The 71,634-nt window shown below is 30.0% G+C and overlaps 7 protein-coding genes across 11 annotated transcripts; 3 read left to right on the forward strand and 4 right to left on the reverse strand.

Moving 5' to 3' along the window:
- Positions 1 to 2,109: 2,109 nt before the first annotated feature.
- On the forward strand, positions 2,110 to 5,154 carry LOC114380753 (wall-associated receptor kinase-like 20). Its single transcript, XM_028339790.1, has 3 exons — positions 2,110 to 2,937; positions 3,043 to 3,105; positions 3,900 to 5,154. The coding sequence occupies exons 1-3, from the start codon at positions 2,142 to 2,144 to the stop codon at positions 4,961 to 4,963; spliced, it is 1,923 nt and encodes a 640-aa protein (XP_028195591.1). The 5' UTR covers positions 2,110 to 2,141; the 3' UTR covers positions 4,964 to 5,154.
- A 5,567-nt stretch (positions 5,155 to 10,721) lies between these two features.
- LOC114380986 (mavicyanin-like) lies at positions 10,722 to 12,001 on the reverse strand. Its single transcript, XM_028340145.1, has 2 exons — positions 11,796 to 12,001; positions 10,722 to 11,251 (listed from the first exon to the last, which is right to left on the reverse strand). Exons 1-2 carry the CDS (start codon positions 11,962 to 11,964, stop codon positions 10,947 to 10,949), a joined length of 474 nt encoding a protein of 157 aa, XP_028195946.1. The 5' UTR covers positions 11,965 to 12,001; the 3' UTR covers positions 10,722 to 10,946.
- Positions 12,002 to 20,296: 8,295 nt separating this feature from the next.
- On the forward strand, positions 20,297 to 24,134 carry LOC114382432 (mannose-1-phosphate guanylyltransferase 1-like). Of its 3 annotated transcripts, none has more exons than XM_028341837.1 (6): positions 20,297 to 20,446; positions 21,943 to 22,016; positions 22,185 to 22,320; positions 22,607 to 22,669; positions 22,779 to 23,018; positions 23,143 to 24,134. In XM_028341837.1, the coding sequence occupies exons 3-6, from the start codon at positions 22,210 to 22,212 to the stop codon at positions 23,812 to 23,814; spliced, it is 1,086 nt and encodes a 361-aa protein (XP_028197638.1). In that variant the 5' UTR covers positions 20,297 to 20,446; positions 21,943 to 22,016; positions 22,185 to 22,209; the 3' UTR covers positions 23,815 to 24,134. The 3 variants fall into 3 exon arrangements, with proteins under 3 accessions (XP_028197638.1, XP_028197637.1, XP_028197639.1); XM_028341836.1 differs by having other exon boundaries at positions 21,963 to 22,016; XM_028341838.1 differs by lacking the exon at positions 21,943 to 22,016.
- An 8,364-nt stretch (positions 24,135 to 32,498) lies between these two features.
- Positions 32,499 to 37,690, forward strand: LOC114381359 (protein DA1-related 2-like). The gene is made up of 12 exons (XM_028340597.1): positions 32,499 to 32,869; positions 33,422 to 33,579; positions 34,490 to 34,577; positions 34,660 to 34,774; positions 35,101 to 35,239; positions 35,454 to 35,537; positions 35,955 to 36,074; positions 36,187 to 36,399; positions 36,482 to 36,544; positions 36,649 to 36,764; positions 36,999 to 37,057; positions 37,157 to 37,690. The coding sequence occupies exons 1-12, from the start codon at positions 32,821 to 32,823 to the stop codon at positions 37,480 to 37,482; spliced, it is 1,530 nt and encodes a 509-aa protein (XP_028196398.1). The 5' UTR covers positions 32,499 to 32,820; the 3' UTR covers positions 37,483 to 37,690.
- An 8,709-nt stretch (positions 37,691 to 46,399) lies between these two features.
- LOC114381382 (protein NRT1/ PTR FAMILY 5.6-like) lies at positions 46,400 to 50,613 on the reverse strand. 2 transcript variants are annotated; one of them, XM_028340624.1, is made up of 4 exons: positions 50,142 to 50,613; positions 49,540 to 49,757; positions 47,955 to 48,502; positions 46,400 to 47,401 (listed from the first exon to the last, which is right to left on the reverse strand). In XM_028340624.1, exons 1-4 carry the CDS (start codon positions 50,257 to 50,259, stop codon positions 46,549 to 46,551), a joined length of 1,737 nt encoding a protein of 578 aa, XP_028196425.1. In that variant the 5' UTR covers positions 50,260 to 50,613; the 3' UTR covers positions 46,400 to 46,548. The 2 variants fall into 2 exon arrangements, with proteins under 2 accessions (XP_028196425.1, XP_028196424.1); XM_028340623.1 differs by having other exon boundaries at positions 50,112 to 50,613.
- Positions 50,614 to 55,273: 4,660 nt separating this feature from the next.
- On the reverse strand, positions 55,274 to 56,661 carry LOC114381384 (protein NRT1/ PTR FAMILY 5.6-like). Its single transcript, XM_028340627.1, has 2 exons — positions 56,131 to 56,661; positions 55,274 to 55,675 (listed from the first exon to the last, which is right to left on the reverse strand). The coding sequence occupies exons 1-2, from the start codon at positions 56,358 to 56,360 to the stop codon at positions 55,399 to 55,401; spliced, it is 507 nt and encodes a 168-aa protein (XP_028196428.1). The 5' UTR covers positions 56,361 to 56,661; the 3' UTR covers positions 55,274 to 55,398.
- An 8,597-nt stretch (positions 56,662 to 65,258) lies between these two features.
- Positions 65,259 to 69,220, reverse strand: LOC114381383 (protein NRT1/ PTR FAMILY 5.7-like). 2 transcript variants are annotated; one of them, XM_028340625.1, is made up of 5 exons: positions 69,038 to 69,220; positions 68,771 to 68,943; positions 67,639 to 67,856; positions 66,738 to 67,273; positions 65,259 to 66,368 (listed from the first exon to the last, which is right to left on the reverse strand). In XM_028340625.1, the coding sequence occupies exons 2-5, from the start codon at positions 68,907 to 68,909 to the stop codon at positions 65,519 to 65,521; spliced, it is 1,743 nt and encodes a 580-aa protein (XP_028196426.1). In that variant the 5' UTR covers positions 68,910 to 68,943; positions 69,038 to 69,220; the 3' UTR covers positions 65,259 to 65,518. The 2 variants fall into 2 exon arrangements, with proteins under 2 accessions (XP_028196426.1, XP_028196427.1); XM_028340626.1 differs by lacking the exon at positions 67,639 to 67,856.
- Positions 69,221 to 71,634: the final 2,414 nt, after the last annotated feature.

The following is a 71,634-nucleotide window of genomic DNA, read 5'->3' on the forward strand; positions in this document are numbered from 1 at the left end:
TTTTTTTAATATAATTAAACTACCAACATATATTATCAAATATTACTATTAGCGCGTGATTCACCGTGGACCAGGTTCTATTTTATTAAAAAAAATGTTTTTATAATGGTGAGTTTTCTGTTTGTACTTTTTATTTTGGTGAATTGATTTGTTGCTAATCTAGGTGGTTGTTCAGACCTTGTTGTGGAGTTGAAGGTAATTTGGTTTGATCTTATTCTGGCCTGATCTAAGTTGTATGGTGCATCCGTGTCATGTACTCTTCAGATAGATTTACTCAGTTCACAGTAATGCAAGAAACATTACTTAGAATCATATTTTTTTGAGAATTCGACCTAAGTAGCGGATGATACGATAAAATATGTTATGAGAAAGTTTTCTAATTTTAATAACAATAAAGCTTTGTAAGATAATGTTTTTATTATTTTTTATGTTATCTTTCTTTTATTATATTACTTTTTTAGGGATTTTTTTTTTAATTTCAATATAAACTCAATTTAACAATTTTTTTTTACATTACCAAGTTTACATATGTCCACGCTCAAAACATACACAAACAAACTATTTCTTTTCTCGTGCATCATACCCTTCAAAATCTAGTTCAACAAAATACGTTAGTCGTTGTCCAATTAGTATTTTATTTATACATAAGCTAGAAAAGAGGATTTTTTTTTTCCCTTAAAGAGCTGACTGTTCAAATGAAGCTTCGACATTAGAAAATGACTGTTTAAATATGTTGTATACTTTAATTAGTGATTCATAAATAATTTTATTAAGTTAACTTAATTTTCATTAGTTTACCCAAATTATTAAAGTAAAGAAAAAAAAATGAAAGATATAAGGTAATTCACTTATTGATTTTTTTTAGAATTATATTATTTGATAAGAATTTTACTTAAATTATATAAAATAAATATAGATGATATATAATAGTAAAATCCTCAAATTAAAGTGATAAGAAAATTCAAAATTAAAACAACTTACGCTAACAAAGCAAACTTTAAAATAATATGTTGAGTCGTTTTTGAAAATGAACCACCAATAAAATATGCTTGTACAGTATGTGGCAATTAATGACAATCGTTGAAGAAATAGTAGTGGTAAACGATGAAAGCAGTTGATAGTATAGTACTGTTATTGAAAGAAAAAAAAAATCAATTATAAACACGTAAAGTCAATTTTCATAATGTAATCTGTTACTGATAAAAAAAAAATGTAATCTGTTAGATTTTTTATAATTATCTTCCACTGTCTTTCATTTTCTTATGGTAAAACTGTCTTTCATTTATTTTGTGTTAAACCAAATAGTAGTACTACTATTATTTAAATTAAGATAATTAAATACTTGAGTTATTTTTTTTAGGTGTCTATATTGAAGAGTCCATTGCCTCTTTATTATCATTCTTGACTCTAGAAGGGAAAAGAGAAGGAGGAAGATTTAAGGATGAAAACAGAGAAAGAAATGATGTTTTTTTAAATATAAAAAAGTAAGAAAAGGGAATTTTGTAGAAAAAATGAAAGTGAAGAGACTAATCTACATAGAGAAAATGAATCATTAAAGACAAATAATCTCATCATTAGAAAAAAATATTAAAAATTTCAATTTTTACATTTTTTATTTATTTTTTACAATAAAATAAAATTCTAAGTTAAATGACACCAAAAAAAAAAATCTAAGGTTAACTGAAATTTAAAGATGTTCTTTAATATATTTTTTAGAATTATATTATTAGAAATAAATTTACTTATATAAAAATATGACATACTCTATTTTTTTTTTTTTGAAAGGACGAAGTTTCTTTATTAAGCAGTCATCAGAATTCTAGCAATAGAGTGCACTCTAAGATATTTTATATAAAAAAACAAATCGTTCCTAACATTCATTTTTGTAAGGCTTCTATGATATTTCACCCGGAAAAAAAATAAAAAAAGAGTCAACTAAGCTAAATTAAAATGACACGATGAGTATTGAATACTGTTTATCTAAACCCACCAATAATATATAACTGTACAGTCTGTAGAAATTAAAAAAATGTCATAACATTAACATTATTGCCACATTCATATATATATATATATATATATATATATATATATATATATATATATATATATATATATCCACTGCAACTCTCTCCCACCAAATGGAGTCCATGACGACCAGACTCTTCCTCTTCGCAGGGACTCTTCTACTGCTTCTACTCTCACGCGCCACGCACGTGTCATCCGCCACCTTATGTCCGCCGTGCGGCAACACGACGGTGCCGTTTCCCCTGAGCACAACCCCAACATGCGGCGACCCGTCGTACAAAATCCGATGCAGCAGCTCCAACACCCTCGTCTTCGACACGCTCAACAACTCCTACCCGATCGAGTCCATCGACCCGAACGCCCAGCGCTTCGTGATCCGACCCGCTCCGCTGTTAACGAACACGTGCGTGTCCACCGATAAAGTGCACCAGGGGATCCAGCTCAACACCACCCTCCCCTTCAACATCACAAGCTCCAACACCATCATGTATCTCAACTGCACCACCACGCTCCTCCAGTCCCCGCTCAACTGCTCCGCCGCCAGCGCCTGCCATTCCTACATCAAGGCCACCGCCTCCGCCGCCGCATGCCAGGGAGCTGGGCCACTCTGCTGCACCTATCGCACCGGCGGCTCCAGCAACTCCTACATGCTTCGTGTTAGAGACTCTGGCTGTAGCGCTTACTCTAGTTTCGTTAACCTCAACCCGGCACTCCCAGTGAACCGCTGGCCCGAACCGGGTTTGGAGATTCAGTGGCTTTCGCCCAAAGAAACCGTGTGTGGGTCCCAGCAGGATTGCGACTCCGCCACGTCGACTTGCGGGCCTGATGCTTCTTCTGCGCTCGGGATCAGGAGGTGCTTTTGTAACGATGGGCTCGTCTGGGACCCTATCCAAGGGGTGTGCGCTAAAAGTGAGTTGTAGTGGATTATACCTCCCATTTTTTTTTTAATTTTAATTTTCTAATTTGTTTGCCCCGTTGACTAAGTTTTCAGTTTTGGTTTGACTTTTGGTGCAGAAATTACTTGCCAGAACCCTGGTGGTTGTGACGACTCAACAAGCAGAACGGCCATAATAGCAGGTATTCATTGCACTTTTAGATTTTTAATTTCTCCTTTCTAAATTCATAAAATTTCCTCTTATAACATACTATTACATATATAATAATATATAATTGAATAGAAATAGAAAAGTTAAATTATTTTATTTGTGGGCACCGAAAAGAGTATTAGGATTTATAATAAGTCATGGATGTATTGCTGAATTCAGCTAACCCAGCTAAATCCTTTAACCCTTCCGCTAAATTTTATATATGAATACCGTATTGTTTAGTAGTTCTAATTGTTAAAGGCGTTAATGTTTTGACATCTTTTCAATAGTCTATATAGTATATACTAGTTCTAACAGACTAACACGGGCTTGTTAAAAAAGTAAGGCTAGTCTCATGCGGAAAAATGGGCTGTGCAAATGTGAACCAGTACTGCATACAACGAAATTGTGACAGAAGCAATTTAACATATAAATGATGACATGTGAACCAATGAAAGTCTTCGTCAATAATGAAGGTCTGAGTGATATAAATTGCATATGACAGTTGAAACTTAAATACAGGTCAAAGGAATCATCTACCTACCCAAGCATTGTGAGTTTAATATAAGGGATAGAGTTTTAATTTATATGAAAAGAACTTAATAATTGCGTACTTTTTTATGTGAACTTGGAGTTGATAAATTGCTCATATTTCATCCATTGAGGGGAAAAAAAGTCTTCTCAATATCCTTGTTGAATGAAAATTGGATGGCTATTCTGAACACTGGTTTCTTGTGGCCTCTTTTGTAACTAATTTTTTAAAACTTTGATTGCAACAATGTGCAGGTTCAGTATGTGGGGTTGGAGCTGCACTCATTCTTGCCGTCATTGCCTTTCTACTCTACAAACGCCACAGGCGCATCAAAGAAGCACAAGCACGCCTAGCCAAAGAGCGTGAAGGGATTCTAAATGCCAGTAATGGTGGCAGAGCCGCTAAACTTTTCAGTGGCAAAGAGTTAAAGAAAGCCACAAACGACTTCTCCAGTGACCGGCTTCTAGGTGTTGGAGGCTATGGTGAAGTCTACAAGGGCATTCTTCAAGATGGCACTGTTGTGGCTGTCAAGTGTGCCAAGCTTGGCAACCCCAAAGGCACTGATCAAGTCCTCAATGAGGTTCGCATATTATGCCAAGTTAACCACCGCAACCTTGTTGGTTTACTTGGTTGCTGCGTGGAACTGGAGCAGCCTATTATGGTTTATGAGTTCATAGAAAATGGGACACTTCTTGATCACTTGCAAGGTCAAATGCCTAAGAGCCGTGGCTTGCTTACATGGACTCATCGCCTTCAAATTGCACGTCACACCGCTGAGGGTCTCGCTTACCTTCACTTCATGGCTGTGCCTCCTATCTACCATAGAGATGTCAAGTCCAGCAACATTCTGCTAGATATCAAGATGAATGCCAAAGTTTCAGATTTTGGATTGTCTAGGTTGGCTCAGACAGATATGAGTCATATCTCTACTTGTGCTCAGGGGACCCTTGGTTACCTTGATCCTGAGTATTATAGGAACTACCAATTGACTGATAAGAGTGATGTTTACAGTTTTGGGGTGGTGCTACTTGAGCTTTTGACAGCTCAGAAGGCAATAGATTTTAACAGGGCTGCTGATGATGTGAACTTGGCGATTTACGTGCATCAGATGGTGGCCGAGGAAAAGTTGATGGATGTCATTGATCCAGTGTTGAAGAATGGAGCTACCACTATAGAGCTAGAGACGATGAAGGCAGTGGCGTTTTTGGCATTGGGTTGCTTGGAGGAAAAGAGACAGAATCGACCTTCAATGAAAGAGGTGGCAGAAGAGATTGAGTATATCATTAGTATTGCCTCGGCAAAGGTAGTGGAGAACTAGTTTCTTTTGATGTTAATGATGTTGTTGAGTTGTCTGATGTTTTTTTTTTTTTGGATTTTGTAACTTATGCTTTGTGTTTGTTGTTGCTAGACTAAATTTTTAGTTCTAGACTCTAGCCTCTTGTTTTGCACATGTATTATGTATATGTATTACCTTTGGTGAATGAAAAGAAGTTCTGCAGTAAAAAACAATTTGCAAAAGCTGTTTCAAATCCTCGTTTTGCTAAGCTGAAACATCAAACGTTCAAGGTTTTGCAGTTGCTTTGATTTTATTTGTTTAAATTCAAAGAATTACCAAATGTTGCATTGCATTACTGCAAGGAGACTGAAGTTCATTATATTGTCCTAAGTTCTATCTTGGAGGATTTGTAATTTCAAGTTTTCTTGGGTTTCACTTTTATAGATGGTTTAAGTGTTTAACAAGTCCATGAGTCCATAACAAAAGGTATTTTCAATCTTTCAGAAATAAATTAAAATTTATTAGGCTTAGTAGGTTCGGTTAGCTTGCAATTCTTGAACTGAACAGACGAGTACTTGTACGTGATGGATTATGGACATTTTCAATGTGAACCTCCTTGTCTTTCACTAGGCTAAGGTAAGGAGTGTGATTTGCCTCCCTCTAGTTTCCTTTCTTTCACAGAAATTCAACTAATAACAAAAAAAGTAAGTTGCTAAAATTCTAGAGACTGTTAAAATAGACAAAATTATAATGAAAACTACAAGAGTGATGCCAAGGAATAGGACGATTGGAGAAGAATCAAATGTAAATTTGCAATTTTATTTAAATGGTAGTTGGATTGAGCTAGTAAGCACAAGCACAAACTTCCAATTGTAGCTTTGAAATAGAAACAATAATTTATTCTGAGGACTAATATCACTCTCTCAAAAGCTGATAAAAGTAAAAAACTTCAAAATATCACTCTCAAAAACATAGGTTAAACCAACAAATGAAGTTTAATGAAAAATAATAGGCACCCATCGACTAAAATGAGGGCGATGCTGACGAGGTGAAGGTGCAGGGGTAGGTGATGGTGGTAGAGTTGGAGGCAGTGTTTGGGGTTGAACTGTAATAACAAGCTTTTGGCCAGCATTGCAGTGACCAACAACACTTTTCTGCTAGGAATTGCCAATACAATACGGTCATTTCCATTAGACAATGCTTCACTTGCTGGAGGAGTCGTGCAGCTCTGGAATGCTGTTCCATTCACTTTGAACACACTGTGTTCTCCAACATCATACTTGATACTGCAAATTACAAAACGAATCAGCTTTTATTATGAAACACTTTACTCTAGTATCAATAACAAGACAAACAGTGATCATTTCGAAAATTTAATCATATATTATGTTATGTTGCAGAATACATTTTAGTTATCTTTTAATAATTTATTTTATCAATTAAAAAATTTATTTGATTATTCAGTAAATAATTTTTTTACTAGTTTTTAATATTTTTCGAGATATTATTTGAAGTAATATTTTTAAATTTAACTTTCAATTTTTTATATTTTTTATTCTCAATATATTATTTTTTTTTAAATAAATCATGATTATATTATTTTTTTGTTATTTTATACTTTTTAATTACTTTAACAATTAATTTTATCAAATACTTATAATTTAATACTTATAATTTAATAAATTAATTTTTAAGTCTATCACTTTCAGTTTCAACTAATTGTAAAACATAATTTAATTAAAAATTATTTAAATATGTTTCTTAAGTCTCTTAAGCTAATTATTAAAAAAATCAATAATATTATAGTACATGGTCATTTATGATTAGATGAAACTAATTATATTAAAACTTTACATTTAAATTCTTGAACGAAATTAGTAAACTATAAAATAAATAATTTGATGAGTTGAACTTACCAAGTACATCCCCAACTTGGAAGGTTTTATCGGCAGCCCAAGCTGCGTAATCAAAGCCGACTACAAATTTCTTGGCCATAGCAATGGATGGAAGGAAGATGGTGGCAATGAACACAAGCATGCTGAGTGGTGAAAGAGCCACAAATTCTCTGTTATGACTGTGTTGTTAATAAATCTTTATGTTAATTGCTCGTGTCTTGTGGAAGTGTGTATGTTTGAACTCATATATATAGAGCTTGGAAGAAGAGAGTTCCAATGCTGTCATGTGACTCATTCTATGTTGGAGACTGCAGATACGGACGGCTATGGACGGCATGTGGTCAATAACATGCAAGTCTCGAAAAAAAGTGTTAATAAATAAATAAATTAAGGATTTTTTTCTTACACCCAATAAATTTTCTAGTTCACCCAACAAAATTAATGATTCATCCCCATTTTGAATTTTGAATGTGTGACTTTTGCATTATTAAGATAATATTCTAATCAATTAAGTTAATAGACCAATTATATTAAAAAATAATTAACATTGTTATATATCACAGTAAAATTTTTAATTAATGTATATTTAATACACATATATGTTTACATGATAAATTTTATAAAAATTAATTTTAATATAATAATCTGTTTTTATATATATATAAATTTTTATTAAATTTATAATTTTTATTTAAAATTTATATATGTAAAAATTACATTATTAGATCAAAATTAATTATTATAAAATTTATTATATAAATTTATATATATATATATTAGAAATTTTAATATTATATATAACAATATTAATTATTTTTAATATAATTGACCTATTAACTTAGTTGGTTAGAATATTATATTAATAATGGAAAAATTATAAGTTTAAGATCTACATAAATTATTAATTTTAAATTGTTTCATAAAACATATTTTTAACACTCCATAAGGTCAACCTGAAAAACAATTAATCATTAACCATTAGTCTTTTTCTTAAAAAAAAAAAACAATTAGCCTTTGTTCATGAAAAAGAGATGCAATCCGCACATTATGAACTAATTTTTTTTTTAAGTTGAGTTAAATTTAACCTATATTTGAAGATGGTGCTGAGCCTATCCTATATTTATTATTGGGCAAATTGGATTTTGATTACAGTTTGTTTTTTCACTGCGATTTTGATTGTAGGCTAGCTATTTTAAGAAAAAGATTAAACTTATCCTATATTTATTATTGGGTAAATTGGATTTTGATTATAGGCTATTTCAAAAAAGATTCAACATTTTTTTTATGGGTATACGATAAGGAATGGAAAGAAAAAGGAATAAGTCATTCGATTTAATTAAAGTGTTTTTCAATCTCAACATTTCAAAATGGGTTACAAACCTTTCATGTTATCCACTTATTAAATTATTAGGCATGAGAAAATGTATTGAGAAGAAATGAGTGATACGTAATCAATATTTAAAGTGAACAATATATATATAATCATAGTTATTGATGTTATAATTTTCAATTCCTTATGTGTGCATATATTTAGAGATATAATATAATACAATAATTTTTACGATAATTTGTACAATATCATTTGTGTTTATATCTATTTCCATCGCATAATTTATTATATCTTAAAAATTTTCTTCTTTCTCTCTTTTAATTGTAAAATTTATTGCAAAAGTATCATTTCTCATATACTTGCGAACATATCAAATGATAATTTTTCTTAAAGAGAGAAAAAAGAACTATAAATGTGGTGCTATCAAATGAAAATGATTTTTACTGTGAGAAATAAGAACTATAAGTGTGTATAAATATATCAGACGATGATTTCTTTTTTTCTTTTTTTACTGTGATTTCTTTTTCTTCTTATTACAAGAAATGAGAACTAAAAAACATAGACTATATATTAAATTATATTTGAATGGTCAAAATTTAAACAAAAATTAATGCATACGACTTTTTAAAATAATTATATGCTTATACAATATTAAGATACATAAAAATAACTCTGGAGAATATTTTCCAAACACCCCCAATGATTAAACTAGAATAATAAAAAATATTTTAAAAATGATCTCGCTAACAAGTATTATAATTGTTTTGGTATGTACCAAAAAAATCATAAAGGTATTAGTTAAAAAATATTTAATATATTTTATCTTACTAAGTATTTTAATTATTTAGAAACGAAGTTATATATATATTATTTATAATATAATAAATATATTTTTAAGAAATATTTTACTTTTATTTGCTTGAGGACACTCATTAACATTTATGTTCGAAGAATTTCTTATTTTCAAAGTCAGAAAAGATCGAAAAGAAAAGAATGGGTATACGGCATGCAATTAGTTTTTGGTGATTTGTTACGGTCTTTGTTCGTCTTTTGAATTTTAGGCTAGTTAACTTTGGTAAGATTTGGAACGAAATTCATTTAGTACTTTAGTAGGTTGATGCATATACAAAATTATGAACCGTTTTTTTCCCCCATTTTCCTTCACTTTAATACCCGAGAAGTGTACTGTAAATAACTAAGCTAAAGACCACGATCAAAGGAGAAATGTGAGAAGTATTAATAATACATTTTTCACGTATTTAACAATTACGTGTGTAGCGAATTCTCAGAGGTTGTTTGCCATATAGGCAAAGACTTCTATTTAATAGAAGAAATAAAGTTATATCAGAGAACGAATGTCATATATCTTTTTTGGTTGTCCACAAATTCAACAAGTATGGCAGGTGGCTAGAATATGGCATTCCATTGAAGATAAAGTTGTATCAGCTAATGAGTTATTATTTGATTTGCTGGAAACTCTTTCTATGGATGTTAAATGCAACCTAGCTTGTTGTTATTTTATGGTGTGTATGGCATAGAAGAAATAAGAAAATATGGGGCAATGTTGAGCATCCTTCTCAGATTTCTGTTTCAAGGGCCCTGCAGGCTGCAGCAATCTAGATGATGCAATCTTCAATGATCAAAATTGCTATGGAATTGACATTTGTCTCTTCGAAATGAAAATGGAAGCTCTGTCAAAGGAAAAACAACTTGGCATTATGGAATTCCTCAGCCTCGTGAAGCAGATGCAAGGGGTTTACTTCAAGCTCTTATTTGGCTCTCAGATATGGCCATATGGGAGTGCATATGACAGCTTACACTTCTCTTCTACTGCTCTCTCAAATTTCCATTTGCTTTTAGCCAAATGTAGAAATTATCTAAGAAATTTTCCAAACTCTTTTGGTGAGTTTTGTTAGGAGATAAACCGATCTAAGTCAACTCATTCCTTAGCTGTGCTAATATATATCCACATATATATTTGATCATACTTCCAATTATATATATATATTTTTTCTAAGTGAAATGGCATAGACCACTTTCTGTAAAAAAAAAAACATTATTATTAAGTTAAAAGTTCAAGTGGCATTTATTAAATAATGTAAGTTTTACTCTTTAATTAATGTTTTTTTTCTCTTTATTAGTTAGAACATCTTCAACTTATGTACTTAAATGAGTTGTAAGACTCATAATTTTAAAATAAATAACTCATTTAAATAATATGTTGTTGGTCTTTAGTTTTATTCATTAATAAATGATGATATAGATATCATCCACACACTAGAAACTTTGCTAAAGAAAAATCATACATATATAATTTTGACCAATTATTTGTTGATTGTTACTTGCATTTTTAAATAAAAACAAAAACAAAAAACGAGAGCGATTTGATTACTACTACCTCTCTTTCACGAAAATTCAATGAATATAAAAAAGAGAGTAAGTAAATAAAATTCTAGTTACTGTTAAAATGGATAAGAGTAACGAAAGTTACAACCTATTTATACTTGAGTTAGGGAGGAAAACTAAAACTGTCATGATGTAAAGGAATAGGAAGATTAGTGAAAACCAGCTAGAATGTAAATTTCCAATATCTTATTTAAATGGTATATATAGGTGGATTGTGCTTATATTATCATATTATAAGCACATCACAAACTCCCAATTTGAATTTTAAAATACAACAACAAAAATCCTGATGAATTTTGAAATAGAAACAATAATTTATCCCGAGGACCAACCAATTAATGCACTAGTACTCCCACACTCTCAAAACAAACATAGGTTAAAGCAACAATAAAGTTTAATGGAATATTGTAAATAGCTTCTTAGGAATCCATCGACCAAAATGAGGGCGATGTTGAAAAGGTGAAGGTGCAGGGGCAGGAGTTGGAGGCAGTGTTTGGGGTTGAACTGTGATAACAAGCTTTTGGCCAGCATTGCAGTGACCAACAACACCACATATGTACCATTTTCTGCCAGGAATTGCCAACACAATACGATCACTTCCAGTGGTCAATGCCTCACTTGCTGGAGGAATCGTGCAGCTCTGAAATGCTGTTCCATTCACTTTGAACACGTTGTGTTTTCCAACAGCATACTTGAACACTACGCCATTATTAAGAAGCACTTTACTCTTGTATCAATAATAATATGAAATCCAAAGTTCTACCGTAAAAAAATAATGACATAAGAGTGACAATTTTATAAATTTAATCATATTTGATAGTGAACCATTAAAGTTAAGAATTGTGATATATAAAAAGAGTTTAATGATTATGATGATATAAAATAGGTTTATATCGTCGTTTAATCATAAATTACTGTTAATATAATTTTTAAAATAATTATCATAAAAATTAACAATTTTATTATATATGGTGAATTGTGTTTAAGAGGCCATAAACTGATCCACAAATTTGAACTCTATTTTTCTTTTTCTTTTTTCAATTGCTATCATTCAATCTTATAACTCTTATGTGGAGGTATAATTCTTAAAGTAATTATTAAAAAATTAATAATATTATAATATATGATAATTTATGATTAGATGAAAATATTAAAAGTGATTACATTTGCATTGTAATTAAATTGTCGAAGGTAATTAGCAAAAGCACGTACACTATAAAATAATTTGATGAGTTGAACTTACCAAGTAGGTCCCCAACCTGGAAGGTCTTATCTGCAGCCCAAGCTGCGTAATCAAAGCCTATTGTCCATCCATGATCATCGCCAACAACAAATTCCTTGGCCACAACAATATTGAATGGGAGTAAGATGGTGGCAATGACCAGAAGCATGCCGAGTGGTGAAAGAGCCATTAAAAGACGATTTAATTTCCCTGTTATATATGACTGTGTTGTTAATAAATCTCTATGTTGCTCGTGTATGTTTGAAATCTCATATATATAGAGCTTAATTGGAAGAAGTGAGTTCCAATGTTGTGAGTGATTCTATGTCGGAGACTGCAGACACGGACGGCTATGGACGGCATGCCGAAAATATAATTAACTTGATTAGCAAACTCTCGTTTGTGTCGAATATCAATACTCCAAAAAGTGCTATGTTATATATATATATATATATATATATATATATATATACACAGAGAGAGAGAGAGAGAGAGTCAATTTCCAAAAAGTGCTATGGACGGCATTCCACTGTTGGGGAATGGGCTAGTGTATATCAGTGTATCATTCAAGAAGGAGCGCTTGTTGGTGATGATATTTTAGTCCATGGCGCTTCCATTTCAAGGTTGCATCCCCAGCTCGTAAATAACTATTGATATGCATATGCAACAAAGAGTATTGCTACTTCACTTTTTTTTACTGCTACTTCAGTTTTGTTGTTGTATAAATAGTCAAGAACATCCTCTGAGAAATGCGAAATAATTGTTCCGATTGCTTGCTATAGTAGTTATTTTTACCTATACCTGCATAACAACCAAGGTTGGTCGACGACTACTAGTAGTAATTAATATTTGTGTGGAATTTGGTGCTTCACAAGATTATTGATGAGAAGCAAAACGCTTTTGTGGGGGGAAGAAACATGCTAGATAGTGTGCTTATTGCCAACGCATGGTGGATAATGCAAAGAGGAGGAAGCAAAATTGTCTTGCCTTTAAGGTTGACTTTGAAAAGACATAAGATTGTGTGTCTTGGGAATTTTTATTTTACGTGATGGGAAGAATGACATTTAATTCAAAGTGGATATCATGGATAGCGGCTTGCTTGAATTCCTCTTCAATTTCAATTTTGGTAAACGGTAGCCCAACAGAGGAGTTTAGTCTTGTGAGAGGTTTGAGACAAGGGGATCCTATTGTCCCCTTTTAGTTTCTCATTGTGGTGGAAGGATTGAGTGACCTTATGTGACAAGCTTTGGTTGGTGGCATCTACTAGGGGTAAAAAGTGGGGAAACTTAAAAGAAAATTTCTTTGTTGTAATTTGCGGACCATACACTTTTCTTTGCAGAGAAATCTATGGAGAATGTTATGTGCATTAAGGCAATGTTGAGGTGTTTTGAAAAGGATTCGGGGGTTAAAGATCAATTTTAGCAAAAGTAAAATTGGTGGGATTGGTGTGGGATCATCTCTCATCCAAAACTATGCAAGCATTCTTAATTGTGATTCTATGTCATTACCTTTTGTCTATCTTGGGATACTGATTGGGGCAACCCTCAGAAGAGAAAATATGTGGGATCCTTTCCTAGAAAAATGTAGGATTAGGTTAAGCAAGTGGAAACAAAAAACACTTTCTTCTGTGGGCAGGGTTATCTTAATTAATTTGGTTTTTTTTTCTCTTTCTCTTTTTTCCCTCTCTTTTTAAGGATTCCTAGAAGGGTGGCTTGTAAAATTATTAAATTGCAAAGGGACTTCCTATGGGGGTGGAGAGAAAGGGAGGAGAAAAGTGCCATGGGTAAAATGGTAAGATGTGTGTAAACCTAGGGAAGTAGGTCGTTTGGGCATAAAAAACATTTTCCAAAAAAATGTCAAGGTTTTCATTTGAAGAATGTTGTTGGATAGATTTCCGAGGATGGATAATCTAAACAAGCGAGGGATTATATTACAAGGGGAGGAGGCACTGTGTTCATTCTGCAAAGAAGCCAATGAGACGTTGGAACATTCCCTGTTTAAGTGTTAATTTGCCATAGATGTTTGGAATGCTTGCTATAGATGGTTGGGATTATTTTCTGCTATGCATAAGAAACCGATTCAGCACTTCATGATCCATGATTGCAGTTGGCTGGGAAGTCACAAAAACAAGGTTTGGAAATCTGTTTGGGGAGCGACGGTGTGGGCATTGTGGTGTCATAGAAACAATCTTATTTTCGGTGAACAATCTTTAGACTTGGACTCTGTTGTTGAAACTATTAAATTCAAGTCATGGCTTTGGTTGGAATCTTATGTAAAAGCGTTTCATTTCTCTTTCTTCGAATGGTTCTCTAACCCAATGTCAAGCCTGCAATCTCTATGATGGGATTGTCGAACACCGGACTTGTTTCTTCAGTAGATGGGAGAGCCTCAGATTAGTTTGTAAAAGGAATTGGGTTTATGTTACACTTTGATGTTGTATTTCGTTATGGTCATGTTGTAAAGGGTCACGAGTGGATAATATGTGTGCTGAAAGTGATGTCTATAGATACAAAATCTCACGTGTAATGTTTTTTCTTGGGAAACTATTGGGGAGGGACACAGTCAGATGTGACCGGTGAATGTTTTCTAAATCTTGGTATCATTGGTACCTCTTTATTAATAATATACATGCTTGGTGATAAAAAAAAAATATTTGAGTGGAATTTACATTTTTAATTATATTTTCGTTGCTTGGGAGGCCTACTGCAAAAGTTACAAGAAACGAGAGATAAGGGGAATATCGACATTTATATCAGCCAATTTTTTATTTTTAGATATTGTATTTACATCTTTTATACTCTTTTCTAAATAGTTGCTATAAAATTATTTGAGTATTTGTTTAATTATAAAATATAATATTAATTATAATTTCATTTAATAATTATTAATATATTTATGAAATGCCTAAATATATATTTATGAAATATACTAAATTTCTAATTCAAGTCTAAATTACTAACAACCTACCCGTCATTAGTATTGTAGGAGATAGTGCACTACTCCAAATTTTATTTTTAGAGATAATTTTTCAATGGCAATACACTAATTTGTTATCTAATCTTTAGTAGGCTAATAATTAATCCTTTTATTAGTTACGTGGCCAACTTAAAATATTAGGTGTACTTAACAATTTATTAAAAAAATAAGGAGTAAAAGTAAAACTTAGGGCGAGAGATAGCTCAGTCGGATCCAGATCCCCTCCCATTAACAATGAGTCAATGATTGGAGAGTCTCCAATTTAAAAGACACATACCTTTAGATTAAATCTGTGGCTTAGATCTATTCGGCTAAACTCCCTGTTTCATTAACTCTCAAACCCAAACCCAGATATTTTGCATTCCCCTTAAACTCATTGTTTCATTTTTATTAAGTCTGAAACCTAATTTTGTTTTTTCCCTTTCCATATGGAGACTCGTATCCAGCTTTTGGCCGGTCTATGCTAAGGGAACAAGTAACAATCAGTCAAAATTATTAAACTTAAGAACTTAACATAGATTTATGAGAGTTTTATAAACTCAATTAAATGATTCAATTCATAAATTTGTAAGAATCTACTTTATGTAAAAATAATAATAATATATATATAAATAACATATTAATTAAACATTTTAATAATATAATAAAGTAAAATAGTAAATAATAAATTTTACAATATTTAAATAATCAAGTCTAGTAATATATTATTATTAGATAATAACTTATAGGTGTTATAGTAGTGGTAGAACATTCTCATCGAGGATGAGAGTTTGATGTTATTAAAGAATAAGAATTTGATGTTATTACAGGTGAAAATTTTTCGATTAAAAAACAATACACTAAATGAAGATATGTTGAACATTAAATAGAAAATAACACAACATGACTTATGTTTTAGTTTAATTTTTTTTAACTCGTTCATTCGGTAATAAACTCCAAAGTTTACTTAGAGTTTATCAATTTTACCTAGAGTTTACTAAAAAATAAAATTTACATGCGAATCAATTTAACAGAGAATAAGTAAACTCATACACTCATAAAAACTAACCAGTTCACTCGAGAATTTGATAATCATACAATCAGCAATCACCTAAAACAGCTGCTACAACATCCAATTTTAATGAGAATAATTTGTGTTGTGTGTGCTTGCTTGCCGGCACATATTTCATAAGATTTGTGTAAATAAATGACTTAAGGGTTGTCAGTTGCCACAAAACATGTCAACTCTGTAGATTTCTCAATGGGAGCCGAGGAGAAGTATCATGGTGCTGAAATGTTCACTGAAGATATATTAATATGGTTTTCTTCTTTCCATATAGCTGCTATGCAATATTCTTCTTCCCGATGAGCGTTATTTTTATGCGGTAATGCTAAAGAGACCATCGAAGGACCAGCAAAGGATTCGGAATAATAGAGATTTACAGCACAGTGTCGTCCGTGGGCTTCAAGATATTCAAAATAACATTCCCATCTCATCTTAGCAAACTTGAGCGTATTTTGTTGCCACACAATCAGTCCCATATGTCAAGTGAACTTGTTTGCTGCTGAATTTAATTAGTTTCATAAATGGAAGTGTTAGGAATATCATGGTTTTTGAATGGTGATTTTGGTGAACATTGTGAATTTGACCCTCAACGAAAATGAAGGAAATTGTGGTTCCTAGTAAATGACGTGTACTGGATATTAAGGTTATATTTTCTTTTTGAACAAATTACAGTGATGTCTCCTTCATTTTTCAGACATTTCTTTGGCACTCCTTTATCTATGGGTGTTAACTTTCGTTAATTTTTTTAAAGTAAATAATGTATATATCCTCGGTCTTCTTGTCTTGGCCGTTTCCAAAGCCCTCGGCAAGATCTGGTGGTCTTCTTGTCTAACGACGGAGAACTTGAAGTTGGTGAAAAATCAAGGTCGTTGATGCAGCCATGTCACTGCTTTGCAGTTGCAGAGACTTCTAAAGAGACGCTCAACACAACAAAAATGTTCTGATCGATGATTATTGTTGGGTAAAAAGTGAGTGTTGTTGTTGTGGTTGTGGTTGTGGCGTGTGCAATCATGGTTCTGTGTGAGAGTCCATGTGAGTGCCTTGTGTTTATACGGTTGAAGCTTTTCTTATCCTTCCAATTTTCCCAAAGGTATTTCTTTTCGTGTCTTCTTTTGCAAACCTCATTTATGTTTACATTCACTAATCACTATCATTCTAGCATGCATGCATGATATCGATTCTAACAGCGGGTTGAAGAGGTGCTTCGGGCTACGGAGTACCATGCATGCAGAGAGTGGGTGAAAAATGCATGCGTTGGTGAAGTACCACTTCACATTCATGTTTATATGATTCTCGTAATTAATTTGACCAATCTTAATTGTAGAGACCTTATATGTTCTAGCTGGTTGGTGCTCATTTCACATTTTGTCTTGAGAACAATTTTGTATTGCTTCTGTCTCTCTTTTCTTAATTACGTTTCAAAAATAATTATCATCTATTTTATGCATATCAAGAAAATTAATAAATAGATAAAAAAATGATAATTTTATAAATTAATCTTATATATAATTATTGTTAACTCATCGACAAATATATCAATTCATTCAAATAGTATTTTAAAACAGTAAAAGAATGTTAAATTTATAGGTACTTTAAACGTGTTTAAAATTTATATATGTCTAATTTTAAATTATTAATGAATTAAATTTGAAAGTGATGAAATAACACTACGAAATGTAAATTCAACATAAAAAAAGAATGATAATTTTATAAATTAACCTTATATAATTATTAATTCATCACTTAATTATATAACTGATTTTTAATTATAATTAATAATTTAATTATATCCTTTAATTATTAAAAAATTCAATTAGATTCATCAATTATTAAAAAACTCAACTAAATCCTTTAATGATTTAAGACACTACAATTGTGCTCTTTAAGTCAATTTTGTTAGTTTTATTGATAGAAATTTTATAAATAATTAAATATTTTTACATGATATAAAATTGTCTTTTTACATGTGTTACATTGCAACCAATATAAAATGTTCTTATTTTTTCATCAATTACTTTGGAAATTGATGAAAAATTTATTGTTATAAATCAGTTGTATTGATAATAGATATAAAAATATTTATTTCGTTAATTAGACTAATGAAACCGATAAAAAGATACAATTTAGTATTTTTAATAATTAAAGGATTTGATTAAAGTTTTAATAATTTATAGATAAATTAAAATTTTAAATTTAATTATAATTAAGAATTCAATTACACAGTTAAACCTTAATTCATTTATAAATTTTGTTATTGATGATTAATATTATAAGGAATATAATATATAAGTGAACAAAATTAATATTACATTCAAAAAGATAAAATGACAAATCGTAGAATTTTTTTTTTCTTACACAAAATTTACAATGAGAAAGAGAGAGTACTGTATTATTTATGTGATATTATATTAACATTTTAACAATTTTGCGGCGGAGTAAAACCTAAGCTGCCCAATGGCCAGATTTATAATGACTTGCTTGCTATTCTGCCAAAGATAAAAACCAAAAGTCAACGTGTAGTTTGGTTAATTACATGAACCTCCTGATGGCTTTGACTGCAATCTAAAGAAAACAGAAAAGAAAATTTTCTATATGACCACCATTTCTTATTTTCACAAAGCAGTATTTTATGTCTAAATCTAAACCCACAAACTTTTGTTGCAGTATATGCAGGAATAATAAATGAAATAATCCCGTTATTATGTGAATTTCTGAATCAAGTTCATTATACCCCGGATATGAAGTCAAACTTTACTGGTTCGGTGCATGTTTATTTGTAAAAGTTATAGCTTCAGCTTATAGGGATATCCACTTATGTAAGGGATGAATATGAACAATAAATGGAATCTAAACGGACTTGATACCATGAATACTTCCTACCTTTTAGGGATCTTTCAGTTGAAGCAAAATTGAAGTCTTTTGCTCATTTTTGTCAATTTTTTTTAATGAAAAGTTAATTATAGAAAATTTACATGAAAATCTAAAACAGTTTTACTCAATTATTTAATCATAAACTATAGTATATGTGTATAATAAGTATTTACTCAATTTTTTTTAGTGTAGTCTCAGTTAAAAAGGTACAAACTTAGTTTGTTTGTCAATAATTTGAGTTAAGTTGTGTTAGGAAGCAAACTAATTCAGTAACTCACTTAGAAACGAGTGAGTTCTTGTTAGCTCTTAATTTTTTTATTACATTTCTACTTGTATTCAGGATATTATTATCAATAAAATGAAGTGATCATGATATTTTTTTAATAAAAAAAGTATATTGACATTTATTATAAATATTTTAAAAATTATATAAAAAGATAATTTACAATTCATTGACAGTAATTTTTTTATATTAATAATGTATAATTATTAAACTCATGTTACATAATCTTAGCAACAGTACATTTTACAATATTTTGTCATGAAATTCACGAAAAGCATTCAAATATAAAATTATTAACTCTGTTGAAAATTGAAATTCTGTGAATTTCATAAAGAAAAAAAATATTACGTACAGTATTATATATTAAAATTTAGCATCACAATAAAAACACGTAAAGTAAAGTAGTCGTTTTGAATTATTGGTTACAAGTTTCATCTTTTAGTATTTTTCTCAACGCTACCGACAGCATAAACAGGTTGTTTTTCAGAAATCGTTATTTGACACTATAAAGAAAAACTTATCTAGTTTAGGAATATTCTGGCTTGGCCAGAAACTAACCATTGTGGTTTAAAAAAAATAAAATAAAATAACGATAATACACTATGACTTATTTCCTAGTATCTTTCCCTAATTTAATTTCCTTTAACAATCACAATACCATAGAAAGAAGAAAGAGTTAAGGAAGAAAATGAAATATCAACCCGTAAAACAAAAACCAAATTAAGCCGACGAGGGAAAGCTAAACTGCCATTAGTGGGCGAAATCGCAAAAGCCGTACCCACCGACGCTTTCACCAAACAAGGCCTAAGGTTCCTTGACAGACGGAAAAGGGAATCGAATTAATTATAATAATAATAATAATTAGAAAAAAAAAAGGTAAAGAAAAGCGTGCATAGCTATAGAATGTAGGATAAATAATTTATTGGATAAATAATTTATTGGTTCAGTTTAGTTATTTATCATTTAAAAAATTTAATATGATATTTTATCTTATTTTTGTATTCTCTTTTATCTTTAAAAAAATATTTTAGATATTTATCTTTTTTTTTAATTATTCAAATAAAATTGATATGATTAATCATTTAAGAATAAATTTTTTAATTAAAAATAAAATACAGGAAAAGGAAAACTAATTGAATCAAAATTTTATTTTTAAATGATTAATGATGTTAATTTTAAATAAACTGAATCATCAAATTAAATAAAAAAATTAAGATAAAAATTAAATTAAAAAATAAATAATCAATTCAACTTTTTAAAAGATAAATTATCAAATTAAAAAAAAGATAAATAACAAAATAAATAATTTATTCTGGAATGTATAGTTGGCGCGTATATAAAGAAGGACGATGACGAGCGGTGACCAACGCCATCGTAACACCTCACGACTGGAGACCGTTGGGTTGTTCTTCGAGACCCTCTCTGACTCGCCTGGTTGACTCGCTCGAGTTTAGGGGTTTCTGATTCGCCCGCGGACGGATCTCAATTTTGTCTCAGGTGAATTCTGCTCTCTTCATCTTTGGATTTTTATTTTTTTATGTGAGCTTTCTGCATGGAATTGAGTTGAGGTGAATGAGTTATCAGACAATGTAATTTGCGTATGTTATGATTCTGAATTGATCGTTTCTGTTTGAATTCGTGTTTACTCTGTCTTGTTTTGTTGTTTCTTCACAAGGTGTCTGTGTGATTGTATTGTGCTTTAGTCTCATTTTGTGTTGAATTTATATGAAAACAATTGTGTATGTATCAGATCTGGTGCTGTTATTAATGCTTCATTTATGTACTTTTCTTCTATATTTTTGTGTTTTATTTTGGTTTTATATGCTATGTAATTTGATTTCTATTTTCATGGATTTGGTGCCTTTTCCCGCTTTGCTTCAACTCAAGCTTTCGTGATGTATTGTATGAAAATTATTAAAAATATAAATACTACTGAACTTTCTGATGCCATGATGAGAAAAGAGTAAATTGTATAGGATTCTCATATGCAATGCAAAATTGGGCTGGCCTTATTGAACTTGGGTCCAATGGATCTAGGAGATCCATACAGTACAAGTTACTTGTGAAAGTTTGCTTCAGCTAGATAGAGAGACCAACAAGAAAGCTTCTGCTAGATAAATAATTCCCTCCTGTATTTTCTCCAAGATGTGCTCTTTTTGAGAAATTTATTCCTGAAAATAATACAAAGAAGGAGCTTTTTATCCATGTTGACGTCATGAAACTCAATTCTATTTGCTCTAATGCTGTACTCAATCTTTTGCTTGATGTATATATATAATTATGCATAGGAGGCAAATAAGTGTAAGAGGAAGCTGAAAAGAACTAATTTTGACAATATAAGTATACAAGAATAGTCAACATTGATTTTCCTTAAATCCAATATCAACCATCTATATATGGTTATATGGTGAGGATTAACTACTTTATGAGAGTACGCTCAATGTTGTACACCATTTCGTGCATTTTCTTTAAGCTCAATTCTTTGACAGAGCAGGCAAAAGATGACTGTTTGTAATTAATAATATATCACTGTTTCGCATATCTGTATGTGTAGAATATTTGTTTCTCTAATGCTTAATCAATGCAATGCACTTTATTCTGAAGGCTTCTTAAGTGAAGATCTTTTTATCCAAAAGTTATTCAGGAAATCTTATTTATTTGAAAGAAGGAAACAGCCTCATTATGAAATTATCAGCAGAATGCAAATGTTTACAATGTACCGGGATTCTGGTTTATACATAGCACCGCTTATGGATAAACCTTTTGCTGGGATTGAACCATTTTTGTCGTTCTCATTAAAAGCTAGCGACATTGTATAGCTGGATTTTGTCTTTGTTTTCATATCTGGCTAAATCGTACGCGTCATTTTACTTTCCTTTGTAGATCTATGATTCTTGTAATGACACATAATTTGATCTTGTTGTTGCTTCTTTTTGAATTTGGACGAGTGTAAAGTTATCATCAGGGTCTTACGTCTTAAGCTTCTTTGACAGACCGTTCTTTCTCATTTCAGTTACCATCTTTAGCTGCATTCGTGTCACACTCCTTTGAACACCCGTCACCTCAGGTGCAAATTCTTTGCCAGTTGTTTAATTTTTACAAATGTCAGTGAAGAGTTCGGTGCAAGTTCTTTCCTGGCATGCATGTTTATAATAGAGCAGAGTGAAATTTATTTCTCATATTTGAGTCTGTGTTCTGTTACTCCTTGATCTGGTTCTAAAGTCATAATTTACAGGAAAAGCAAAGGGCATCATATCACCATGAAGGCACTAATTCTTGTTGGAGGGTTTGGAACAAGGTTGAGGCCATTGACACTCAGTGTTCCCAAGCCTCTTGTTGATTTTGCTAACAAGCCCATGATTCTTCATCAGGTAAGGCATTTTTTATGTCTCTTTTCTTGAAGTCTTACATGTGTAAATTAGAGATGAGCTTTGTTTTTTGATGAATTGGTGGAAGTTTTTAGGGAAATGCTACACAGCCATAATTTTTTTTGCTAGAATTTTCTACTTTTTTTGTATTTGTTCTCCTCGCCATCCTATTGCTGTCTGTGTAAGCCCAGGTACATATGTGTGTGCCTTATATATATATATATTTGTCTTAAATATTTCTTAGTATACCACCCTGCAGATTTATCTTTTAATTATACTTGATTTACAGATAGAGGCTCTCAAGGCCATTGGCGTCAATGAAGTGGTGCTAGCTATCAATTACCAACCAGAGGTAAGGATTTCATATCCCCTCACCATGCTATGGTGTTTTTTTTTTATTTACACTAGATTAATGTAAATAAAGTTTCTTTATTTGACTTATGCAAAATTTCCTCTTGCAGGTCATGTTGAATTTCTTGAAAGAGTTTGAGACAAAGCTTGGTATCAAAATCACTTGTTCTCAAGAAACTGAACCGCTAGGTACTGCAGGCCCCTTGGCTCTTGCGAGGGATAAGCTAATAAGTGACTCTGGAGAGCCATTTTTTGTTCTCAACAGTGATGTTATCAGTGAGTATCCACTTAAAGAAATGATTCAATTCCACAAAACACACGGAGGAGAGGCTACCATAATGGTGACAAAGGTAACAAAATTGAAACGATATAAATATATATATATATATATATATATATATAGTTCATATTATATATATTATAAATGGTACAGATTAGAGCTTTCAATAAATTTTTTTCCATTTATTTACATAGGTCGATGAGCCATCAAAATATGGTGTGGTTGTGATGGAGGAGACTACCGGGCAGGTTGAGAGATTTGTAGAGAAACCAAAGTTGTTTGTTGGCAACAAAATCAATGCTGGAATCTACCTATTGAACCCCTCAGTTTTGGATCGAATTGAACTGAGGCCCACTTCTATCGAGAAAGAGGTGTTTCCAAAGATTGCAGCAGATAAAAAGCTATATGCAATGGTCCTGCCAGGATTCTGGATGGACATTGGACAACCAAAGGACTATATTTCTGGCCTGACACTTTACCTGGACTCGCTGAGGAAAAAGTCTCCTTCTAAACTGGCCAGTGGTCCTCACTTTGTGGGGAATGTCATTGTGCATGAAACTGCCACTATTGGTGAGGGATGTCTCATTGGACCTGATGTTGCCATTGGTCCTGGCTGTGTTGTTGACTCAGGTGTCAGGCTTTCACGCTGCACAGTTATGCGAGGAGTTCGGATTAAAAAGCATACTTGCATATCCAACAGTATCATTGGGTGGCATTCCACTGTTGGGCAATGGGCCCGTGTGGAGAATATGACTATCCTTGGAGAAGATGTTCATGTTTGTGATGAAGTTTACAGCAATGGTGGCGTAGTTTTGCCTCACAAGGAGATCAAGTCAAACATTCTGAAGCCAGAGATAGTCATGTGAGGCTACTGTCTTAAATTCATAGCATGTGATTAGGAAGTTGTAAGTTTTTGTGTCTGAAATGTTTGTTTGTTTCTTTTTTTTTTTTTTCCCGCATCCCAATCCGTTTTTCTTTGTTACATATTTTACAAGTTGTGTAATATTCAGTGTTATTTATCTATCTTTTTAAGCCAAGATTTCTCTGTAATTATTTGAGATAAATTCCGCTAAGAACCAGATAATGGTGGACCTCTGTCATGAAACGAAAAAACTTGGAAACTTTTTCCTAGTCCTAGGTATATTTCCATATTACGGACCCCAATGGGTGTGCATTTTATGTGTTCTGTACTTTGTATTATGTGTCTGGACCATGGAGACCCAATTTGGATCTTATTTTCAAGCCTTTCTTGAGTCAAAATTCTAATCTTACATTTACAATCCAAAAGTCTACATAAATCAAACTTGTCAAAATTCTAATCTTACATTCACAATTACAATGATGATAAATGTGTTAATTTTTATTTTTTTTTTAAAAATGATCCACTTTGATTAAATGACGATATAAAATTATTTTATATTATTAATACATAAACATTAAATTTAACTTTAAAATGATTAAAGATATGATCTTAATTTTATAGCACATAATCATAATAATGATGTAAGTAATTTCAAACTTATATAACTTTTCACATATATAATTGATGTGAATGGAGAAAAAAAAACATGATAAAACATTTATTTTTTCTTTTTAAGTTTATTTTTTTATGTGAAAAATATAAATTCAAAAAGAATATAAAAATAATAAATATGAATACATACTACCGGTTCTTTTTATAAGAAACAAATGAGTTTATTGTTTTCGTTCTAATTAAAAGAAACATGAACACACTTTTAAAATGCATTACTTGTTAATGTTTTTTTATACTCTTAATTTATTGTAAAAGATACACATTTAGTCTTCAAGAAAGTGGATGTATTTATTGACATGTTAATCATTCTGGAACATTCATTGATGGAAAAATATCATAAATTATGTGTTGTCATTAAATATTAGTATTTTCTATCAATTTTTTGAAATAAAATTTAAATTTATAATATTGTTAACTTGCCTACATTCAATAGGTATTTGTTTCTTATCTAAATTTATAATATTATATAATTATTAAATTTGACCCTTTATTTAATTTATTCTTGATATAACATTAATATGTAGTAATTTTTAAATGCATTTATTATCTAAAATTAAAATTTGTTTCGAATTTATTAAAATAATGTAATTTTTATTGAATAGATATAGTTATTAATTATTTTAAAAGAATATTTTTAATGATTTTAAATATATTAATTTGAATTATGTGATATTATTGAAAATTTGAATGGACTAACATAGCATCATAAATTGAATACTCTCATTTAGTACCATTTAAATTGTATTACATTATTGTTATAATTGTTGTTAAAAGAAGTGAGAGCACTAAGTAATACTATTTTAAACTAATTATACTATCTCTTATTTTAACAATTTTTTCTATTTCGATCCATTTAATAATAATAATAATAATAATAATAATAATAATAATAAATCAAGATATTGAATCATAGTTATCATTCATAAAAAAATATGTAAAAGATTAAATTTTAAAAATTAATAATCTTCCATTAATGTTATATCACATTGAAAAATATAATACGTGAAGTTAAAGTTTTGATTTAACATCTCAAAAATATTGATGTAAATGTCACATAATTGAATTAATTTAACAACTAACAACTATGAAGTTAAAATTTTGATCCAACAATTATCAAAAGTTCAAGTGAATTTACTTATACATACTATATTCTAAACTAGTGTGTTGCACGGATTTGTACTATATTCTAAACTAGTATGTTGCACCGATTTGTTTAGATGATATATTTTGATATTTGTATTTAGTATATTTTTTTAAATAAATATACATAAATAGAATTATCAAATTTTAAATATATAGTAATATATTGTTTTTCAGAAAAGTTATTATTATTATAACATATATAACAATATTTAAAATTTGAATAAAATTAAATTAAAAAATTGAGTATATTAATATATATACATAATAACTTATTATTTAATTTTATCCTTAGTTATTAATTTGAAAGAAAATTGTATCATAAAAAAAATATTATTACTTAATATTCAAATTTCAAAATTAATATTTAATTATTAAAATTATATATATATATATATATATATATATAAAAGTAACATTAATGTCAACAACTTAATTTTTCATTAAATACAATTAGAAGCATTAAATTCAGTTCAATTGAACATCTATTATAAAATTAAATAATCAATATAACAATTAGAAAAACTTTAAGTGAACTTTTTTTTTTATAATATACATGAGAAATGTCATTAACTCAAAATTTTTTTACACCACTGTATTAATCCTTTGTGTTTTAAAATTTAATATTAATACTATTTATTTATAAATGATTAAAATTCTAACGTTGGGGAGAAAATCAATTCCCTTGTATAACGTTGGGGAGAATATTATTTAATATTCTTTCCCATTGGGCTTTTGGGAATGTAATGGAGTGTTGGAAGAACAATTGGAGGTTAAAGGTTGTGAAAAAAAAAATTAAATATATATTTTTTGATGTAATTTAGTGTTTTTTTTGTCTTTATAATTTTTTTAGTCTTTGTAAAATATATTTATTTTATTTTTTGTTTTTAAGATGCTTTAGATGACAATTTGAATAATAAAAAAAATGTTTTGAACAGTAAAAAAATATTATCTAAAGTGGTTTAAGACATAAAACAAAATAAACACATTTTACAAAAATTAAAATGAAAAGAGTTATAAAAAATAAAATAAAAAATACTAAAAAAACAGTAACAAAAAATATATTTAAGCAAAAAAATAAAATAATTTGGACTGAATTGATTTAGAACCCAATTGAATTGGATTGATTTAGAGTCTAACAAATTTATTCAAATTGAACCCAAAACAGTTTGGTGCACTTGAGAACTAATTTGCTTTCTATTACCTTCACACACTTATAATATAACAAACTGTTCTATACAGGTTATCTCATAGAAAAGGTAAAGAATAGAAAAAAAATATATAAAAATGGAAAAGTTATAAAAACTAAAAATATTATTGAGAAAATAGTTTAGACTGTTACCAGCTAATATCCTTTTAAATATAGTTTAAAAATCAGGTTGGATTGGTTTAACCGAAATTCAGTGGCATAATTAGGTCAATTTGGTTATTAGATAGACCATGCATCTTGGATGACTCGGTCAAATTCGGTCGATTTGGAGTAAACCCAGTGATCCGAATCAATTTTTAAAACCCGTTTCACGTAAAAAAAAAACTAAAAAGACACTCCAAAAATACCCAAAACTTGTGTTATTGAATTATTATTTATGAACTTATATTATCAACTTATTAAATTTTTTAATATATATCAAGTCAAACCGACTTAATTATTAGCCTACAAATTGGACCACTAACTTACTATCTTAACCGACTTCATAACTTTAATAGTTTTGAAATGCATCTTTTCATCTAACTTCTATAATTGTTTTGTCCCCAATACTAATATCAGCAACATTTTTTTTTTCAAACGGATCGTACCCAAAAAGACTCTCATTTTTATCAATATTAACTTGATTGCATGCACGTGATATGTTTCCCCTTGCCTTCATCATCCGAACTCTGTACCTCACAGCAAGCATATATAGGGCTGTTTGTTTAATTAGTTTATCTTGTAAAAAAGTTTTTTTATTAATAAAATAAGTATTTTCTTTTATATTTTTAATGTGTTTACTTAAACTATTTTTTTAATTAAAAAAGTAACCGTTTTTTAAGAAACAAATCTTATTTGATTTAAAAAATCAATTTTTAAAAAACACTTTTATAAAAATAATTTTTCAAATTTAAACAAATTGACCCATTATACTAGTAAATAGCAAATTTGTTCGTCCTTGTCAAAATAAAAAAGCAAATTTGTTCGCCTTAATGTTTGCTACTTCTATTTCTGCTGGTAAATAATTTTGGCGTGAGTCATGACGATGTAATATTACTAAAAAATTGATTTTGATATATTCAAAATTGCAAAATAACTTCCAATTTGTCAGAGGAAGCCACAAGGTTTTGCATGAGCTTGTTTGCTAATTTTTATAGATCATATAAATTATATAAAAGCTAAACCTTGGAAAATGTTTATATTTTATATTAAAATGGTCTTATTTTAAACAAGAGGAAACAAAATTATGGAGCTAATATCAGAGGAACTATACTTATATTATTGCTAGCTGCTAAATTGCAATTAGTTAGTAATTGGTGCTTAGATACAAACTTTGCATTTGTACCGCAATTTCTTCTGATTTCATGACTAACATATGACTGTCAATTACTTGAAGAAATTGAAAGATTCTACGCCAGTGTTTTACATGTAGGGAAAAATAGTATCTACAAGGTTACCCTAACATGTGGTCTGAGTCAGAAATAATGGCTTTTCTCGTAAAGAAAATTTAGAGATTTGAGGATGATGACTTTCCTTCTTCCCTTGTTTTGATTATAATATGTATCTTAACTTCTCTATATATTTTCATTATAATATGTATCTTAACTTCTATATAAAGATAGCTACTGGATAAAGCTCAAAGCTGCCTAAGCAGATGTCTCTGCTGTTATGCTTAAAAAATGTACATCATCAATCTAATTTAATAAGCCTAAACACATGGTTAAAGACGACCTACATATATATCCACTTTAGAGATTGAAGACAGACATCCACTTTATCCAGATGAAACATGTGCTTCAGCTTAATTCTAAGAGCAGATCACGAGTTTTCTCTTATGTGATTGGCTATTATGTGCATGCTGCAGGCTGAAATAGCAAAGCATCAGTCACTTTGGAAAAGTGCTTTTCCAAGAATCATGTGAAATTAAGAAAAAGAATTAGGTTAACTTTTTTCTTTGTTTTTATAACAAAAAGGTGTAGAATGGAGAAACATCCCCGAACTATTTGGATAGAGCGAGAATGACATGTTAGAGTTATCAGTAGAGATTCACTTAAAAAATTATTGTATATGCTCCAATTGTAACTATCTACGCAATTAATCTCTAAGTGTAAAGGAATCTCTCCTGAGAAGAGATTGATTTCCCACCAAGAGAAAAATTAACGTTAAGCGATTCATACTCACTCTAAAGAAGGTAGGAGTTCCTAACAAATTCTTAATCGCTCGTGTTAAAGTTAATTAGTGGGACTAAGTTAACTATTGCCAAGAAACTTCAATTAATTAATCATTTTGCAGCAAAGTATTTAATTTCTTGATTTGTATTGGGCACAATTTAATTAGTCTCAACTTTATGGCTATTAGAAATGTTACCAAGATTAAAGGTTACGACTTTCCAGTTACCACTAGCTACCCAATTGTTTGGTAAACGGATCGAGATATGTATCTGATATAGCTGCAAAGCCAATTTCGTTGTAAGATGGTTTTCTTTACTGTTTTCTTTTGAAATTCCTAGTTTTCAGCGTCCCTTCTATATATTTACAATGATGATGATCTTTCTAATGGGTAATAAGAAGGCTTTTTCATTTTTCTTTAATTGTTTCTATCTTACTTTTTCTTTTTAATTATCTCATACAAATACTATAACATGAAGCTAGTAAAATTCAAAGATTCTTTTCCAAAAACTGAAAAATATTAATAAAGCTACATCTGAGCATTGAGAATCGTTATTTCTCTGTTTTGTTTCCATCATTTCCTTGGAAGCAATATATTCGGAAGTCGAAACGTTACAAGTATGCGACTACAACAACTTGGACAATACCATCACACATATTTTTTAGCCGTCCAAATTTAAGAATAATTTTCAATCGGCCAACAAAAAGTTACTACAGTTGGTAAAAATCATACATCTCATTAAAAGCATGAGTCTAACATGGTTATTTATGTGAGAATTTTATTGGTAAGTATTTAATTTGTAAACATTGTATGAGTCTTGATTGAGACTTGTCCTACCCTAATAAATCCTTAGATTCAACTCATCATTTTTCTAATAAAATGATAAATATAATTTTATTTATTTTAAAAGAAAAATAAATATAAATTTTCCTTTAAAAAAATAAATATGATTTTCGGTCACCCCCTACAAAGACATTTCCATTCGAACGTTTTCGAGCGTTTGTTTCAAGCTTTTATTAATTTATTATTGAGAATCTTGCAAAAAATGATTCTGATATTTGGTTTAAGTTTTAAAAGATTATTCGTTCTATGAATTAATTATTCTAAGGTAAGTTCCATTTTTATTCCTACGAGAAAATGAGTTGTATTTGCTATTTCCACGCCGTTGTTATTATTCCTCTTGTGCAAGAGTATGAAAATTCCGGTTTTTGACGTTCACCATTAGCTTCTTATTATTTACAAAATCAGTATGTGCAATGTTTCCCTTGGGTAACTTTCACTCGTTAGTTCAATATCTTTCTCTGTTTTGAGTAATTAACTTTAGTTAATGATATTATAAGTGATAACCACTACCGCTTTCTATTTCATATGTTATGGTTGGTCCCAAAAACTAAAAGAAAAAGCTACCCTATCATGAGCTCATTTACAAAACAGCATTACAATAACAACCAAATCTACACCTTCCATTTGTCATTTTATTATCTACGACTACGAATCTACGATCCCCGTTATTTATTTAATTTATTTTTTATTTTTATAATTTGTTAACGAACGCAGGATTGTCTTTCCTTCCAATAAATGATATATACCTAATTAAGTGCACGTAGATTCCCTTTGTATGTGGACTCATGAGCACGATGAAGAAACTTTTTGCTTGTTGCTTGCCATGTCAAATAGAAGATATACAGAAGGGTTTGTTTTGATATATAAGGAATAATAGGATAACGATTTGTATTCGTAGCTTAGGAATGGAATTTTGAAAAAGATAAAGAGAGGGAAGTTGTCAAAACGCTATTGCTATTTACTGTATATAGATATTAATGCCCAATATTCCAAATTTGTTCTTTAAGCAACTACTATTAATTTACAAAACTATTGCTTTATGGTGAATACTTCATATGAGTACTTTCTTTCCCCCAAATTAGTAATTCTCAATCCATATTGACTTATTTATATATTAATAGTGTTGAGTGTTGTTGACTATGTTATACGGATATCAAATTACAACTTTAATTTTTAGGATTAAATTTGTATTTATTCTTTGAATCTTTTTAGATTCTTTAACTAATATTTGATCCGTAAAATTTTTAATTAAGATAGTATATGATATAATTGATAGATAACTTATTTTTTTAAACATATGATTATGAGTTTAATTTTTGATTCGTGCTTATTGAAAAAATATGTTGGGAGAAGTCAATCTCCTAAAGAGATTTCGGTACCACTAAAAATATCATCGTTAAATGATGATGTGACTTTATTTTTATTATTATGTATTATGTTTGTTGGTGGTTAATTTTTTGGTGGTTCAAACCACTAAAAAATGTTTCATACATAATATTTTTTATAAGTAAAAAAATATTTTATGACATTTTTAAAATGTTATAAATTGCTTTTGAAGATTCCTCTACAAACCATGAGTGATGGAAACTGTTCAAACCAAGAGCCCTCCTTAGAGATTTTGTCTTTTCATTAGTCTTAACTAATTTATGGGGATTTGTTAGTTAGTAAGAGGGGATTGATCATCAAGATTGGTATATGTCATTTTAAGATTCGTATTTTGTTCGACAAACATGTTTGCCTTGGAGGTAGCTTTCCATGGTTGGCCTCTTGGGATGGTCCACAACTTCTCAAGTGTTAACAATTAAGCCTCATAGTGCAAACACTTGTATCATGTGTTGACCTTCCAGAGACGATTCACAATCTCTCAAGTTCTAAGACTTATGGATGCAAGCATTTGTATTGTTGGGTAACGTTCCAAAGGTCAACCTTGTGGGATGGCTACAACCCTTCAAGTGTTAAACCTTACGGGCAAGCACATTTGTATCATGTTGACCTTGTAAGATCATTTTATACAATTATGCCTTGCAAACACAAGACTTGTACCTTGTGTTGACTTTCTAGAGGGATGTTCCAACTTGCGGGTGATATGAACTTAAAATTTCATCCATCTTAAACATAAAATTATTATCTAGTTAAACTGATACAAAAATTCATGTGATAAAATTTAATTATGAGATTAATGGTTATGGGTGTAAAATAATTTTACCTTGTTATCCAATCACAAATCTCCATTAATATGATTTTAAAGTAATTATTATAAAAAATAATAAATTTATCATAAATAATAAGTGTTGATTACTATGTAAATTATTTGCATAACTTATTTTGTCTTTAATTATAAGTAATTAGTATTACTTCTAAGTATATTAAAATCCCATCAACTCTAATTTGACTAAAATTACATACACTTCCTCAAAGTATGTTAGTATGTGAAAGTTGATTGGTGATGGGCGATTAGTCGAATATGATGGAATTATTCTCCAATCTACATAGCTAGGAGCTAGCTCATAAAATGACCCTACAAATAGTTGACCATTTGGGGAGAAGAATGAAACTGTTTGAACTCACTCTGTCTCTGTCATCTTACCCGCCAAATTGGTTCCAACAAGAAAGCCATAAAGAGAAAACTTTCATGCACTATGTCTTCAACTCCATGCGTGCAAACACAACCCCCTTTTTTCTTTTGTGTTATTCTCTCTCTCTATAGATATATTCCAGTTTGATTCTCAACAATCCACCGTTACTTAATATTCTCCCATTCTTCAAGAACATATCTTTCTGCAATTGTCTACTTTCTCTTCATTGCTTTCGAAGCCAAGAATCTCTCTCTGCCACTTCCTCATAGATTCTTATCCCTCCTTTTCAACCACTATTAACGATCTCTAATGAAACTTGTTTTTCATCTGCTTCTCTCTCTCTGTCTCTATCATTTTCATTTTTCGTGCTTCCTTTTGCCTCTTCCACCTCTAACGTAACCAGAAAATCTATACATAACCTATGGCTCCTACCTCAGATATCAATCATCTTTCTCATCCTTGTATATACGGTATTTTCTCTTTCTTCTTCTCCTTCTTCCTTCTGTTAAAAACACACACACACACACAAAAGCTAGAGCATCATGTGCCTAACACTTGCCATCATCACGTGGAAGACAAAATAGATTTTGCAAAGTTCAGATTAACCGCGTGAAACTTTTTTGAACTTCTTAGTCCTTTTTTCTTTGGTTGTTGCTAATTTCACTAAATGGGTATGGATGGTTGTTCTCAAAATTTCTCATTTTACTTTGCATACGATCCTAGATTATGTAAAGTATGCAATAAGACGTAGGCAATGTTTGGATATAGCTAAAATTCAGTTTAGATAGAATTCTTATTAATTAGCTCATGGAGAAGTTAAATCAAAGAGCTTCTATAAATCAGTTTATGTATAAGCTAGCTCGATTCATTTCACTTTCTTATATTCTTCTCCTATGGAGAAATTTATCCAAATAAAGTCACAACCAAGTTGGTAAGCCAAATTTGATTTATACAATGAGTTCGCAGTTGCGGTTCTAAATTCTAATTGAACGTTTTTTTTTTGCGATTTTGGTGGGAAGCAGGGGACTTTGTTTCTTCATACACAGAGAGAAAGTCTGGTTTTATGAAATGGTTTGGTAAGATTTTCAACATTGGATCCAGTAGAGGAAGGGGTGGTGGTCGTCATCTGCAGCAGCCTGTTGAGGAAAACATGGTTTGGCCTGCTCCTGCTAGATCCTTGGTAAACAGAAGCATTCACGTTCTGTTCTGTTCCATTCATAACACTCTGCTATTCAAGGATATATATATATATATATATATATATATATATATATAATTATTGTTACTTGTTTTTCCTGTCACTCATAAGTATGGTTATTGTTTTGCTAAAAAAAAGGAGAATAGTTAGTTCACCGGAATACGCTACTTCTAGGCTAAATCAAGATGATTTAATTGTCATCATTCATAACTCAATTGAGTATCTGATAGGTCAGCTTCTTAAATTGATCTTAGTATATCAAGAGATTAGTCCTCGGCTTCTAGTTAAGGGACTTTTCACCCAAAAAATTAAAAACACAATTGAGTAAAATCTCATTTTAGTCCTTGAAATTGTATGCGTTCGTCAAATTTAAAAAATTCTCAATTTACTCCTGACTTGTAAAACCACATTCTTTCCTTTTTGGTGTAAAACAATAATGTGGAAAATGAAGTGGAAAGGAATTAAACGTTTGACTTTTTGCAAAGTCAGGAATCAAAGTGAGAATTTTGTAAAGTCAGGACCTACGATGTTCTACCTTTACAATTTTAAGGACCAAAATGGGGGTTTACTCTAACTCAATTATAAGTGCTAGAAAGTTGACTTCTTTTGTCTTGTTTGGTTGATTTGACATCCTCTCATTACTAGGGGTTACAGCTTAAAGCAAATAGTGAATTTTTCCCACACTTTTTCCTTCCAAAGATTTGGTTAAGCAATGTTGACTTGTATCTTAATTGTGCACTACAACATGAGCTGTTCTGCATCATGTAGTGATGAGTAATGCAGCATATGTTCATAACTGGATATGCAATGATCTTTTTGGTTCTTTTAATCAACATATGTTCGTAACTGTTACTGTGGAAGAAGTATTGAATGACATTCCTGATGTCATTAGGATGACCGTGCTAGATCTCGGAAGGAGGAAGAGGATCTAGATCACGCAATTGCACTTTCTTTAGGCGAAAATTTTAAGAGACCAACTGGTAAGTGCTAAATTTTCAAAAATGTAACTTCTCTCTAGCTATTGTGATTTAATTAAACTTTTGGTGTTTTTTGATCGTCAAGGATATAGATGGCGAACAGGAACTGATGAAGATTATGCAAAGGCTCTTCAGGATCGCAGGTTCTCATCTGCACATCCTCCATATGCCCCTGTACCTTTTTATCCCCGGGGATATGGGTAAATTTTTTTCTCTCCTGAACATTATAAGTCATAAATGTAGGTCATACATCAAGTATTTCCAATTTGATGAATAGCATTATAGTTGAAATTTTTAATTGGCTTCTGTTACTCAAAATCACATAAAGATTTTCTAGCATTGTGTATATATGTATGTCATTGTGTTGTTACATAAATTAGAACAAAATTATAAAATACGTTTGATTTCTATGTTGACTTCAGCATACATGTGTAATTAGTTTTGATTTCATTGTTGTGATGATGCTAATACATTATTTGTGATGGTCCTGCTCAATCATTTCTTATTGAAAACTGGTAATGTGCAGTGTGCCATCGCATAACAGAACATGTGGAGGGTGCAACCAAGAGATACTCTATGGCAATTGTTTAGGAGTTGGCCATAGTTATTTTCATCCAGACTGCTTTCGGTGTCACTCTTGTCGTTACCCCATTACTGAGCGTGAGGTAGTTTGATTCTCTTGAGATTAAGAGGAATCTGATATCATCTATTTTACATATGCACTCATACATATATTATACTTCTCTCCAATATTTTCCTTTTCCCACAACAAATTCATGTTATTAACTCTTTCAAATCCAAGCTTGCAAAGTATTGATCTTAACTTTTAACACTTTCCTTTTATCTGCCTCTTACTTCCTTTTTTCCTGTTGATCCAAGTTTTCTTTGTCAGGGAAGCATCCATATCACAAGTCCTGTTTTAAGGAATTGACACACCCTAAATGTGAAGTTTGCCATCAATATGTAAGATTAGTCTGCCACTGTCTTTGCTTATTCACATTGTTCTGCTTTTGTTACTTTTAGTTTTCTTCAATAAGGTCATTAAATTTCAGTGAATTTCATATACCTTATAGTTATAAGTGACAGTTACACTAGTTAGTTTATAATGACGGTATGACATTTCAAATAATTATAAATTACAGTCATCATTAATATCACTATACCCTATTCATTTATGAATAAATAAAAGATTGTGGAAATTCTGTTTTATATCTATTTTTTTACATTAATTAATCAGATGACATGATATAAGTGATTTCCATTGATAATTTTGTTTATTTATCAGAAGACTTCTCCTATGTGTCTACTACTATTGGTTTGTAATCTTTTTACAGTAGATGAAAATCAAGATTAACACTTGTGATTGTCTTTCACTTTCAGATACCAATAAATGCTGCTGGTTTGATTGAATATAGATGCCACCCCTATTGGAACCAAAAGTATTGCCCATCTCATGAATATGATAATACAGCTCGGTGCTGTAGTTGTGAAAGATTAGAGGTATTAACATGATATAATTATTAATTTTTCACACCAGGGAAATAATATTTTGCTATATGTTCCTCCATTTTCTGATCTTTTATTTTCTTTTTAAATTATCTTCTCCTTGAAGTCGCGGGGTGAAAGATACTATAGATTGGAAGATGGAAGGATTTTGTGTTTTGAGTGCATGGAATCTGCTATAACAGACACTGGTGAATGTCAACCCCTTTATCATTCCATCAGAGACTATTATGAAGGAATGAACATGAAAATTGATCAACAAGTACCAATGCTTCTCGTTGGGAGAGAAGCACTTAATGAAGCCATTGTTGGGGAGAAGAATGTAATGAAACCAACCACTCTTTCATTTTCCTTCAGTCATAGAATTAATTCAATTCCTCTTACTCTTCATTGGCTTTTGCCAGGGCTTCCATCACTTACCAGAAACAAGGGGCTTATGCCTTTCAGAAGAGCAAACTGTCACAAGTGTAAGTTATTTAATTTTTTTTCTTGTTTTATGAAGCCTTCATGAACCAAGTTATAAATTATCTGTCAGGTATTTCCACTAATTTATGATCTTCTGTTGTTTCAGGTATATAGATGGCCAAGAATTGGAGGCCATCGATTAATAAGCATGAGATCTCAAGCTCAAAGGCTGCCTAGAAAATGTGAAGTTACAGCTATTCTTGTTCTCTATGGTCTTCCAAGGTAAGTAACATTTAAATACAATTGAATTCATATAAATATAACAAGTAGGCTTGTGATAATGTTGATCCAAACTTTATGCTACATTTAAGTAACATTTAAATACAATTGAATTCACATAAAGTAACATTGTCTATCAATGGCCAAACCCAATGATAGACAATGCTACTTTATGCTTGTGATAATGTTGATCCAAACTTTATAATAAATTTTTTGTTATTTTTTTACTGGATGCAGGTTACTCACAGGTGCTATACTTGCACATGAGTTGATGCATGCTTGGTTACGCCTCAAAGGTTATATAATAATGTTGATCTTATCTTGGTATTCAACTTCTGAGTATCACATGATTTTTTTATTTTTTAATCTCACTTTGCCTTGAACCAATTAAGCAGGTTACCAAAACCTTAGTCTTGAAGTAGAGGAAGGTATTTGTCAAGTTCTTTCTTACATGTGGCTTGATGCAGAAGTCATGTCATGTGCTAGAACCACGCCCTCAACATCATCATCAGCTTCTTCCTCCTCTTACTCTAACTCATCAAAGAAAGGTGTGAAATCTCTTGTTGAAAATAAATTGGGTGAGTTTTTCATGAACCAGATTGCCAATGATTCTTCCCCAGCTTATGGTGGTGGATTCAGAGCAGCCAATCAAGCTGTGAATAAATATGGTTTACGTTGCACTTTGGAGCATATTCGTTTGACTGGTAATTTCCCACTGTAATAAGGACAAGTTGTCATAGGAGTTTGGAGTCTAGTGTTTGATGTTGGATTGGTACAAATATGAGAGACAAGGTTGGACTGCTATTTCCTCCTGTTATTTCATTCCCCAGGGGGAATGTGGTGTTCCTATATATGTATGGATGTCCATGTCCAATAGTTGAATAATATTATGCATGCCTTGTTTTAATTTATGAGATGGAATTATTTATGATGCCCCTTGCAAGCAGCAATAAGCCAATAATTACATTAGTAGGAATGGAAACTCAACATGTTAAATTTTAACATCATTTTTTTATTTCATTTTTATATGCATTTTAGATAAGAAAATAAAAAATTCCAATATATATTTTCTGATGCATACTTTAGTTTCCAACATACTTATTCACAATTTGGTGCCGTGTGAAGGTGGCGTTGGGTGGTGGCATTTGGGTGCGGCGATGGTGTTGGGCGGAGGTTTTGGGGAGAGACAATTAAGGCTTTTGCTTGGAAGATGAAGGATAAAATGGGGGATATTTGCCATTTTGGTAGTGCACCAAATAAAAATGGGGTGTATAAAACAATTGCCCATAGGTTCCTTTTTTCTTCTTGTTAGTTAGGGCACTTTTTGCATGGAGTTAGGCATCCTGTATCCTCCTATTATGTTTGAAATTATTTTATTACCCTTAATGAATTAGCATCACCTTCCCCAACCCACTCGTGAAGGCTTCTCCCTTCCTCCTTCGTCTCGAAACCGTGCATCCTCGTTCTTGTGCTCCTTTGTCATTGAAGGTTAGCTTCTTCCTTTCTAGTGTGGTTGAGGTTGGTTTCTGGTGGGGTTGGGGTTGGGTTCTGGTGAAGGTGAGTTTCGGTGAGGGTGGGTTTCGGGGTGGATGAGGTCACATTCCATAATGACCTTTCCATAAGCAAAAAACCCTACTAAAATGAGTTTTCCATAAGCAAAAAAATCTTATGGAATGACCTTTCTGAAAGCTAAAAAAACTTCCAAAATGGTTGTTCTAGAAGTACTTTAGCTTAAGACTATTCCGGAAGCAAATTTGTAAATCCAAAACATCCTTTCTAGAAGTGTATTTTATATATTCTGGAAAACGGGTTCCAGAAATCAGTATCGGGCTTACGAAAAGCCCATTTTGAAAGCTACAACTACAATCTGAAGTAGCATTTCCAAAAGTGTATTTTGCATCTTTTGGAAAGGTCATTTTGGAAAGTACGATTTTGGTTTATGGAAGGACCATTCCAGAAGAAAAAATTGCAATCCAGAATAGCCTTTTTGGAAGTACATTTTGTACCTTTTGGAATGATTGTTCCAGATAACACTATTTTTGTTTACGAAAAAGGTTTTCATAAGATTTTCCTTCTGGAATAACCATTTCGAAAGAAAATTTATTCCCTTATAGAAAGCCTATTCTGGAAACAGGTCCACAATGAGAATGTAAATACATTAAAAGGTACATGCAAAGTGGAGAGTTGGAGAATGAGAAGGACTTCTACGACGTCAAGTTGGACTTGCTTTGTACCTCCGATGGCTGTGGGAAGAAGAGTTGGAGAAGAAGAGAAAAACAAAAAAAAGGGTCTAGACTTGCATTGTGGGAAGAAGAGGAGAACTGGAAGAAGCTGGGACTGCGGAGAAAGAAGAGGAAGAAAGGAAATCGAGGAAGAAGATAAAAGGGGTATGTTAGGGTTTCTAAAAAAATGGGAGGTGCAGGATACATTTAGGGAGGTGCAGTATTCAATTGTGCAGGATACATTTTGTAGATCCCTAGCTATTTACTATCCACACCCCCATTCACGTTTTGAATTCAGATCTCTCAGCCATAAACAACCACTGTTGTCCCTAGCAGCCATGCAACGCTGAGTGTAAAGGTCCACCAGTTGAAGAAAGACATCTTCTTTCTTTCTTCAAAGTGGTCATCATCAAATTGATCTGCTCCAAAGCTTTCTAAGCACGGTTTGAATCCTCCAGTTCCCAAGGCGATACTGTAGATAGCAAGGAAGAAACCACTTCATGGACTTTCCTTGGTCGATGACATATCTCATTATTGTTGCATGGTTTTAGACTTGGGATGAATTGAGACATGGTCAACATGCTTAATCCCAGGCTTGACACAACAAGAAATACGACTTATTTTCCATGCATGACAACAATGTATTATTTTCGATTCCAATGAAAAATATAAATTAATTTTATTAATCTTATTAAAAAATAAACATTTTTTAAATATGTCCTTTATATTAAAACTTGATATCAACAATGTGGTTACTTAAAATAAAATCTCCATTAAATATGAAAAATACTACGTACTTTAGAGACAGTTTTATTAAATTTGGTATAATTATTTTTAATTTTAAATTTTGAACTAGTATATTTTTCTTTCTACTTATATTTAATTGATTTCGAAATTAATATATATATATATATATATATATATATATATAAACAAATTTGTACTTTAGTTATTAATGGTTTTAAGTTATTGAAAAGGTATAAATATTGCATTCTATGTTCTTGATTTTATAATATTGGTTATTATAATTGATTTTTTTCTTCTGAAAGTTATTATAATCGATTTAACAACACTTTTTATAAGTTAACTATTTCACTGATTAATTGTCTTTTTATAATATAAAACTATTTTTTAATATTGTTTTAAATTCATTATTATTTATTACTATGTATTTTATATTATTTTATTGCCAACGAAAAACAATGAATTGAATTTCTTTGTGGACTTTTTATGATATTTTTTCATGAATTTTGAGATCTTTCTATTTTGTTTTTTACAAAAATTTCTACAAAATTGTGTTATCAATTTGGAAAAAATGATTATTTTCTTAGATTTATTTAAAAATTCGTAGAAAAAAAAATTAATTATTTTATATATCCTCATTCAAATTTATTTTTTTTTTGTAAAAAAATTGATTTATATTACATTTAATTTTTTTTCAATAACAAATAAAGGTATAATAATCGTAAAAAAACTATAAGTGCCATTAATATAGTAGAAAAACAAATATTTTCATAATATAAAAGGCAAATGATTAAAAATAGTTAATATTTGAATAATACAATTAAATACCTAACATCATCTACAATAAATTATGTTATAAAAACAATTACATTTAATTTATATGATATAATCATAATTATAATTTGTTCCCTTAAACAATTTTTTGTCAAGTTGATCCGCCACTGTATATCAGAGCTTGCATTTGATTTTTATAAACAAATAAATTGAAATTTCTTATGTGCCCTGAATTCACACCTTTTTGTTTTACTTTTTGCAGACCCTTATTTTGAATTTGGAACCCCAAACCCGAATTCTGAATGATTTTTTTTCATTATTTTTATTTTGTAATTTTTAAGTAATTGGTAATAATATTTAATTATTTTATTTGAATAATATAATTAATTAATATAATTTGTAATATATAATGATGCAACTAATTTACTAATTGTAAGAATAATTATTCGTGGGGTGACTTTTGTATTTCTTTTTAATATTTATGGTTCAAAAAATAGTTAAGTTCGATAGTTTTCATGTAAGTTAATCTAATGACATAAGTTTCACATCTTGACTCGATTTAAAAAATCTTGAAAAAGGTGTTTGGAAACATAAAAAAAATCATGTTATGCACTTGAATAGTTTCCTAATGGTTTTTTATAATATTTTTAATATGAATATGAGATTATTTCGTACGAACAATATATTATGTGCATTGTTCTGCTCATCAAAATGATGTTATTTGATACGAACAATAGTTCACTCCCATTATTTTCATGTTGATGAATTCAACAGTACTAATTTTATTGTTATACAATAAAAAATACTATACATGAAATTCCTAAAACAAACAGTTTTTGGACCATACAAAACAAACAAATGGGAAATATATTGCTAGAACATATTGTTGGAGCATTATTTATCACACTTCATGACATGTTGCACGCATGAAATACATGCTTCTTAACACGAGGTCAGTTTTCCTTTGAAAATACTTGTGTCACATATTAACAACATATGAGTATACAATGCTAATTTGTGAATACCAAAATTATTGGTAACCTAAAATGCAAAAACATTACCTTGATAACATTGTGCAGTGCAGTATTCAAATAACATTTGGAGAGATGAGGAAAGGGTCAAAACACAACCGCCTATAGAGTATATAATTCAGTTCCATAAGAAAAATAAGCTCTATACAACACAACAAGTAATAAATTAACAAGAGTAAGAAACTTACCTCTCACAAAACTAAGACAGAACTAACGTGAATGTCTATCATATATGGGCTAAAATGTTGACCTTCTATGATTGTCTATTTCATAGTGGTATCAATAGTCCCTGTAGGATCCTGAAATTAAAACTCTCACGAATGAATATCCTAAAAATAACAATGTAATCATTAGAGATCGAATTCAACTTGACTACCTTGAGGGTAACTCTCATGTCTCCTAAACTGTTGAGGGTACAAATTTTTACAATGACGACTGTTAAAGATACACAATCAAAAGTATAATCAATGGAGTCTAACGGTGTCCCATGAGGTGTGTCATCATGCATGCTTTTATCTAAGATTTTGTGATTGAGTTTTAATCCTTGATGTTGTTATTAATCTAATTTAGTTTAGTGTTAGTGTTTAGTTTACTTTTTCTTGAGGATAAACAAAACTTTAAATTTGGGGGAGTTTAATAATTGTTATGCAAACTTCTTTTTGTTGCTTAAATCACATAGCAATTATCTTTTTTTTTTTTCTCTTTTTAATGCTCCATTTGATCCAAAAAGATAGGAATTTAGGTTCTTTTGGATTTTTAGCTTAAGGAAGTTAATGTTAGTGAATTTTATAGTTTTAGCTTTATTTTGTAGAGCTTTGGTACAACAATAATGGACTGGATGATGTTGAAGAACTGAAACAACTTGCTCAATGCGAGAAGCCAACTTGGAAAAACATTTGCAAGCATCGAGTGGTTCTTCAAGCCAGCTGTAATGTGCTCGTGTGCTCAATGCACACACCCAGGCTTAGCGTGCTGCCACTAAAGCTAATTGAACTGTGCATGTGCACTCAACGTACACATCCAGGCTTAGCATGCAAGGTCTTTTTGAAAAAATGACAGTGCAATATTTTGAGGGGTTTAAAAGGGCACTGCTCCATTGGACAAAGAGAGATCACCTTAGGGCATTTTCTAGAGTCTGAAAACCACTTTGGGGGTTTTTCTTCTCTGTTCTCCATTTTCTTTGTTTCTTCTTTTTGTTTTAGGTCTCGTATGTATATGAGAGGCTAACTTACCCATTTTTGGGGGCTTGGATACCAACAACTTTGTTATGTAATAATCTCCACTATCCATTTAATGTTATTTCAATATTATTGATTTATTTTTATGTTTATGGTTTGACCACCCATATACATGTATGTTATGATGTTTTAATTATTGGAAAATGTTTTTACACTATGAACTATAAGGAACTTCTAAGTAACCCTAGGGATGGAATGGTGTCGGTTAGTCTTATTTATGCATCTTTACTATTAAAGCAAGTAAGTTGGTTTAACTTTCTAAGGGATTAGGAGGAAAATCAAGTCATTGACAATTGCTATGTATATGTATATTTTGAGACTAAATTATGTATGAATTGTTAATTTTTCTCTCATATTTCTTTCTTTTCATAGTTTGTGGATTTATAGTGCTTGGTGAATAATTAGTTCAGAATAGCGAAGTAAAGCCCAAAGAAGCAAAATTGAAGATATGAAGCTACTCATTCAGCGCATCTTAAGTGCTTAGCGTAACTCAGTCTCTTAGTGGGCAAAACACGTTTAACGCTAAAAAGTATGGAGAAGTCTGGATTGTGAAGTTGCGTTTAGCGTGAGTCACGCGCTAAGCGCGAGATTATTGTCATACTCGCTAAGCGTGGCAATAACACTTAGCGCAAAGGTTGCGTAAAAATCAAGTTGAACTGTTCCTATAAATTCTTCATTCTATTGCTTAAAATCTATAAGTTTTTCTTCAATCTTATTGTTTATCATTACTTATATGAATTGATATGCTTTCTAAGGAGATAACAAAGAGGGCGTGTAAGAGTACTCATAATGAGTTGTTCTTGATTTTTTATTACACAGATAAAAAAATAAAAAAATGTAATAATTTTATGAAATTAATCTTAATGTTAATTAAGTTTTTAATCCCTCAACTTTTTTAGATTTCAATTTTTAGTTCCTCAATTTTTTTGACAACTTTTAGTCCTCCATTAATTTTTTGATTTAGAATTTTTAATCCTCTTAAAATTTTTTGTCTATTTTTAGTCCCTTATTTATTTTTGTTGTTAAAAATTAGTTCCAAATATAAATAAACAAGGGACTAAAAATTGTCAAAACAAGGCTTAATTTTAATCAATAAAAAATAAACGGAGGACTTAAAATGGACAAAAACTATTAGAAGGGACTAAAAATCTTGACTGAAAATTAGCGAAGAATTAAAAGTTATAAAAAAAATTAAGGGACTAAAAATTATAATATTAAAAAATTGAATTACTAAAATCTTAATTAACCCTTAATTTTATTACTATTATTTTTCAATTTTTTTTGTAAAATCATTTCTCTTTATTTTTATTGTGCCTTGTATTAAATAATCATTTTGCATTCTATACACACTTCAATGCTTCATTTTTTTAGGGAAATAGTTTTTTCATTGTTGAAAACAATGTATCACAATATGCTAAAAAAATTAGACAAATGCTATCCAGTGTCTTCAGGGTATTCGTTAAGGAACTAAAAGAAAAATTATTTTTATTGGGATGTACAAACACTATTACACATGTGACTTTAACAACATTTTTGTGTCTAACACTTAATAAAATTATTCCTAAATTTTTTAATAACATTTAAAAAACATCGTCAAATATAAATAAATATTATTAATATATTTTCGTAACATTTTATCAAATGTTGGATATACTTCATGTTGCTAAAGATTTTAGCCGCATAGATTATACATAACATTTAATAAAATATCGTCAAAACATATTAGTAACATTTATTCATATTTGATGACATTTTTTAAATATTGTTAAAAAATTTTAACAATATTTTTATTAAGTGTTAGACAATTTTTTTTTGCTAAAGATCACGTGAGTAATAGTAAACATTGTGTCACTCATAACTTTTTTTATGCTCTCTTATGATTTTCACATTAAATAATTTTTCATTTTAGTTCTTTAACTAATGTCCTAAGAGTACTAAAGAGTACTAATTAGTTAGACTAAAAAAATTATCAGGGATATAAACGAAAAAAATAATTAACATTACGTTAAAAAATTAAAATGATACATGTGTTAGTGGCTCATGTGAACTCCAATAAGCTGATGAAGTATTTGATCTTTCAAAACTTACAGATCAATCTTAACAAAATTATTACAGGATCTTTACCTATAAGAGCTCATCATGTGTGTCAGTCTGCTACTTGCCCCCTTTTTTTTTTTGGATTTTGCTATATATGCAATCGATATGCATGGGTGTTGATGCCTTGTGTTTCATGTACTAACAACTAAGTGAGGTCAACATGCATGACACCCGCCAATTCAACAAATATATGACCCTTATATTGTACCAAATTTATACAATAATTTGTTTCACAAGTCTAGGTTTTTAGTTCTATGATAAATATGTATGTTAATGTTCTTTACAGGCATAAGTGTATGAGTACTTTCCATCTGTTGGCGGCGAGGCAAAGGCGACATACATTTAAACATAAACCCTATGCTTGAAAATGGAAGCCTTTGAGGGGATTTGGACATTATGAGGCGATGAGGGAGATCTTGGACTCTTTCCAGTTAGATGACTTCGTCTAGATGCATGTCATTCCAGGATCACAAAAAGGTGTTGGTGCTTCATGAGATATTGCACTTCTCTAGCTTCCTTTGACTTGGTACTCACTTTTGTGCTTATCGATCTAATAGAGTATTATGCTAGTTTGGCCATGTCTAGGGGATTCCTTAATTCACTCATCAAATTATAGGGCGTGTGCACTCTATTGAGGCAGTTGATGAGTAATATTAGCATTAATTAGCATGATTACATCGTTGCTACTATAATTTGTGGACCACTTGTGTTCGAGGGTGCCTTATAGGTGTGAATTGACGATTATTTGAAGTGATTTCACACCTACTCCCCATCCATACATCACTCCCCTAGCCAAAAGCCTTTTGAGTATACGTGTGTAGCACCCTGTCGTAGGTAGCTAGACAAAAACCCAGGCAGACAATCAATATGATTGTTGTGCGTGTATCTTTATATCTCCTCCCTATGCATTCTTCAATTGCATTCTACTTATTTATATTCTTTTTTTTAGTCAATATTTGAATGGATCACTCACAATCTTCATATCATGTTAGATTTGTGAAAAACATTACATTGAGGTTTATGAGGATATAAAATAGGTATTGAGGGAGGCACAAACAAACGCATCAACAAAATGCATATATAAGAGGAAAAAGACTCGCCAATGATTTTATACTTTTTCTATTTTCTTGTGCATTTTTGCTTTTGTATGTGTATTTTGATGTTGAACCTTGTGTTGTGGATATGTATGATGATTTTAGTTAATTTTTTTTTTATTCTCACCTCATTTATATTTAGAGCATGTTTGGATATATATAAGGATAAAATTAAAGTTCTTTTGACAGTTTTTGAGAATTTTTCTACTAAAACAAGTTCTATATATATTTTCAAGCAAAAAAACCTAACTCCTAAAAATACCTATACCTTGTATTCAAGAACAGACCCTTATCAAGTTAATTATTTATTAAATTAAGTGTTTAATCATTAATAATTGTTTTAATCAATATCCTTTAAAGGAAACTTAAAAATAGTAAATCACAATAATAATTTTCCAATTCAGGGGAAACTTGTTTCCATTGTGTTTCTAATCGAGATACACTCCAAAAAAAATATATAGCAAGCCAAGAGTAATCTCCCACAATGTAAACTTAGCAATCCAAACTTTAGAAAATACTACAAGAACAACATATTACATGTTTGATTAAGCAGAAAATATAGCAAGCGTACTCATCAGTCACTCTCATCATGCCACTGTATCCACCCCATCACTGTGACAACCATCATCTATTTCCGTAGCTTTCCTCTGTACGGTCTTATAAGTGTGCCTCTTTGTCAAGAATAGGAAGAGACAGAAATTTAAAGCATTGATGACAGCCAACATCCAATAAAACTTATCTAGACGACTTGAATTTACATCCTCGGCAATCCAACTTTTGCCATTCTTCCCTGCTGTGACATGGTCCACAACTATTATTAGAAAGCTGCTTAAGAAGAATCCTATTCCAAGCACACTAAGATACAAAGCCATTCCTAAGCTTCTCATTGAGTCAGGAACTTGATCATAGAAAAACTCTTGCAAACCAATTGAATAAAATGAATTTCCAATGCCAAGGATCAAGTATTGGGGTATCAACCACATCACACTCATCAAATTCTCATGACCAGACATTCTTAATCTCATATTTTCTACGAAGGCAGCAACAACCATGACTATGACTGAGAATGCTAAGCCAATGCCAATCCTCCTAAGGATGCTGATGCCTCTTTCGTTACCTGTGACTTTCCTTAGATTTGGAACAATAATCCTATCATATATTGGGACAGATATTATGATGGAAATAGAAGAAACGGACGCCATAGAAGCTGGTGGGATTTTGAAGTTGTTGTTTATCTTTAAGTTCATAGCAGCTGCTTGTTTGACAAAGAGTGTGGAGCCATTTGCTATGCATACACCAGTCATTAATGAAGTTAGCCATATGGGAAATACGTTTAGAATAAGCTTTGTCTCCTCCACTCTTGTCACTGTTGCTAATCGCCATGGACTGACTTTCTGTTCAGTATACTTCTCTTCAACTATTGCAGCCTTGTCAAGAAACCTATTCATTAATTAAATTAATTAGTACTACTCTGGCTACTACTATTAATTTTAATGAATTTTAATAGGTATGTTCAACACGTCAACTATTTCATCTATTAGCGAACACAATATTATACACTACCCTATTAATAAATTAATTGACATAATTTTGTCGATGGTGTCCACATTCTTACCTTTTTTGGTGTACAAAGTAACAACGTGATTAGAACCAAGGAACTTATCCATAGTACTCAAAATCCCCACCATTAAGGCAACCCTAATGGGTTCTTGTCAAAGATTTTACTTAATTAGGTTTTACTCTCTTTAATCTAAAAAAAATATTATATAAATGATAGGAATAAACTAATTAATAATATCATTCAAAGAAAATATAAAGTTAATTAGATGATTAAGAAACAAGAAAAAAAGAAAAAAAATTATGAATTTAATTTTTTCTATTAACAAAATTTAATTATATTAATCATTAATTAAATTTATCGATAAAAAAAATAATATCATTCAGAATTATAAGATGTTCTATGCATGTATTTCTAACAAGGTACGTAATGTACCTGAGCCTTCTAGTATGGCTTAGAAGCCTTCCTTGGGAATTCTCTGACATTGGGACTTCATATAATAAAGCAGGATTTGATGGACAAGATAGATTCCTTTTCCTTATGGCTGCAATTAGGACTTGGAGAATTGGCATGAAAGGGTTTCCTTTTGGCTTCATTCTGTACCTGTAAAAAGGTATCCCCGCATAGAAAGCAATGCTAGTGAGAGCCATGAACATAGTGAGGATGAGACAAGCATCTCCCCAGCTAACGAAGTCCTGAACATAAACAACAACTGTTGTCGCTAGCATCGAAGAAACACTGAGTGTAAAGCTCCACCAGTTGAAGAAAGACATCTTCTTCTTTCGTTCATCAAAGTGGTCATCATCAAATTGATCTGCTCCAAAGCTTTCTAAGCACGGTCTGAATCCTCCAGTACCCAAGGCGATACTGTAAAGGGCAAGAAAGAAAACCAATTTATGAGCCTTGCTTGGTCGGTCGCATATATCATTGTGGCATGGCTTTAGATTTGGGATGAATTGAGACACGGTCAACATGCTTAATCCCTGCTTGACACAACAAGAAATGGGGCTTATTTTCCATGGCAACAATATATTCTTTCCTGTCTCGAATTTTAGAAAAAAAAAATCATGTTAACTAATAAACATAATTAATTTTAGATTTAAATATATTTTTATTCCTTCTAATTTAGTATTTTTTTTATTTGGGTAATTTTTTTAATTTTAATCATTCCAAGTTATATTTATTTTGTTTTTTTGTTCATATAGCGCATTAAATAGTGAAATTCCTTTATCTAAATGTCATAAGGACAATTTTTTTTACAATAATTAAAAATAAAAAATAATTTTGCAAAAATAAAAAAATACTAAATTATACTAACAAAAAAAAATTTAAGCCTTAATTCTATTAATCATATCGGAAAAAAAAATATTTTTTTAACATTTTAGAAATTTGATATCAATAGCATTTTAAGTTTTTTTTTTAAATTATAATTTTAGTTCTCTTTTAATTTTTAATATGTGATTTTGATCTATGAGTTTGTTTTTTTTTTTAGTTTACTCTTTTCATAAAATTCATAATTTTAGTCTAAATGACAATTTTACATATTTTTTATTTATTTTATTTTAATCCAATTAAATTTTATATTTAACAAATTCATTTAAGTTATCATTAAGAAATAATTTAATTATTAAAATAATAAATAACACATATACAAAATTAAATATTGATAAAAAATATAAATTTTTAACATGCGAGGACTGGTGAAAAAATGAGAACCAAAATCAGGTATAAAGAAGAACTAAAATTACAATTAGTTATTTTATTAAATAATAGGATGAAGTTAATTAAGATTTAATTTATTTATATTTTGCAGTAACATATTTGATTTTTTCTTCACTTATATTCAAGATACGAAATAAGAGCTTGCATTTCATGTATATAAACAAAGAAAGTGAAATTTGTTATGCACTGAGATATGTCAAATTGATCAATGACAGGATATATGAAGTGTAAAAGAACTCGTTAGTAAGTTGCATGTAAAAACATATGGAGTACATTACAAAAAGAAAAATGAATATACCTTGAAGTATACGAGGGAAGAAAAGAAGACCATACGAAATCGACCGATGTAGGCATCACCAAGAAATCCCCCAATCAGAGGCAACAAGGTTGTTGCTCCTTTCCAGCAGTTTACATTATTGGTTGCTGTTTTTAGGTCTTCATGCATCACTCGAGTCAGATACATGATAAGATTACTTGATATCCCAAAGTAGGTTATCCTTTCACTAAGTGCAATTGCTGCTCAAAAATTGAAATAGAATCACCAATGCACATATTAAACACATTTTCTCATATTTTTTGTTATTGTTAACAACAGGTTTCTAAACTTGACGCTTGAATTGTTTGTGTGGCTAGTGCCACTAGTCAATAATAATATAAACCTTCCAATTAAGTTCCCAAGAGTTTGTTACTTGTTAATTGGCATGCTTAAACATATTTCAATTGTTTTATGAGAATGAATAAAGGTTAAAAATGAACTATATATGAACCAATTGATGAAACGAAATGACATGTTTTTTGTTGTTGTTGGAAACTTGAATTGAAATAAAATGACGATAATATAGAGAGAGAACTAGTAAACAATTATGTTACCAAGGACAAAAAGTGAAGCTTTCCATACACCTGTGGAAGCACGGAGAGGGACTCTTTCCTTGTAATCCACAGATGCATCATGCACCCATTTCTCTTCATCACTTTCTTCAATTCTACCTCCCTTTCTCTTCTCCATTTCCTGCTCCATGTTTACAAATTGAAGGTGTAATAGGCTATTCACCTTTTGATGGTGTGTCACATAGACAAATGAAATGGGTGGATGAAATCTATTGTTAGTGTGGCCTCATTATAAGTAACATTTAAAATGTAAATAGCGAAGAGAATTAATTGCTACTTCAGTTTGTTATGCTTTGTTAACTTGTTGGAATAGAACCAGAGCATGCTAGTGAAAGATAATAGGGCGTTGCAAACATTACGATTATGGTTAATTACTTAATTTCTCACTGAGAATTTTACGGGCTAATTTATGATTTCAATATATCATTATTTCACACAAATAAATCTCTCAAGCGCAATTTCTTAACCAATCATATATAGGCTATACAAGCATGACTTATATACAAGCGAAAAAACAACGCATTTTTGGTCCCAATGTAACTTTTAATTTACAATTTGTTTAAATATATTTTTGTTCCTATAAGTTAATATTTTTTAATTTTGATATTTGTAAGTTTTTTTATTTATTTTTAGTCTCTATAAATTTGTGTTTCTTCAATTATTATCCTTCTAATTTATTTTATTCATTTGTAGTCTCTATAAATTTGCATTTTTTTTAATTTTAATTCCTCTAACTATGTTTTTAAAATTTTAATCTTTGTAAGCCTAAACTTATAAAGATTAAAAATAAAAAAGTAGAATTTTATTAAAGGAATTATATAAAATTTAAAAAAATACAAATTTATAAAAACTAGAACTCATCAAAACAAATTACAAGGACCAAAATTTTAAAAATACAAACTTAATCACAAGAACTAAAAATAATAAAAAAACTTACATAAATTAAAATTAAAAAAATGTTAACTTACCAGAAACCAAAATCACATTACATATTAAGTCTTTGCAATTTTGATCTTTCAATTTGAAAATGTACAATTTTAATCTTTTTTTAATTAGATATTATTTCAGCCTTCTTAAAAAATGATTTAGAAAATGATGCAAAAGTGATTGATGGAGAATTTGAACCGATAACCTTCTTTAATTTATGTAATCTTTTTTTAATTAGATTATACTTTTTGTGTCTTCTTAAAAGTCAAGACAATAATATAAAAAAGATTTAATTGTACTTTTTACTCCTATGTTTTTTTTATCAAATTTTATGTCCAATAAATTAATTTGATTTATTTTATCCTCAATTTTTAAGAAACTTATGAATTTTATCTTTTTTCATTTTACTCTTAACGTAATTGCACTTTTTATCCATAATTTTTTATTTTATTGACAAAATTTTCGCCTAATTTTTTTTGTGTTTTGGTGAATTTTACTCCTAACTTTTTATTTTTTGATCAAATTTTATGCTCAACTTTTGTGTTTATTCATGGATAAATGACAAGATAAAATTTACAAATTTCTTTGAAGTTGAGGATAAAATGTGTCAAATAAAAAATTCTCCAAGAATTAAAAAGTTGAAGCTAAAAATGCAATTAAAATGATGAAAGATTTTGATTGTTTCATTCTCACCCACTTTAGAGACCGATTAATCAGTCGCAAAATCTTATATATTTTAGAGACTGATATAGTCAGTGGCAAATTTATCAATTACATCCGGAAACATATCAGCGACGGATTATAGACTTAAAGACTTAGCAACAGATAAAGCGGTTGCAAAACTAAAAGCTAAGCACCAAAAGTCTCGCGGTCGCTAAATCAGTATCTATTTGCGACTGATTTTTTCAGTGACAAAATTTGGTTGCTAAATCTATCTGTTTTGTAAATTTTCATGTTAAATAAAAGGAAATTTCAAGTAATATACCAAATCAAATGTTGAATTCAATCAATATATACACAAATTAATTATCAGTTATCAATAAATATATAAAAGAAATAGAGAATTTTGGTATACATATTTTTGTGTTTATTTTATTCCAATAATCGTATCTGTAAATTACAATTTCTTTCTTGATATTTTATTCTTAAAAACCACACACAATTATATAATCTCCATTTTCTTTGTTTTTTTTTTATAGAAAATGGAGAGTCGGTCTTTTCCTTATAAGTGTTAATAATACCTATAATACTAGTGTAATAACATTGTGCTCCACATGGGTATTAAGATTACCATATGTTTATATTTATTTTATGAAATATATATATTAAATAATAAATTATATAATTTATTTATAAAACATTTTTAAAAATTTCAGTTATATAAATTTATTAATTATGTATTATTTGAAACTAGATTTAACATTTTGAATAATTTTTTAAAAAAACTATATATATTTTTTATATACTACTATAGTATAGTGTTATGATTCAAAAAAGGTTTTGAGTGATACTGAGTTTAATCCTCTTAAGTAATGACTTGAATTTAAATATTGTAGATGAAAAAAAATATAATTAAAAGGAAAAAAATCCCACAAAAAATGATTTGTCAAATTTTTCAACAAAGATGATTCGTTAGTGAAGAAAAATTAGTTGTATTCAATAATTAATCACTGCAATAGAATATCTATGTTTTATCATTTTTTTTATAAAATGTTATAAAAAAATATATACCTAATAACTATATATAGTTTTGAATTTTTTTAACTGAATATTAATTGCAATTATTTATGTCCTTTTAATTATTTTGAAGATTGAAGCTATAACTTAATTTGTCGTATATTCTCTTGTGTAACTTCGATATTATTTTAATGTTTTATATTATAAGTATTTAATATTTCATTTACCGTAGCTTTAAAAAACAAATGAAGTTAATTTTGAGTAATGAGGATAAAAAAGCAACAACAAATAAAACAATTAATATGAGTACTTTCATTAATTTAACATAAAAAGCAATTATCTGTTGATTTACATTTCCATGAATATTAGAGATAATCCAGTGATTTATTATATGATGAATTTTGTGTAATTTAAAATAACGAGTACTTAGTATATATAACAAATTCAAGGATGATCTGAGGTATCTTGAATGTTTTTTATATTCATAGAAATTGAATTCAAATACCAACAGATTTATAACATTTACTATTTAAGAAATCGAGTTAGACCTCCTTAATATTATAGAAAGTTAGAAACAATATGGGATCTTTTCTGTTTAAACTTATTTGTACGTTTTCAAGCTGATGAATGGTCTCCAGCCGGATTTTAGTTTCAAAATATATAATTCTAAGCCAAACAAAGCTTAGGTGGCTTCTGCAATGAAATCCATTTCTTCCAACTGTACTTTTTTTCAATAAGTATTAATACAACATAAGATATTTTACTTTAAAAACATTTTTAATTAAAATAGAAAATATTTAAAATTTATTTTATTTATGAACTCTCTTGTCCACACACATACACTAAATTATATATGTTGGAGTAACTTTTGATTTCAATCAAACATCTGGTTCTGTAAATTGTAAAGGGCCAGATGACTAAAGCAAGTAACCAGTTTGGAGTAGTACGTGTAGTGCTTCACAACTTCAATTACATAGCGACTTTTGCACTTCATTGAATTAAAAATTTAAAATGTCGTGTCTTGATTTACAAGAGATTCCCCATGTTCTTCTTCCAAATTGCTAAATGCATCCTTTTCATTTTTTATTTGTTTAGTAACATTTTTTTTCTCTTTTAGTTTCACAAATTCAAATACCGCCTCCTTTTCATCTTCATTTCACTTTCCACGTTGTTGTCCTTCCGTTCTTATTCTCTAGCAACTCTCTTTTGTTTCCCTTTTTTCTTTCTATGATTGTTTGACTCTTCCTTTTCTGACAACTTTTTTTCTTCTCTACGACTCTATTCTCCAGCAAAGCAATATACAATAGAAGAGAAAATGTGTTTTAGTGACATATGAAGTCGGTCGCTAAATAAACCCAAGGCGCTAAGCCATTTGTGACTGTGTATTTCGGTCGCTGATGAAAATGAGCTCATTGCTATCATATTTGTCGTGCATGTTGTGGGTAATCAACATAGCAACCAATACATGGTTGTGAATTCGGTGGCTGAAATAAAATACTAAAAATAAAAAATCAGTCTGAGATAGCTGAATTAAATTATCAAAAAATTAAAATTTGATCTTTGATTCAATTGCTAAATTCATATATTTTTATTAAAATGCTACTTTTTTCGCCTCTATTGTGGTCTCTGAATTGCCATTTTTTTTAATAAAAGTAGCACACATTAGTAATCAGCTAATTAATATCTTTACCTATTAATTTAATGAATAAAATATGTTTTTGTACCAAATTAACTAAGTTCTAACTGAAATTAGTACAAATTAATATAGTTATCTTGGCAATTAGTTTTATAATTTTTGTAAAAAAAAAAACTTACTCTGGTACCTATTTAATAAATTTCTAACATTACAAAATCCACTAAATTAATTAGTCAAACTATTAAAATGGGCATGAAATTTAAAAGTTAATGTCCCTAAATTCAATTGATAAAAGTACAACACAAACTTTCATATATATATGGTTCCTCTCATGCAGAAGTACAAATTTCAGTAAATATAAGGGGAACAACTTATTACCAATTTGATTAATCAGAAAATATAGCAAGTGAGATACATTCACTCTCATCATGCCATTAATATTGTGTCCACCTCATTACTGTTACAACCATCAATTTCCGTAGCTTTCTTCGATCTGTACAGTCTTTTAAGTGTACCTCTTTGCCAAGAATAGGAAGAGACACAAATTTAAAGCATTTATGACAGACAAAATCGAATAATACTTATCTAGACGACTTGAATTTACATCCTCGGCAATCCAATCTTTGCCATTCTTCCCTGCTGTGACATGGTCCACAATTATTATTAGAAAGCTGCTTAAGAAGAATCATATTCCAAGCATACTAAGATACAAAGCCATTCCTAAGCTTCTCATTGAGTCAAGAACTTGACCATAGAAATACTCTCGCAAACCAATTTGAGAAAAAGAATTTCCAATGCCAAGGATCAAGTATTGGGGTATCAACCATAACACACTCATAGTTTCATGCCTAGTAATTCCCCCAACTGTTAAGAATTCATGTCCAACCATTCTTAATCTCTTTTTTTTCTACTAAGGCAGCAACAATCATGAGTATGACTGAGAATGTTAAGCCAATGCCATTCCTCCTAAATATGCTGATGCCTCTTTCATTACCTATGACTTTCCTCATAATTGGAACTATAATTCTATCATATATTGGGACATATTATGGTGCCAAAAGCTGAAACAGACTCCATGGAAGCTGGTGGGATTTTGAAGCTATTGTTTATCTTTAAGTTCATAGCAGCTGCTTGTTTGATAGTGTGGTTTGCTGTGCATACACCAACTACTAATGAAGTTAGCCATATGGGAATAACGTTTAGAATAAGCTTTGTCTCTTCCAATCTTGTCACTGTTGCTGATCGCCATTGACTATCTTTCTGCTCAATATTATTTTCTTCAACTATTGCAGCATTGTCAAGAAACCTATTCATTAATTGAATTTATTAAAGTTAACTTTCTTCAACTATTTTAAACACAAAATATTATATACTACCACAATAATAACTTAATTTACATTCTTTTGTCATGCCAACAGTTTTACTTAGGTATTACTCTTTAATCTATAAGTCTAAAAACTAACTATATTTCATATTCCTATATATAAAAAATTATTCTTGTCTCCTTTTTGGCACACTTTAAATATTTTAAATCAAAGAGATGAAAATTTAAAGAAAAAAAATGTTAGAAGAACTAAAATTGGATTTTGAAAATTTACAGAAACCAATATATTTTCTTCTAAAAAAGCAAACTATTTTTTTAATCCAGATCACATATATTTTTTAATGAAAGTAATCTTTGTTCGAACTGACTGAATTAACAATATAATTCAGAATTATAACAACATACTCTATGCATGTATATCTAAAAAAGTAATGTACCTCAGCCTGCTAGTATGGCTTAGAAGCCTTCCTTGGAAATTCTCTGACATTGAAGCAGGATTTGAAGGACAAAGCAAATTCCTTTTTCTTATGGCTGCAATTAGGACTTGTAGAATTGGCATAAAAGGGTTTCCTTGTAGTCTCCTGTACCTGTAAAAAGGCTTACCCACATAGAAAGCAATGATATTTACAGCCCTAAAAATAGTGAGGATAAGACAAGTCCTCAGCATAAACAACCACTGTTGTCGCTAGCAGCCATGCAACGCTGAGTGTAAAGGTCCACCAGTTGAAGAAAGACATCTTTATTTCTTCAAAGTGGTCATCATCAAATTGATCTGCTCCAAAACTATTTTTTTTTATTTTTTAAATTCATCATTATTTATTACAATGTCTTTTATATTATTTTATTGCTAACGAAAAACAATGACTTGAATTTTCTTTGTGGACTTTTTATGATAATGTTTTCATGAATTTTGAGATCTTTCGAATTTTCTTTACAAAAAATTTCTACAAATTGTGTTATCAATTTGGAAAAGAAATGATTATTTTCTTATATTTATTTAAAAATCCGTAGAAAAAATTAATTATTTTATGTATCCTCATTCAAATTTATTTTTTTTGTAAAAAAAATTGATTTATATTACATTTTTTTTAAAAAAAGAAGTATTTTTATATTTTTTTAATAGCAAATAAAGGTATAATAATCGTAAAAAAACTGAGTGTCATTAATATAGCAGAAAAACAAATATTTTCATACCATAAAAGACAAATGATTAAAAAATCGTTAATATTTGAATAATATAATTTAATACTTAACATCATCCACAATAAATTATATTATAAAAACAATCACATTTAATTTATATGATATAATCATAATTATAATTGGGTCCCTTAAACATTTTTTGGTCAAGTTGATCCGCCACTGTATATCAGAGCTTGCATTTAATTTTATAAACAAAGAAATTGAAATTTGTTATGTGGCCTGAGATATGTCAAAGATATGCAGTATATATGAAGTGTAAAAGCACTCGTTATGAAGTTGCATGTAAAACCACATATGTAACACTGACAAAAAGTAAGATGAATAGGGAAGAAAAGAGGACAATATGAAATCGACCTGTGTAGGCATCACCAACAAATCCCCCAATTAGAGGCAACAAGGTTGTCGCTCCTTTCCAGCAGTTTACATTATTGGTTGCTGTTTTTAGGTCTTCATGCATCACTCTAGTCGGATACATTATAAGATTACTGGATATCCCAAAGTGGGTTATCCTCTCACTAAATTCAATTGCTGTTCCAAATTGAAATAGAATCACCAAGTTATGCTCAAATTAAACACACACATATAACGGAGATATTAGATTGATATGATAGTTACAGAAGGAGAAAGAAAGAAGAGAGAAGAGAGTTTACGAATTTGAATCTCTCCCGATTGATATTTCTACAAAAATTAATAAATTAATATTTTTTGATAAAAAAAATACATAAATAAGTATTTTACCAATGACAAAAGGCGAAGCCATGTACCGGTGGAAGCACGGATGGGAACTCTGCCCTTATAATCCACAGATGCATCATGCACCCATTTCTGTTTTTCATTTCCTTCACTTTTCCCTTGCTTTCTCTTCTCCATTTCCTGCTTCATGCTTACAAATTGAAGTTGTAGTTTAAAATGGTCTCTTCACCTTTTTATTGTGTGCACATATACAGACAAATGAAATCGGTGGATGAATTCTGTTATATTGGTGTGGCCTCGTTAGTGATCACATTTACGACTAGAATGTAAAAAATAGCGAAATGACTTAAATATTAAATGCTACTAGTACTTTGTTCTTCTTTATTAACTTGTTTGAACTTGAAAAAATAGTCAAAGATACGTACTAAGGCGGTGCATGACAGTTATTATAATTCTTGCTGTGAAGTTTGTTCGTCAAATCTAACTAAAATAATTATAGGGATTAAAAAATTGAAAGGACCAAAACAAAAACAACCAAAAGTAAGGGGACCAACAAGAAAGCCAACGGAGTATCCCGCTGCACTTAGCCCTAGTCTACTTAGTCAAGGCCAAAATAGCCGACAAGGCCAAAAGTTTCACATAAAAAAGAAAGCCAACGGAGTAAAAAAAAAAAAAAAAAACTTAAGATACTCTAGCCAAAATCAAATTGAAGATATGTTAGATGAGGTCGAGCTAAAGATAAAAAGTTTATCCAAAAACAAGGAAAATATACTCTAGCCAAAGTCAAGTCAAAGATATCCCACTCAAGGTCAATGCAAGTTAAAGATGCACTAGCCAAAATCAAGGTAAAAATGTCCTAATTAAGGTTGAGCAAAACATGACATCCATATGAAATTACTCTTGTTGAAATCAAGTTGAAAATACTCTAGATGAAGTTGAGTTAAAAATACTTTTGTCAAGGTCAAGCTGATTGAAGATGTTCTGTAGCTAAAGTTGACATCGAGCTAAAAATGTTTTGACTAATGACGAGCTAAAACAGTCTTAGCTGACCCTAAGCTGAAAGGCTATGACTAAGCGAAGTTAAAGATACTTTAGTTTAAGCTAATGTTTAAATGCGTTGGCCACTAGTTCATTTGCTGCAAGTTTGATTTTTCTGGTATCCATTAGGGCACTTACAGTGTTTAGAGAGGTTTAATTTTTATAAAAATTTGACTTAATAATTGTTTAATTCCTATAATATATGGTTATTTTTGTGTTTGTCCTCTTAATATTGATTGCTTTTGTTTTAGTCGATCTTCTCATTTTTTGGTCCATATAATTTTTTATTTTTCAATTTTAGTTCCTACATTTTTTCGGTTAAATTTGACTGAAAAACCTAACAACACAAACCATAAAATATATATATATATATATATATATATATATATATATATATATATATATATATATATTTGAGATGAAAAAAAAAAGACGAAAAACACAACACTCAATATTCATAGAGACTAAAAAGTTATTTAACACTTAAAAAAAAGATATTTCACTTTAAAATCATCTTTAACTGAAATTAAATTTATAAATTAAAAATATTCAAAATTTATTTCATAATTTTCATTGAACTCTAGTCCACACACATTCACTAAAGACACGAGAAGATAGTTAGACTAACTTCTGATTTCAATCAATGGCCGTACATATCTACAAACAATGAAACTTTTGGCTTTGTAAATTGTGAAGAATCAGGATGACTAAAGCAAGTATAACCTTGGAGTACTAGTGCTTCACAACTTCAATTGCACAGCGACTTTTGCACCTTGTTGAATTAAAATATCATTATCATGGCTTGATTTACAAGATATTCCCCTCTTTCTTTCTCATGCCATTATATATGGACCGTATTTTCTTCTTCCAAATTGAAATCATATTCTTTTCATAAATTCAATTAACTTATTTTTTTCTACCGTGGGATCTAACTTAATTCAACAGGAAATATGAGTTATGATAGATTCCTTAGTATTTGCTTTCAATTTCTAGTGATAAAAAAAACACTTATTTCTTACACCATATATGATCTAATCTTAAAACATATAACACTTAAGTAAAAAAAATAAAAAATCCAGATGTCTTGCATATATAAAGTAAATCACTATATTGTTACAATAAAAGAAAAACGTTCGCCATCTAAACACAAAAAAGGAAAAAAAAAATTGATTTTGTTTCCAAAAAGGATTTAATTCGTACTCTTCAATTCTCGTGTCACATATAACCTCAATTTTAGTTTTAATTTTAAAATAAATTGAAAAGTACTTAAACTGCTTAACGTTTATCCTTTTAAATTGTCTGTACTCCACTAACTAAAATTCTTCTACTACAAGTTTGTTCGAGTCAATGCATCTAGATGCATCAGGGGCAGGCTACTTGCAATCGTTTATTTTTTAGTAGGGAGAATGAGAATTTGAAGTCCTTTTCTTATGTTACAGATATTATTTTAAAAGGAAGGGTAGGGAGAAGAGTATCAAGATAGTACCTTAAATTAAAGTTAGACAAAAGCATAAGTTCTCTCGCGTGCCAATTTATATATAGCTTTATACTTTTGAGGATAAATACTATCATAATCATGGGACAATCTTGCTATGAGAATATTTATCCTCAAAAGTATAATGCTAAATATCACTAAACTTATATAACTGTTATTACTTATTAATACAATTTTCATTAATTATATTAAAAAATGATGGTTTAAATATGCTTTTGGTATTTCAAAATATGACATTTTTATTTTAATTCCCATAAGAATTCTACTCATTCTGAATTCCTATATTTAACAAACTAAATCAGTTAGAAATGAAAAAATATATATTATTTTGTAATACTTGAAAGACTAATTAAAAAACATATGATTTTTAAAAAAAAACTTGCGGGAACTGAATATTTTTAATAAAAATATTATAAGATTAAAAAGTAATTGAATTTATATTTATTATATATATATATATATATATATATATATATATATATAAAATATCTAAAAGATAGCTTTTTTCTTTAGTTAATAAATTGAGAAGAAAAAAATGAAAATGTTTAAAACTTCCACAAACACCCACAAATCTATCTAGTTCATTAATATCCTATCTTCCCACACAATTACAAGTTCACGCGCACAAATCTATTTAATTCACACGCACATTAATTAAAGAAAAAAAAAACATGAAGAAGAAGATGAATCAAATTATATTGGTATAATTTTGACAAACTATTATATTGTTTTATAACTTTCAATTGATCAATATTTTTTAGAATCTACTATTAGATTGAAAGTTTATTTCACATAAATTATATATACAAAATTTCATATTAATTCTAAATTATTTGTTGGCTCATTTGCATAAATTAAAATTGATGTAATATAAAATTTTTAAAATATATTAAAATATGAATCATTTGATTATTTTTTTATTGTTGTTCAATTTTGATAAAATTAAATATAAACAATCTTGATAATATATAGATATAATAGTGATCAAATGACATATTTGGTCCTTAATTTAATTTTTTTTGTTCAGTTTAATCTTTTATCTTTTAAAAATTTTACTTTGATTTTTTATCTTGATTAAAAGATTCAAAGTAGTCCTTCTGTCCATCTAATATTAACACCAACACAATAAAGATATTGACAGTTAAAAATTATCACAAAATGTAAACTTTTTTCCTTCACTACCCCTATCTTTTTCCCCAATCTTCTATCTAATACACTTAATTTTCTCTTTTTTTCATTAATCATATCTCTCATCTCCTCCTTAAACCTAATTTTCTCTCCAAAACTCCAATTTTCCTCTTCAAATCTTTAACCTCACTTTCGACCTACATTAATTTTCTTGAAGTTCTCAAGAATTCCTTTCACTGCGCTCAAGACCTCATCCTTATTCACGTCTTCCTTCAATTTCAAGAAGTTGACTCGAATTGCAGAACCAAGCGATGTAATGAGGTAGTTGGTGCTAAGGTCATCGGCGATCCAATCTACGATCATGATGTTGTCGATTATGGGAAACATGTTTCCCTTGACAACTTTTGATTCGCTGGTCGGCAAGTGTACCAATTCGCACAAGTAGTATAAAATAGTAAGACCGAGTATCGTATCCATAGGGAATTTGTTTCACTCAGACACTATACATCCAGTATGAAAACATTTGTATAAACTGAAAGTAAGATAAAGATCAAGTTGAATTTTATACTAAAGTCTATTTGAATATAAACCAAATATCTAGGATTTTAGAAGTGAAAACAGTCAAGTAAAAAGCGTTGGATCGTTCTACTGAATTTCTCTTGATGTTATTATGTATTTTCTCTATTTAACGTTATCCTAGTGTTCTTATGCTGAGAAATTACTCAAACCAAGATCCCTCTAGTGAATGAGCCTAAATCTCTTTAAACTTCGTTCTTGATCCCTCAACAAACTTAGCCTAAAATAGTTATATTAAGTCTATAGCATAATATGAACTAGATCATTGTACTTCATTCTTAGACATACAGATTTCTAGCTTGCTCTACCAAGTTCTAAGACTTTAAAGCATTTCCCAATGCTAAAAATCCTAACTGTACATGCAAATGGGTGATCAAGTCACAAGCATGTAAAAATAAGCATAGATAAAAGCAGTAAGCATATAAAAATAACATTAAATAGATAGTGAAAGAGTATTGCATCAAGGGTTCAGCAGAACTTCCCAACCAAGAGGCTTAGCCTTCCATTACAAGAAATATGCTCTCAATACAAAGAAGGAACAAAGTTTAGTGAAAGAAAATGGCAAAGAGTGGTTGAGGATGTCTTCTCCAACTTCTAAAATCCTAACTTCACTCCTCTAACCTAAGCTCTCTTAGCTGCTCTCTTTTTGTCACTTCAGCTTTCCCTTGTGCTCTATTTTTCGACTCTCTCTTTTAGTTTCCGCCAACTTCAGTGTTTTAAAGACTCTTGAACGTTTCAGCTTCCGAAGGCTCGCCTAGCGAGACTTGCTCACTAAGCGAGAGTAAGTAAATTTTGGCTTAGCGAGCTGGGCGCGCTAAGCGCGAGAAAGGACAACGACCTCGTTGGGCGGGCTGGTTGCACGTTGGGTGAGCACATCTATAACTGATCCTCTTCTAGGGTTTTCCAACCCGCTAAGCGAGCTGTATGCCTTGCTTAGCGGATGCCACTCGCTGAGCAGATTTGCCTCGGTTAGCGAGTCATCAGCTACTTGAGCCTTCTATTCTTTTGGCCTGAAACTGAAGTGGTTTCAACATTAATTCACAAAATGAGAGTATCTACTATATAAAATCAGGCTAAACATGAAAATATGTATAATTCCTAAAAAAAGAATCATAAATTGGAGGTAAACGGCCAATTCTGTGCAAATATCCAATACAAAACTAAGTCGTGAATAGCGACTAACAACAAAACTGATGTGGCTAGGGTGTATAGAGTATACTTTGAGAACACACCCTTGTAAAATGACTGAAGTCGCACTTGTTCAACCTCCTCCAACCGGACCTTCCTTTTTCAAAACTATTATAACATGTTAAGATGAATTTGTGATTTGGGGTTGAGGGTTCTTGATTTGGGGTTGTGATTTGAGATTCTTGATTTGTGGTTCTTGACCTATTCTAGGTTATGTTCTTGTTCTGGGGTGTGTTCTTCATTTGGGTTCTAGATTATGTTTTCCATCTAGATTCCTAGATGTTGTTCTTGCGTTTACAGAATGAACATGTTTAGAGGAAAAAAATGTATTTTGTGGTGATTTTTAGCCACCAATAAATTTATATTTTTAATGATGCTAGATTTATCCTAATAGAATGACTACTTTGAACCTTTTAATTAAGATAGGACCAAAGCAAACTTTCTAAAAAATAAAGGACTAAACTGAATATAAAAAAAATATAAGATAAAAGATCAAATAAATCATTTAATCTACAATAATTTGTTAAGTTATATCAATATAATTTGATTTCTCCTCAAAAACATTGATCTACTTAGTTTTATTGCCCTATATATTTGTACGTGCACATATAATGTTTTTATTACTAAATAAAGATTAATACAAATTATATATTGAATTAAATATAAATAATACATACGTGGATAAGAGTATTATATTGACTTAACTATCATTTTAAAAAATTAATATTACCAAATATTAATAAGAAATTTTAAAGAAATGTAATAATTTGTTTTGAATTAGATTTATCACTCACATAAATTAATCTATTACTTTATTTACTTCATTACTATCATTAGCAATAGATCTAATTTTCTTATCATGATGAACACACATTTCTAATTTTAAGAAAATAATAAATTACCAAATTAGTAATTATTTACTGGAAAAAATATGTTTTTATAGTCTTTATACTTTTACTTTTTTAGTTTCTGAAGTTTTATATCGTCAAATTTTGTCCCTATGCGTTATTAAAAATTCGTCATGAGGATTTTTTTTATTTTTAAATTAGTTACAATGACATCAATTTTTTTTAAAAAAGAAGTTATTAAAATGTCCCACAAACACATCAAACCTTAATTTTCAATGCTTCATTCCTGTCTTCATTCTTCAAAAGTTCATGTTGCATATCTATGATTCCTCATCGATATTTGTATGGGATATGGGATTTTCCAAAAATCTAGGGTATGGGTCCGTACGCTTAATACAAATTCTTAAAAATAATACAATATGCATATATTGACATTAGAATTTAATATAAGTGTTACAAATGATGAAAAGAAACACAAATAAGCATAATTTATAATATAAAATGAAATGAAATTAAATTCTTCAACATGGCAAAAAAGTATTTAATAAAAAAATTGTAATAAATAAATGTTCGACTAAAATTTATGACACCTAAACATAACTATGATATCACACATAAATCGTCTTAATCTCATCATTTTTTGTCCATAATCCTTGAAAAAATTTGTCTCCAAATTTTATCCATCAAGAGAAAGAGTAACAACTTCAAGAATTTCACCCCCTTCAAGTGGATCCCATTCATCTCTACCAATATCCCACATTTGGCTGTCACCCTCTTTATAACTCTTACTCTTTCCTTATAAACAGATAATATTTTTAAGGTCAAAGATGCTTTTGATCCTTAATAAATACTCATTTTTTATGTTTGCTTCCTAATTAATTTTTGCTTTGCATTCAGTCCCTAATAAAATAACAGTTTTATTTTTTATCCTTGATGTTTTGATTTAGTCCCTCATAAATAAAAAAATTTGTGTTTGTTTCCTACTAAATTACCAAATTTTGTTTGTTTGTATTAATAAAAAAATGGGAAATATTTATCATGGAGCAAACAAAAAATTTGCTAATTTATTAGGGGCTAAAAATAAGTGTCAAGGATTAAAAACAAAATTATTGTTTTATACAAAAATATATTAGGAAACAAATAAAAAATTGAATATTTATTAAAGATCAAAAGCATATTTAAGTTTAATTTTAATTATTGGACTTAGAAAAACTACCCAAATTAACTATCCAATTTTTTTTTAAAAAAAATTAATATAAATCTAATATGAATATCCAACTAGCATTGGGTATGAATACATACCCAATACATTTACAACATGATTTTAGGAGTATCCATGTTTCACATACAGACTAAATTAGATTGTATGAAACTTCAAGAACTAAAAAAAAAAAAGTATAAAAACTAAAAATATATTTACCCACTATTTAATTAAACAGGAATATAATAACAAATTTCACCTTATTTAGAAATTATCGATGACACAATTTTATTTTGGTCATTCCTATTTATTCCTTAAACTACCATATATAAGTTGTTTATATTCCTCCGGCAGCTCTTCTAAATCTACAAAGAAGTTAACCAATTTTACAACCAAAGTTAACATTGCAGTTTTCAGAAAGAAAATTTCTCAAATTGAAAGGTAGCTATATTAATTCATTTTGCCACTGTCTCCACACCATCACTCTTGTTACAACCATCAGTATCCATAGTTCTCCTCTGTACAGTCTTGTAAGTGTAACTGCTTGCCAAGAAGAGAAAGGCACACAAATCCAAAGCATTGATGACAGCCAACATCCAATAAAACCTATCCAAACGACTTGAATTTATGTCCTTCCCAATCCAACTCTTGCCATTTTTCCCTGTGACATGGTTCACAATGATGATTAGAAAGCTGCTTAAGAAGTTTCCCACTCCAATCACACTGAGATATAAAGCCATTCCTATGCTTCTCATTGAGTCAGGAACTTGGTCATAGAAATACTCTTGCAACCCAACAAGAGAAAATGAATTTGCAATGCCAAGTATCAAGTATTGGGGTATCAACCACATCACACTCATTGTCCTTTGTCCAACGATTCTTAGTCTCTTTGCTTCTACTAAGGCAGCAGCAACCATGACTATGACTGAGAATGTCATGCCAATGCTGATCCTCCTAAGGATGCTGATGCCTCTTTCATTGCCTGTGACTTTACTTAGAATTGGAACAATGACCCTATCGTATATTGGGAGAGATATTAAGACACCAATTGCTGCAACAGAAACAAGGGAAGCAGGTGGCAGTGTGAAACTTTCGGTCATCTTTAAGTTCATGGTAGTTGCTTGCTTGACAAAAAGTGTTGAGGCTTGTGCCCAGCATACTCCAGTTGTTAATGAAGTTAGCCATATGGGAACTACATTTAGAACAAGTTTTGTCTCCTCCACTCTTGTCACTGTTGCTAATCTCCATGCATTATCTCTCTGCTCAACATATTTCTCTTCAATTATTGCAGCCTTGTCTAGAAACCTATTCATTGAATTCATAGAGTATTAATTTCAATGATATTTGTAGGTAGTAGGTTGGTTCAAGTCTATCTTTCTTACTGCTAAATTAACAATCATTTAAAAAATAGATACATTCCATTGAACTCTAACAACCAAAATAAGACAAAACTTAGATGTAATTCTTTAGGTGCTGTTTTCCGATTAAAATTAGAGTTTCATCTCAATAAGATGATAACCTATGTTGACCTTTAATTTAAACCTTTGTTTGGTAGATTATTGATGTAAAACTCCAATTCTGATTGGAAAACAACACCAAAAGCATCTAAATAACTGCATTTAAGTTTTGTCCCAAAAAATTTAGTCTCAATCTGACAAGGTCCATGTGTGATACCTGAGTCCGCTAGTGTGGCTCAGAAGTCTTCCTTGCGACTTCTCTAACTCTGGGATTTCATACAAAAGAGCTGGATTTGAAGGACAAGACAAATTCCTTTTCCTAATTGCTGCAACTAAAACCTGTAAAATTGGCCTAAAAGGGTTTCCTGCTGGCTGCTTGTACCTATAAAAAGGCCTCCCTGCATAGAAAGCTATGGTAGTGAGAGCCATGAGAATAGTTATGATGAGACTAGCAACTCCCCAACTGACAAAGTCTTGAACATAAACAACCACTGTTGCACCAAGCAACATAGCAAAGCACACAGTGAAGCTCCACAAGTTGAAGAAGGACATCTTCTTCTTCCTTTCTTCCCGGTGATCCTCGTCGAATTGATCAGCTCCAAAGCTTTGCAAGCATGGTTTGTGTCCCCCAGTGCCCAAGGAGATGCAGTAAATGGCAAGGAAGAAAGCCACTTCATGAGCCACCGTAGGCTGATTATTGATGTTTGGCTTTAGACTTGGGATGACTTGTGACAAAATCAAGAGGCTTAATCCCTGGTTTGACAAGTAAAAATTAGGTTTATTTTTCATGGAAACAATTAATATATGAGAGCTTGCATTTGATGTGTAAACAGAATTATCAGTATCTCCGGTATGATTATAAGCATCGTACTTAAAAATTTTCAATTTTTTGTCAAAATGACTACCGGTTTGGCTTTTTTAAAACAAATTTGATAATTCTCTGCTTCATTTTTTCCCCTCCAATTGTTCCAATTCGTCTATAAAAGAAATTCAAATTTATTTTCAGGATTAAAGGAGTCTCAAATTGATCAAAGACAGGATATATGAAGTGTAGAACCGCACATTACCAAGTTATAATAAAAACATGTTGCACATTGACTAAAAAAAATTGGATTTACCATTAAGTATACGAGGGAAGAAAATATGATCATGTTAAATCCACCAGTGTAGGAATCAGCAACAAATCCCCCAACCAGAGGCATCAAGGTTGTTGTTCCTACCCAGTAGTTTACACTCTTGGCAGCTGTACTGAGGTCTTGATGGATCACTTTAGTCAGGTACGTGATAAGATTAGAGAATATCGCAAAGAAGCTTATCCTTTCACTAAATTCAAATACTGCTCCATATATTGAAACAGAATCACAAAGTTAAGTTCATGTTTATTAAATACATCTGTTATACAATTTAATTCGCGACTACTCCCTAACTCCAATAAATCACAAGATAGTTTAATTATGCAAAAATTGTGTGGAGTACCAAGCTGTAAAGATGGAAATTTGATTTTATCTGGTTTTGGAATGCAATGCACCTTTACTTTGAAGATCATTTGGCAGTTTCTACTGCCTATCGTGACATTGTATGAACACCTTTTTCTTAACTAAAATTTGGTTGCTGAATGTCTTTTTAACGGGGGAAGGATTAATTAACTTTTTAGTTCTCATTTTATTTGAATTTTTTTTAGTCCCTCAATTTTTTTTGACCAGTTTTAATCACTCATAAATTTCTCTATTCCATTAATCTTTGCACATGACATTATTTTAAAATCACCTTTTTGCTTCAATTTTCGTTTTTATTCCCTCAAAAAATAATTTGATCATTTTTGTAGGGATAGAAAGCGGTCATTTTTTTAGAGACTAAAAACAATCAATTTATTTTTTCAAAGGCCAAAAATCAGAATATCTTTTGGACAATTTAATTTTTCTAAAATATCATGCGAGTATTACATTATCATTAACTGTTCACGTTAACCGTTAACAGTAGGAAATGAAAATAAAACGGACAATATAAGAGACCAAAACTGATCAAAATATTTTTTAAGAACTAAAAGTGAAAACTCATATAAAATGAGAGAGTAAAAAGTTATTTATCCTTTTTTTATTTACCATGATTATAATCTCAACGGAGATTCAAACTTACCCTTTGAATTGTTTGAGGCCATATGGTTAGCAAATAGCCATTAATAAGGTTAAAAATTAACTAAAAAACATTGCTTAATTGTTTGATGCATAAAAACTCTTGTAAATTTCTTACTAAGAACAAAAAGAGAAGCTTTCCATACGCCCGTGGAAGCACGGAAAGGAAGTCTTCCTTTATAATCCACAGATGCATCATGCACCCATTTCTCTTCTTCACTTGTACCTTCCTTCCTCTTCTCCATTTCTTGCTCCATTTGACAATGCCAAAAGGGTCTTCCCTGGGAGGGGCTGCTCCATAGACAAAGAAAATGAGAATGTGATATCTGTGGTTGGTGGCCTCATCAGTGACACTTGAAATTAATGTAGTAATGAAAATTGTTACCTTCGCTTGGTTAATTATGCACTATGAGCTTGTTGAAAGAGATCCTGCAATTTAACCAAACTTACCAATATGAAGTTTTTATAATCAAACTTAATATTGAGTGAGCTAGTAATTTGTTCATTCAAATGACAATCTCAACCGCGGAATTCGATGTACAAACGCTTAGAAGTGTTTGATGAACAAGTTAATGAAATATAAATTGTAATAAAATGCTGTATTTATATAAATTTTTAATGTAATTTTATATTTTATAAAAAAACATTTTTTAGATATATAATTTTTTAAGACTAAAATATGTTTTTATTCTTAATAAATACTCAATTTTTGGTTTGTCCTCCAATTAAAAACTTGTTTGTATAGAGTCTCTAATAAAATAATTATTTAATTTGTTTTGATTCTTGACATTTTATTTTAATCTTTGATAAATTAATGAATTTTTTTAGTTCCTTATAAGTTTTGTCCATTTTGTATTAGTTTCTTTTGAAGAAGATTTAATAACAAATAGACAAATTCATTAGGAATTTGAAATAAAATTCATTAATTTATCGGAGCAAAAAATAATATAAAAAATAAAAATAAAAATATTATTTTATTAGAGACTTATTAAAAAAAATATTTATAAGAGATCCAAAATAAAGTTTTTAATTTATCAAAAACTAAAAATGTATTTTAACTTTTTTTTAATGTACTTTAAATATTTCTTCCGATAATAAGAGACTAATTCGTTTTAAGCCAACGATTTGGAAGAAAATATGTGTACATTAAAAAAATTACTCTAAAAATAACTTTTGATTTAGATCAATGGGTGCCCATATTTTTCACTAATTAAAGTTGTACAATCAAATATGTGGCTTTGTGAATTGTTAAGAGTCAGGGCAACTAAAGCAGGTAACCTTGGCGTATTGAGTTGCTTCACAGTTTAACACTGCCACTTTTGGCACCTAGTTGCATTAAAATATGAGAAATTATACTTTTACAACAAGTCTTATAACAAAGAAAGAAAAGTTAGAAAAGAAAAAAAATTAAAATATAATAAATAAAATGATAGAAAAGGATAAATGCATGTTATATAAATTGTTGTAAGAATTATTATATATATCATATTTATTAAAATATTATGGCTTGTATTACAAGAGATTCCCATGTCTCTCTCAGAGTGGATGTGCCTTATGTTCTTCCTCCCAATCTAGTTGGTTCCTGATCCTGTATTTGCAATGTCGCTAGCTTCCTGCATTTTGTTAAGTTTTCAGAACATTTAATCTGAAATATAAAATTTTATTTTAGAATGATCTTTTCAAAATATAAAAAGTTATATTCTAAAATATTAAATACTTTTGTGGAATGTAATTTTACATTCTAAATTAAGTGCAAGAAGCAATATGGGATTTTCCATCTTTTACATTCTTGTAGACCATGATTTGAGGGATTCGTTTGATCCCTCTTTTGCTGAATAATTTTTTATCTTTGACTTAAAAAAGAAAAAGAAGAAGAAGCAATATGGAAGATAAAAAAAATAACTGCCCCAATTAAATTTGAGACCTCAAACAGTCATTCCAATCATTCATCATTAATCCATCAAAAAAATGAGTAGAGTTAAATTAGATCCATATTTTCATTGTGTCAAAAATTCCGACTCAACATAATCCGAGATCAATGAGTTGGTTTGACCGGCCAATTTGTTAAGAAAATATCATAAATATTGTAATCATTATTTTCATCTTAATTTTTCTCTTTAAATTTTATAATCAAATATAATTAAAAAGACCGATGAAAATATAATTAAAAATATAAATACCGTAAAACATTAAAATTAGTAAATTAAGGAACCAATTTATAAATTGATACTTATGACAGGATCATAAACTTTAAGCTAAATTGTTTATTTATTACAAAAAAAATTCCTTCACATGATTTTACAATTTTAAACAACAAAATTAATGAAGCTATATTAAATTATATATTCATTTTAAAGAATGAACTTCAATTTAGTCCACGGACAATATAATTTCATGCAAATATAGTAGTACCTAAGCATATAAAAATATAAAGTTTAATGCACATGCATATTGATTGAGAGTATAAAACAATTTTACATTGTCATATAATTACGAATCATTATTTGAATTACTTTAAAATAATTATTTTAAAAGTCAATAAAATTATTATACATAATAGGTTATCATTGAATGATTATGTAAAACTTTTTATACGGTCAAAAATATAATTAAAAATGACTAATATATCGGCTCAACCAATTCACAACTTGACTTTTGGTTGGTTATATAAATTGGGTTATGCGAATTCAACATTTGAAATTTTCTAAACCAACCAACTCATTTAGCATGTAAGAGAATCTTCAATGGAAGAATTTATTTTGGATTCTTTGACCACTTTTTGAGTCTCCTGATATTACATAGGATGCAATAATTTTTACCATATTTTGTTCTAGTGGTAGAACCCAATTTGATTTCTTAGATTTTACTTGTAAAAAAAATAGTCTCTCTTTTCTCTCAAATGATATTAAAAAACAATATTTCTTGGAGAGAAAAAAAGTTCTCGAGAATTTTTGCCCAAGAATCTAAGCTCCAGTACGAAAG

The sequence above is a fragment of the Glycine soja genome, chromosome 13, assembly GCF_004193775.1.
Source record: "Glycine soja cultivar W05 chromosome 13, ASM419377v2, whole genome shotgun sequence".
Lineage (NCBI taxonomy): Eukaryota > Viridiplantae > Streptophyta > Magnoliopsida > Fabales > Fabaceae > Glycine > Glycine soja.

Coding starts and splice junctions, on each gene's coding strand:
- LOC114381382 (XM_028340623.1), bottom strand. CDS start 50,259: ATGGAGCAGGAAATGGAGAAGAGAAAGGGAGGTAGAATTGAAGAAAGT. Junction 48,503..49,539: donor CTTCCCTCGTATACTTCAAG/GTATATTCATTT, acceptor TGTGTCAAGCAG/GGATTAAGCATGTTGACCGT. Junction 47,402..47,954: donor AGCCATACTAGAAGGCTCAG/GTACATTACGTA, acceptor ATTAATGAATAG/GTTTCTTGACAAGGCTGCAA.
- LOC114382432 (XM_028341837.1), top strand. CDS start 22,210: ATGAAGGCACTAATTCTTGTTGGAGGGTTTGGAACAAGGTTGAGGCCA. Junction 22,321..22,606: donor AGCCCATGATTCTTCATCAG/GTAAGGCATTTT, acceptor CTTGATTTACAG/ATAGAGGCTCTCAAGGCCAT. Junction 23,019..23,142: donor CTACCATAATGGTGACAAAG/GTAACAAAATTG, acceptor TTATTTACATAG/GTCGATGAGCCATCAAAATA.
- LOC114381384 (XM_028340627.1), bottom strand. CDS start 56,360: ATGCTGAGGACTTGTCTTATCCTCACTATTTTTAGGGCTGTAAATATC. Junction 55,676..56,130: donor AGCCATACTAGCAGGCTGAG/GTACATTACTTT, acceptor ATTAATGAATAG/GTTTCTTGACAATGCTGCAA.
- LOC114381359 (XM_028340597.1), top strand. CDS start 32,821: ATGGCTCCTACCTCAGATATCAATCATCTTTCTCATCCTTGTATATAC. Junction 34,578..34,659: donor AAATTTTAAGAGACCAACTG/GTAAGTGCTAAA, acceptor TTGATCGTCAAG/GATATAGATGGCGAACAGGA. Junction 36,400..36,481: donor CCATTGTTGGGGAGAAGAAT/GTAATGAAACCA, acceptor GGCTTTTGCCAG/GGCTTCCATCACTTACCAGA.
- LOC114380753 (XM_028339790.1), top strand. CDS start 2,142: ATGGAGTCCATGACGACCAGACTCTTCCTCTTCGCAGGGACTCTTCTA. Junction 2,938..3,042: donor CCAAGGGGTGTGCGCTAAAA/GTGAGTTGTAGT, acceptor CTTTTGGTGCAG/AAATTACTTGCCAGAACCCT. Junction 3,106..3,899: donor CAGAACGGCCATAATAGCAG/GTATTCATTGCA, acceptor AACAATGTGCAG/GTTCAGTATGTGGGGTTGGA.
- LOC114380986 (XM_028340145.1), bottom strand. CDS start 11,964: ATGGCTCTTTCACCACTCGGCATGCTTCTGGTCATTGCCACCATCTTA. Junction 11,252..11,795: donor CCAGGTTGGGGACCTACTTG/GTAAGTTCAACT, acceptor ATAATGGCGTAG/TGTTCAAGTATGCTGTTGGA.
- LOC114381383 (XM_028340625.1), bottom strand. CDS start 68,909: ATGGAGCAAGAAATGGAGAAGAGGAAGGAAGGTACAAGTGAAGAAGAG. Junction 67,857..68,770: donor AGCTTCTCTTTTTGTTCTTA/GTAAGAAATTTA, acceptor TATATGGAGCAG/TATTTGAATTTAGTGAAAGG. Junction 67,274..67,638: donor CTTCCCTCGTATACTTAATG/GTAAATCCAATT, acceptor TTGTCAAACCAG/GGATTAAGCCTCTTGATTTT.